The sequence below is a fragment of the Pleurodeles waltl genome, chromosome 1_1, assembly GCF_031143425.1.
Source record: "Pleurodeles waltl isolate 20211129_DDA chromosome 1_1, aPleWal1.hap1.20221129, whole genome shotgun sequence".
NCBI lineage: Eukaryota > Metazoa > Chordata > Amphibia > Caudata > Salamandridae > Pleurodeles > Pleurodeles waltl.
Genome location: NC_090436.1, coordinates 18,404,098 through 18,476,186, shown reverse-complemented (window position 1 = coordinate 18,476,186; position 72,089 = coordinate 18,404,098). Strand labels below are relative to the sequence as shown.

At 47.4% G+C, this 72,089-nt stretch overlaps 1 protein-coding gene across 1 annotated transcript; it reads left to right on the top strand.

Annotated features, from left to right (window-relative positions):
* The first annotated feature begins 14,866 nt into the window (after positions 1-14,866).
* Positions 14,867-59,468, top strand: LOC138288173 (interleukin-12 subunit beta-like). Its single transcript, XM_069229535.1, has 9 exons — positions 14,867-15,241; positions 35,188-35,382; positions 36,457-36,538; positions 39,244-39,453; positions 39,941-40,064; positions 49,253-49,434; positions 50,968-51,116; positions 54,831-54,947; positions 57,252-59,468. Exons 1-9 carry the CDS (start codon positions 14,867-14,869, stop codon positions 57,270-57,272), a joined length of 1,455 nt encoding a protein of 484 aa, XP_069085636.1. The 3' UTR covers positions 57,273-59,468.
* The last annotated feature ends 12,621 nt before the right edge of the window (positions 59,469-72,089 follow it).

Genomic DNA, 72,089 nt, shown 5'->3' with positions numbered 1-72,089 from the left:
GGGCTAGATATCAGGAAGATTCTGGATGTGGAGGCAGGGCTAGATATCAGGAAGATGCTGGATGTGAAGGCAGGGCTAGATATCAGGAAGATGCTGGATGTGGTGGTGAGGCTAGATATCAGGAATATACTGGATGTGGGGCAGGGCTACATATCAGGAAGATACTGGATGTGGAGGCAGGGCTAGATATCAGGAAGATGCTGGGTGTGGTGGAGAGGCTAGATATCAGGAAGATACTGGATGTGGGGGCAGGACTAGATATCAGGAAGATGCTGGATGTGGTGGTAAGGCTAGATATCAGGAAGCTACTGGATGTGGGGGCATGGCTAGATATCAGGAAGATGCTGGATGTGGCGTGAGGCTAGATATCCGGAAGATACTGGATGTGGGGGCAGGGCTAGATATCCGGAAGATGCTGGATGTAGTGGTGGGGCTAGATATCAGGAAGATGCTGGATGTGGGAGCAGGGCTAGATATCAGGAAGCTGCTAGGATGTGGGAGCAGGGATAGATATCAGGAAGATGCTGGATGTGGAGGTGAGGCTAGACACAAGGAAGATGCTAGGATGTAGGGGCAGGGCTAGATAACAGGAAGATGCTGGATATGGGGGCAGGGCTACACATTAGGTAGATGCTAGGATGTGGGGACAGAGCTAGATGCCAGGAAGATGCTGTGATGTGGGGGTGGGGCTAGACATTAGGAAGATGCTGTGGTGTGGGGGTGGGGCTAGATATCGGGAAGATGCTGGATGTGGGGGCAGGTCTAGATATCAGGAAGATGCTAGATGTGGAGGCAGGGATAGGTATTAGGACGATGCTGCATGTGGGGGCACAGCTACACATCAGGTAGATGCTAGGATGTGGGGACAGAGCTAGATGCCAGAAAGATGCTGATATGTGGGGGTGGGGCTACACATCAGGTAGATGCTAAGATGCGGGGACAGAGCTAGACACCAGGAAGATGCTGTGATGTGGGGGTGGGGCTAGACATCAGAAAGATGCTGTGATGTGGGGGGTGAGGCTAGATATCAGGAAGATGCTAGATATGGGGCAGGGTAGATATCAGGAAGATGCTGGATGTGGGGGCAGGGCTAGACATCAGGTAGATGCTAGGATGTAGGGACAGAGCTACATGCCAGGAAGATGCTGTGATGTGGGGGTGGGTCTAGACATCAGGAAGATGCTGTGATGTGGGGGCAGGATAGATATCAGGAAGATGCTGGATGTGGGGGCAGGGCTAGATATCAGGAAGATGCTGGATGTGGTGGTGGGGCTAGATATCAGGAAGATACTGGATGTGGTGGTGGTGGGGCTAGATATCAGAATTAAACTGGATGTGGGGGCACGGCTACATATCAGGAAGATACTGGATGTGGAGGCAGGGCTAGATATCAGGAAGATGCTGGATGTGGTGTTGGGGCTAGATATCAGGAAGATACTGGATGTGGAAGCAGGGCTAGATATCACGAAGATACTGGATGTGGAGGCAGGGCTAGATATCAGGAGGATGCTGGATGTGGTGGTTTTTCTAGATATCAGGAATATACTGGATGTGGGGGCACGGCTACATATCAGGAAGATACTGGATGTGGAGGCAGGGCTAGATATCAGGAAGATGCTGGGTGTGATGGTGAGGCTAGATATCAGGAAGATACTGGATGTGGGGGCAGGGCTAGATATCAGGAAGATGCTGGATGTGGTGGTGGGGCTAGATATCAGGAAGATGCTGGATGTGGAGGCAGGGCTAGATATCAGGAAGATGCTGGATGTGGTGGTGAGCCTACATATCAGGAAGCTACTGGATGTGGGGGCAGGGCTAGATATCAGGAAGATGCTGGATGTGGTGTGAGGCTAGATATCAGGAAGATACTGGATGTGGGGGCAGGGCTAGATATCAGGAAGATGCTGGATGTGGTGGAGGGCTAGATATCAGGAAGATGCTGGATGTGGTGGTGGGGCTAGATATCAGGAAGATGCTGGATGTGGGAGCAGGGCTAGATATCAGGAAGCTGCTAGGATGTGGGAGCAGGGATAGATATCAGGAAGATGGTGGATGTGGAGGTGAGGCTAGACACCAGGAAGATGCTAGGATGTGGGGGCAGGGCTAGATAGCAGGAAGATGCTGGATATTGGAGCAGGGCTACACATCAGGTAGATGCTAGGATGTGGGGACAGAGCTAGATGCCAGGAAGATGCTGTGATGTAGGGGTGGGGCTAGACATTAGGAAGATGCTGTGGTGTGGGGCTAGATATCGGGAAGATGCTGGATGTGGGGGCAGGGCTATATATCAGGAAGATGCTGGATGTGGGGGCAGGGCTAGATATCAGGAAGACACTGGATGTGGGGCAGGGCTAGATATCAGGAAGATACTGGAAGCGGGGGCAGGGCTAGATATCAGGAAGATGCTGGATGTGGTGGTGGGGCTAGATATCAGGAAGAAACTGGATGTGGTGGTGGGGCTAGATATCAGGAATAAACTGGATGTGGGGGCACGGCCACATATCAGGAAGATACTGGATGTGGAGGCAGGGCTAGATATCAGGAAGATGCTGGATGTGGAGGCAGGGCTAGATATCAGGAAGATACTGGATGTGGTGGTGGGGCTAGATATCAGGAAGATGCTGGATGTGGGGGCACAGCTACATATCAGGAAGATACTGGATGTGGAGGCAGGGCTAGATATCATGAAGATGCTGGATGTGGTGTTGGGGCTAGATATCAGGAAGATACTGGATGTGGAGGCAGGGCTAGATATCAGGCAGATGCTGGATGTGGTGGTGAGGCTAGATATCAGGAATATACTGGATGTGGGGGCACGGCTACATATCAGTAGATACTGGATGTGGAGGCAGGGTTAGATATCAGGAAGATGGTGGATGTGGTGGTGGTACTAGATATCAGGAAGATACTGGATGTGGGGGCAGGGCTAGATATTAGGAAGATACTGGATGTGGGGGCAGGGCTAGATATCAGGAAGATGTTGGATGTGGTGGTGGGGCTAGATAGCAGGAAGATACTGGATGTGGTGGTGGGGCTAGATATTAGGAAGATACTGGATGTGGTGGTGGGGCTAGATATCAGGAATATACTGGATGTGGGGGCACGGCTACATATCAGGAAGATACTGGATATGGAGGCAGGGCTAGATATCAGGAAGATGCTGGATATGGTGTTGGGGCTAGATATCAGGACGATGCTGGATGTGGAGGCAGGGCTAGATATCAGGAAGATGCTGGATGTGGTGGTGGGGCTAGATGTCAGGAAGATGTTGGATGTGGGGGCACGGCTACATATCAGGAAGATACTGGATGTGGAGGCAGGGCTAGATATCAGGAAGATGCTGGATGTGGAGGCAGGGCTAGATATCAGGAAGATGCTGGATGTGGTGGTGAGGCTAGATATCAGGAATATACTGGATGTGGGGGCACGGCTACATATCAGGAAGATACTGGATGAAGAGGCAGGGCTAGATATCAGGAAGATGCTGGGTGTGGTGGTGAGCCTAGATATCAGGAAGACACTGGATATGGGGGCAGGGCTAGATATAAGGAAGAGGCTGGATGTGGTGGTGAGGCTAGATATCAGGAAGATACTGGATGTGGGGGCAGGGCTAGATATCAGGAAGATGCTGGATGTGGTGGTGGGGCTAGATATCAGGAAGATGCTGGATGTGGAGGCAGGGCTATATATCAGGAAGATGCTGGATGTGGAGGCAGGGCTAGATATCAGGAAGATGCTGGATGTGGTGGTGAGGCTAGATATCAGGAAGATGCTGGATGTGGAGGCAGGGCTAGATATCAGGAAGATGCTGGATGTGGTGGTGGGGCTAGATATCAGGAAGATGCTGGATGTGGAGGCAGGGCTAGCTTTCAGGAAGATGCTGGATGTGGAGGCATGGCTAGATATCACGAAGATGTTGCATGTGGTGGTGGGGCTAGATATCAGGAAGATACTGGATGTGGGTGCAGGGCTAGATATCAGGAAGATGCTGGATGTGGTGGTGGGGCTAGATATCAGGAAGATGCTGGATGTGGTGGTGGGGCTAGATATCAGGAAGATACTGGATGTGGTGATGGGGTTAGATATCAGGAATATACTGGATGTGGGGGCGCGGCTACATATCAGGAAGATACTGGATATGGAGGCAGGGCTAGATATCAGGAAGATGCTGGATGTGGAGGCAGGGCTAGATATCAGGAAGATGCTGGATGTGGTGGTGAGGCTAGATATCAGGAATATACTGGATGTGGGGCAGGGCTACATATCAGGAAGATACTGGATGTGGAGGCAGGGCTAGATATCAGGAAGATGCTGGGTGTGGTGGAGAGGCTAGATATCAGGAAGATACTGGATGTGGGGGCAGGGCTAGATATCAGGAAGATGCTGGATGTGGTGGTGGGGCTAGATATAAGGAAGATACTGGATGTGGAGGCAGGGCTAGATATCAGGAAGATGCTGGATGTGGTGGTGGGGCTAGATATCAGGAAGATGCTGGATGTGGTGGTGGGGCTAGATATCAGGAAGATACTGGATGTGGTGGTGGGGTTAGATATCAGGAATATACTGGATGTGGGGGCGCGGCTACATATCAGGAAGATACTGGATATGGAGGCAGGGCTAGATATCAGGAAGATGCTGGATGTGGTGTTGGGTCTAGATATCAGGAAGATGCTGGATGTGGAGGCAGGGCTAGATATCAGGAAGATGCTGGATGTGGGGGCACAGCTACATATCAGGAAGATACTGGATGTGGAGGCAGGGCTAGATATCAGGAAGATGCTGGATGTGAAGGCAGGGCTAGATATCAGGAAGATGCTGAATGTGGTGGTGAGGCTAGATATCAGGAATATACTGGATGTGGGGCAGGGCTACATATCAGGAAGATACTGGATGTGGAGGCAGGGCTAGATATCAGGAAGATGCTGGGTGTGGTGGAGAGGCTAGATATCAGGAAGATACTGGATGTGGGGGCAGGGCTAGATATCAGGAAGATGCTGGATGTGGTGGTAAGGCTAGATATCAGGAAGCTACTGGATGTGGGGGCATGGCTAGATATCAGGAAGATGCTGGATGTGGCGTGAGGCTAGATATCCGGAAGATACTGGATGTGGGGGCAGGGCTAGATATCCGGAAGATGCTGGATGTAGTGGTGGGGCTAGATATCAGGAAGATGCTGGATGTGGGAGCAGGGCTAGATATCAGGAAGCTGCTAGGATGTGGGAGCAGGGATAGATATCAGGAAGATGCTGGATGTGGAGGTGAGGCTAGACACAAGGAAGATGCTAGGATGTAGGGGCAGGGCTAGATAACAGGAAGATGCTGGATATGGGGGCAGGGCTACACATTAGGTAGATGCTAGGATGTGGGGACAGAGCTAGATGCCAGGAAGATGCTGTGATGTGGGGGTGGGGCTAGACATTAGGAAGATGCTGTGGTATGGGGGTGGGGCTAGATATCGGGAAGATGCTGGATGTGGGGGCAGGTCTAGATATCAGGAAGATGCTAGATGTGGAGGCAGGGATAGTTATTAGGACGATGCTGCATGTGGGGGCACAGCTACACATCAGGTAGATGCTAGGATGTGGGGACAGAGCTAGATGCCAGAAAGATGCTGATATGTGGGGGTGGGGCTACACATCAGGTAGATGCTAAGATGCGGGGACAGAGCTAGACACCAGGAAGATGCTGTGATGTGGGGGTGGGGCTAGACATCAGAAAGATGCTGTGATGTGGGGGGTGAGGCTAGATATCAGGAAGATGCTAGATATGGGGCAGGGTAGATATCAGGAAGATGCTGGATGTGGGGGCAGGGCTACACATCAGGTAGATGCTAGGATGTAGGGACAGAGCTACATGCCAGGAAGATGCTGTGATGTGGGGGTGGGTCTAGACATCAGGAAGATGCTGTGATGTGGGGGCAGGATAGATATCAGGAAGATGCTGGATGTGGGGGCAGGGCTAGATATCAGGAAGATGCTGGATGTGGTGGTGGGGCTAGATATCAGGAAGATACTGGATGTGGTGGTGGTGGGGCTAGATATCAGAATTAAACTGGATGTGGGGGCACGGCTACATATCAGGAAGATACTGGATGTGGAGGCAGGGCTAGATATCAGGAAGATGCTGGATGTGGTGTTGGGGCTAGATATCAGGAAGATACTGGATGTGGAAGCAGGGCTAGATATCACGAAGATACTGGATGTGGAGGCAGGGCTAGATATCAGGAAGATGCTGGATGTGGTGGTTTTTCTAGATATCAGGAATATACTGGATGTGGGGGCACGGCTACATATCAGGAAGATACTGGATGTGGAGGCAGGGCTAGATATCAGGAAGATGCTGGGTGTGTTGGTGAGGCTAGATATCAGGAAGATACTGGATGTGGGGGCAGGGCTAGATATCAGGAAGATGCTGGATGTGGTGGTGGGGCTAGATATCAGGAAGATGCTGGATGTGGAGGCAGGGCTAGATATCAGGAAGATGCTGGATGTGGTGGTGAGCCTACATATCAGGAAGCTACTGGATGTGGGGGCAGGGCTAGATATCAGGAAGATGCTGGATGTGGTGTGAGGCTAGATATCAGGAAGATACTGGATGTGGGGGCAGGGCTAGATATCAGGAAGATGCTGGATGTGGTGGTGGGGCTAGATATCAGGAAGATGCTGGATGTGGTGGTGGGGCTAGATATCAGGAAGATGCTGGATGTGGGAGCAGGGCTAGATATCAGGAAGCTGCTAGGATGTGGGAGCAGGGATAGATATCAGGAAGATGCTGGATGTGGAGGTGAGGCTAGACACCAGGAAGATGCTAGGATGTGGGGGCAGGGCTAGATAGCAGGAAGATGCTGGATATTGGGGCAGGGCTACACATCAGGTAGATGCTAGGATGTGGGGACAGAGCTAGATGCCAGGAAGATGCTGTGATGTAGGGGTGGGGCTAGACATTAGGAAGATGCTGTGGTGTGGGGCTAGATATCGGGAAGATGCTGGATGTGGAGGCAGGGCTATATATCAGGAAGATGCTGGATGTGGGGGCAGGGCTAGATATCAGGAAGACACTGGATGTGGGGCAGGGCTAGATATCAGGAAGATACTGGAAGCGGGGGCAGGGCTAGATATCAGGAAGATGCTGGATGTGGTGGTGGGGATAGATATCAGGAAGAAACTGGATGTGGTGGTGGGGCTAGATATCAGGAATAAACTGGATGTGGGGGCACGGCCACATATCAGGAAGATACTGGATGTGGAGGCAGGGCTAGATATCAGGAAGATGCTGGATGTGGAGGCAGGGCTAGATATCAGGAAGATACTGGATGTGGTGGTGGGGCTAGATATCAGGAAGATGCTGGATGTGGGGGCACAGCTACATATCAGGAAGATACTGGATGTGGAGGCAGGGCTAGATATCATGAAGATGCTGGATGTGGTGTTGGGGCTAGATATCAGGAAGATACTGGATGTGGAGGCAGGGCTAGATATCAGGCAGATGCTGGATGTGGTGGTGAGGCTAGATATCAGGAATATACTGGATGTGGGGGCACGGCTACATATCAGTAGATACTGGATGTGGAGGCAGGGCTAGATATCAGGAAGATGCTGGATGTGGTGGTGGGGCTAGATATCAGGAAGATACTGGATGATGGGGCAGGGCTAGATATCAGGAAGATGCTGGATGTGGTGGTGGGGCTAGATATCAGGAAGATACTGGATGTGGAGGCAGGGCTAGATATCAGGAATATGCTGGATGTGGTGGTGAGGCTAGATATCAGGAATATACTGGATGTGGGGTCACGGCTACATATCAGGAAGATACTGGATGTGGAGGCAGGGCTAGATATCAGGAAGATGCTGGATGTGGTGGTGAGGCTAGATATCAGGAAGATACTGGATGTGGGGGCAGGGCTAGATATCAGGAAGATGCTGGATGTGGTGGTGAGGCTAGATATCAGGAAGGTACTGGATGTGGGGGCACAGCTACATATCAGTAGATACTGGATGTGGAGGCAGGGCTAGATATCAGGAAGATGCTGGATGTGGTGGTGAGGCTAGATATCAGGAAGATACTGGATGTGGGGGCAGGGCTAGATATCAGGAAGATGCTGGATGTGGTGGTGGGGCTAGATATCAGGAAGATACTGGATGAGGGGGCAGGGCTAGATATCAGGAAGATGCTGGATGTGGTGGTGGGGCTAGATATCAGGACGATACTGGATGTGGAGGCAGGGCTAGATATCAGGAAGATGCTGGATGTGGTGGTGAGGCTAGATATCAGGAAGATACTGGATGTGGGGGCAGGGCTAGATATCAGGAAGATGCTGGATGTGGTGGTGGGGCTAGATATCAGGAAGATACTGGATGAGGGGGCAGGGCTAGATATCAGGAAGATGCTGGATGTGGTGGTGGGGCTAGATATCAGGAAGATACTGGATGTGGAGGCAGGGCTAGATATCAGGAAGATGCTGGATGTGGTGGTGAGGCTAGATATCAGGAATGTACTGGATGTGGGGGCACGGCTACATATCAGGAAGATACTGGATGTGGAGGCAGGGCTAGATATCAGGAAGATGCTGGATGTGGTGGTTAGGCTAGATATCAGTAAGATACCGAATGTGGGGGTAGGGCTAGATATCAGGAAGATGCTCGATGTGGTGGTGGGTCTAGATATCAAGAAGATTCTTGGTGTGGTGGCTGGGCTAGATATCAGGAAGATGCTGGATGTGGTGCTGGGTCTAGATATCATGAAGATACTGGATGTGGGGGCAGGGCTAGATATCAGGAAGATGCTGGATGTGGTGGTGGGGCTAGATATCAGGAAGATGCTGGATGTGGGGGCAGGGCTATATATCAGGAAGATGCTGGATGTGGGGGCAGGGCTAGATATCAGGAAGACACTGGATGTGGGGCAGGGCTAGATATCAGGAAGATACTGGAAGCGGGGGCAGGGCTAGATATCAGGAAGATGCTGGATGTGGTGGTGGGGCTAGATATCAGGAAGAAACTGGATGTGGTGGTGGGGCTAGATATCAGGAATAAACTGGATGTGGGGGCACGGCCACATATCAGGAAGATACTGGATGTGGAGGCAGGGCTAGATATCAGGAAGATGCTGGATGTTGAGGCAGGGCTAGATATCAGGAAGATACTGGATGTGGTGGTGGGGCTAGATATCAGGAAGATGCTGGATGTGGGGGCACAGCTACATATCAGGAAGATACTGGATGTGGAGGCAGGGCTAGATATCATGAAGATGCTGGATGTGGTGTTGGGGCTAGATATCAGGAAGATACTGGATGTGGAGGCAGGGCTAGATATCAGGCAGATGCTGGATGTGGTGGTGAGGCTAGATATCAGGAATATACTGGATGTGGGGGCACGGCTACATATCAGTAGATACTGGATGTGGAGGCAGGGCTAGATATCAGGAAGATGCTGGATGTGGTGGTGAGGCTAGATATCAGGAAGATACTGGATATGGGGGCAGGGCTAGATATCAGGAAGATGCTGGATGTGGTGGTGGGGCTAGATATCAGGAAGATACTGGATGAGGGGGCAGGGCTAGATATCAGGAAGATGCTGGATGTGGTGGTGGGGCTAGATATCAGGAAGATACTGGATGTGGAGGCAGGGCTAGATATCAGGAATATGCTGGATGTGGTGGTGAGGCTAGATATCAGGAATATACTGGATGTGGGGTCACGGCACAATATCAGGAAGATACTGGATGTGGAGGCAGGGCTAGATATCAGGAAGATGCTGGATGTGGTGGTGAGGCTAGATATCAGGAAGATACTGGATGTGGGGGCAGGGCTAGATATCAGGAAGATGCTGGATGTGGTGGTGATGCTAGATATCAGGAAAGTACTGGATGTGGGGGCACAGCTACATATCAGTAGATACTGGATGTGGAGGCAGGGCTAGATATCAGGAAGATGCTGGATGTGGTGGTGAGGCTAGATATCAGGAAGATACTGGATGTGGGGGCAGGGCTAGATATCAGGAAGATGCTGGATGTGGTGGTGGGGCTAGATATCAGGAAGATACTGGATGAGGGGGCAGGGCTAGATATCAGGAAGATGCTGGATGTGGTGGTGGGGCTAGATATCAGGACGATACTGGATGTGGAGGCAGGGCTAGATATCAGGAAGATGCTGGATGTGGTGGTGAGGCTAGATATCAGGAAGATACTGGATGTGGGGGCAGGGCTAGATATCAGGAAGATGCTGGATGTGGTGGTGGGGCTAGATATCAGGAAGATACTGGATGAGGGGGCAGGGCTAGATATCAGGAAGATGCTGGATGTGGTGGTGGGGCTAGATATCAGGAAGATACTGGATGTGGAGGCAGGGCTAGATATCAGGAAGATGCTGGATGTGGTGGTGAGGCTAGATATCAGGAATGTACTGGATGTGGGGGCACGGCTACATATCAGGAAGATACTGGATGTGGAGGCAGGGCTAGATATCAGGAAGATGCTGGATGTGGTGTTGGGTCTAGATATCAGGAAAATGCTGGATGTGGAGGCAGGGCTAGATATCAGGAAGATGCTGGATGTGGGGGCACAGCTACATATCAGGAAAATACTGGATGTGGAGGCAGGGCTAGATATCAGGAAGATGCTGGATGTGAAGGCAGGGCTAGATATCAGGAAGATGCTGGATGTGGTGGTGAGGCTAGATATCAGGAATATACTGGATGTGGGGCAGGGCTACATATCAGGAAGATACTGGATGTGGAGGCAGGGCTAGATATCAGGAAGATGCTGGGTGTGGTGGAGAGGCTAGATATCAGGAAGATACTGGATGTGGGGGCAGGGCTAGATATCAGGAAGATGCTGGATGTGGTGGTAAGGCTAGATATCAGGAAGCTACTGGATGTGGGGGCATGGCTAGATATCAGGAAGATGCTGGATGTGGCGTGAGGCTAGATATCCGGAAGATACTGGATGTGGGGGCAGGGCTAGATATCCGGAAGATGCTGGATGTAGTGGTGGGGCTAGATATCAGGAAGATGCTGGATGTGGGAGCAGGGCTAGATATCAGGAAGCTGCTAGGATGTGGGAGCAGGGATAGATATCAGGAAGATGCTGGATGTGGAGGTGAGGCTAGACACAAGGAAGATGCTAGGATGTAGGGGCAGGGCTAGATAACAGGAAGATGCTGGATATGGGGGCAGGGCTACACATTAGGTAGATGCTAGGATGTGGGGACAGAGCTAGATGCCAGGAAGATGCTGTGATGTGGGGGTGGGGCTAGACATTAGGAAGATGCTGTGGTGTGGGGGTGGGGCTAGATATCGGGAAGATGCTGGATGTGGGGGCAGGTCTAGATATCAGGAAGATGCTAGATGTGGAGGCAGGGATAGTTATTAGGACGATGCTGCATGTGGGGGCACAGCTACACATCAGGTAGATGCTAGGATGTGGGGACAGAGCTAGATGCCAGAAAGATGCTGATATGTGGGGGTGGGGCTACACATCAGGTAGATGCTAAGATGCGGGGACAGAGCTAGACACCAGGAAGATGCTGTGATGTGGGGGTGGGGCTAGACATCAGAAAGATGCTGTGATGTGGGGGGTGAGGCTAGATATCAGGAAGATGCTAGATATGGGGCAGGGTAGATATCAGGAAGATGCTGGATGTGGGGGCAGGGCTACACATCAGGTAGATGCTAGGATGTAGGGACAGAGCTACATGCCAGGAAGATGCTGTGATGTGGGGGTGGGTCTAGACATCAGGAAGATGCTGTGATGTGGGGGCAGGATAGATATCAGGAAGATGCTGGATGTGGGGGCAGGGCTAGATATCAGGAAGATGCTGGATGTGGTGGTGGGGCTAGATATCAGGAAGATACTGGATGTGGTGGTGGTGGGGCTAGATATCAGAATTAAACTGGATGTGGGGGCACGGCTACATATCAGGAAGATACTGGATGTGGAGGCAGGGCTAGATATCAGGAAGATGCTGGATGTGGTGTTGGGGCTAGATATCAGGAAGATACTGGATGTGGAAGCAGGGCTAGATATCACGAAGATACTGGATGTGGAGGCAGGGCTAGATATCAGGAAGATGCTGGATGTGGTGGTTTTTCTAGATATCAGGAATATACTGGATGTGGGGGCACGGCTACATATCAGGAAGATACTGGATGTGGAGGCAGGGCTAGATATCAGGAAGATGCTGGGTGTGTTGGTGAGGCTAGATATCAGGAAGATACTGGATGTGGGGGCAGGGCTAGATATCAGGAAGATGCTGGATGTGGTGGTGGGGCTAGATATCAGGAAGATGCTGGATGTGGAGGCAGGGCTAGATATCAGGAAGATGCTGGATGTGGTGGTGAGCCTACATATCAGGAAGCTACTGGATGTGGGGGCAGGGCTAGATATCAGGAAGATGCTGGATGTGGTGTGAGGCTAGATATCAGGAAGATACTGGATGTGGGGGCAGGGCTAGATATCAGGAAGATGCTGGATGTGGTGGTGGGGCTAGATATCAGGAAGATGCTGGATGTGGTGGTGGGGCTAGATATCAGGAAGATGCTGGATGTGGGAGCAGGGCTAGATATCAGGAAGCTGCTAGGATGTGGGAGCAGGGATAGATATCAGGAAGATGCTGGATGTGGAGGTGAGGCTAGACACCAGGAAGATGCTAGGATGTGGGGGCAGGGCTAGATAGCAGGAAGATGCTGGATATTGGGGCAGGGCTACACATCAGGTAGATGCTAGGATGTGGGGACAGAGCTAGATGCCAGGAAGATGCTGTGATGTAGGGGTGGGGCTAGACATTAGGAAGATGCTGTGGTGTGGGGCTAGATATCGGGAAGATGCTGGATGTGGAGGCAGGGCTATATATCAGGAAGATGCTGGATGTGGGGGCAGGGCTAGATATCAGGAAGACACTGGATGTGGGGCAGGGCTAGATATCAGGAAGATACTGGAAGCGGGGGCAGGGCTAGATATCAGGAAGATGCTGGATGTGGTGGTGGGGATAGATATCAGGAAGAAACTGGATGTGGTGGTGGGGCTAGATATCAGGAATAAACTGGATGTGGGGGCACGGCCACATATCAGGAAGATACTGGATGTGGAGGCAGGGCTAGATATCAGGAAGATGCTGGATGTGGAGGCAGGGCTAGATATCAGGAAGATACTGGATGTGGTGGTGGGGCTAGATATCAGGAAGATGCTGGATGTGGGGGCACAGCTACATATCAGGAAGATACTGGATGTGGAGGCAGGGCTAGATATCATGAAGATGCTGGATGTGGTGTTGGGGCTAGATATCAGGAAGATACTGGATGTGGAGGCAGGGCTAGATATCACGCAGATGCTGGATGTGGTGGTGAGGCTAGATATCAGGAATATACTGGATGTGGGGGCACGGCTACATATCAGTAGATACTGGATGTGGAGGCAGGGCTAGATATCAGGAAGATGCTGGATGTGGTGGTGAGGCTAGATATCAGGAAGATACTGGATATGGGGGCAGGGCTAGATATCAGGAAGATGCTGGATGTGGAGGTGGGGCTAGATATCAGGAAGATACTGGATGATGGGGCAGGGCTAGATATCAGGAAGATGCTGGATGTGGTGGTGGGGCTAGATATCAGGAAGATACTGGATGTGGAGGCAGGGCTAGATATCAGGAATATGCTGGATGTGGTGGTGAGGCTAGATATCAGGAATATACTGGATGTGGGGTCACGGCTACATATCAGGAAGATACTGGATGTGGAGGCAGGGCTAGATATCAGGAAGATGCTGGATGTGGTGGTGAGGCTAGATATCAGGAAGATACTGGATGTGGGGGCAGGGCTAGATATCAGGAAGATGCTGGATGTGGTGGTGAGGCTAGATATCAGGAAGGTACTGGATGTGGGGGCACAGCTACATATCAGTAGATACTGGATGTGGAGGCAGGGCTAGATATCAGGAAGATGCTGGATGTGGTGGTGAGGCTAGATATCAGGAAGATACTGGATGTGGGGGCAGGGCTAGATATCAGGAAGATGCTGGATGTGGTGGTGGGGCTAGATATCAGGAAGATACTGGATGAGGGGGCAGGGCTAGATATCAGGAAGATGCTGGATGTGGTGGTGGGGCTAGATATCAGGACGATACTGGATGTGGAGGCAGGGCTAGATATCAGGAAGATGCTGGATGTGGTGGTGAGGCTAGATATCAGGAAGATACTGGATGTGGGGGCAGGGCTAGATATCAGGAAGATGCTGGATGTGGTGGTGGGGCTAGATATCAGGAAGATACTGGATGAGGGGGCAGGGCTAGATATCAGGAAGATGCTGGATGTGGTGGTGGGGCTAGATATCAGGAAGATACTGGATGTGGAGGCAGGGCTAGATATCAGGAAGATGCTGGATGTGGTGGTGAGGCTAGATATCAGGAATGTACTGGATGTGGGGGCACGGCTACATATCAGGAAGATACTGGATGTGGAGGCAGGGCTAGATATCAGGAAGATGCTGGATGTGGTGGTTAGGCTAGATATCAGTAAGATACCGGATGTGGGGGTAGGGCTAGATATCAGGAAGATGCTCGATGTGGTGGTGGGTCTAGATATCAAGAAGATTCTTGGTGTGGTGGCTGGGCTAGATATCAGGAAGATGCTGGATGTGGTGCTGGGTCTAGATATCAGGAAGATACTGGATGTGGGGGCAGGGCTAGATATCAGGAAGATGCTGGATGTGGTGGTGGGGCTAGATATCAGGAAGATGCTGGATGTGGGGGCAGGGCTATATATCAGGAAGATGCTGGATGTGGGGGCAGGGCTAGATATCAGGAAGACACTGGATGTGGGGCAGGGCTAGATATCAGGAAGATACTGGAAGCGGGGGCAGGGCTAGATATCAGGAAGATGCTGGATGTGGTGGTGGGGCTAGATATCAGGAAGAAACTGGATGTGGTGGTGGGGCTAGATATCAGGAATAAACTGGATGTGGGGGCACGGCCACATATCAGGAAGATACTGGATGTGGAGGCAGGGCTAGATATCAGGAAGATGCTGGATGTTGAGGCAGGGCTAGATATCAGGAAGATACTGGATGTGGTGGTGGGGCTAGATATCAGGAAGATGCTGGATGTGGGGGCACAGCTACATATCAGGAAGATACTGGATGTGGAGGCAGGGCTAGATATCATGAAGATGCTGGATGTGGTGTTGGGGCTAGATATCAGGAAGATACTGGATGTGGAGGCAGGGCTAGATATCAGGCAGATGCTGGATGTGGTGGTGAGGCTAGATATCAGGAATATACTGGATGTGGGGGCACGGCTACATATCAGTAGATACTGGATGTGGAGGCAGGGCTAGATATCAGGAAGATGCTGGATGTGGTGGTGAGGCTAGATATCAGGAAGATACTGGATATGGGGGCAGGGCTAGATATCAGGAAGATGCTGGATGTGGTGGTGGGGCTAGATATCAGGAAGATACTGGATGAGGGGGCAGGGCTAGATATCAGGAAGATGCTGGATGTGGTGGTGGGGCTAGATATCAGGAAGATACTGGATGTGGAGGCAGGGCTAGATATCAGGAATATGCTGGATGTGGTGGTGAGGCTAGATATCAGGAATATACTGGATGTGGGGTCACGGCACAATATCAGGAAGATACTGGATGTGGAGGCAGGGCTAGATATCAGGAAGATGCTGGATGTGGTGGTGAGGCTAGATATCAGGAAGATACTGGATGTGGGGGCAGGGCTAGATATCAGGAAGATGCTGGATGTGGTGGTGATGCTAGATATCAGGAAAGTACTGGATGTGGGGGCACAGCTACATATCAGTAGATACTGGATGTGGAGGCAGGGCTAGATATCAGGAAGATGCTGGATGTGGTGGTGAGGCTAGATATCAGGAAGATACTGGATGTGGGGGCAGGGCTAGATATCAGGAAGATGCTGGATGTGGTGGTGGGGCTAGATATCAGGAAGATACTGGATGAGGGGGCAGGGCTAGATATCAGGAAGATGCTGGATGTGGTGGTGGGGCTAGATATCAGGACGATACTGGATGTGGAGGCAGGGCTAGATATCAGGAAGATGCTGGATGTGGTGGTGAGGCTAGATATCAGGAAGATACTGGATGTGGGGGCAGGGCTAGATATCAGGAAGATGCTGGATGTGGTGGTGGGGCTAGATATCAGGAAGATACTGGATGAGGGGGCAGGGCTAGATATCAGGAAGATGCTGGATGTGGTGGTGGGGCTAGATATCAGGAAGATACTGGATGTGGAGGCAGGGCTAGATATCAGGAAGATGCTGGATGTGGTGGTGAGGCTAGATATCAGGAATGTACTGGATGTGGGGGCACGGCTACATATCAGGAAGATACTGGATGTGGAGGCAGGGCTAGATATCAGGAAGATGCTGGATGTGGTGGTTAGGCTAGATATCAGTAAGATACCGGATGTGGGGGCAGGGCTAGATATCAGGAAGATGCTCGATGTGGTGGTGGGTCTAGATATCAAGAAGATTCTTGGTGTGGTGGCTGGGCTAGATATCAGGAAGATGCTGGATGTGGTGGTGGGTCTAGATATCAGGAAGATACTGGATGTGGGGGCAGGGCTAGATATCAGGAAGATGCTGGATGTGGTGGTGGGGCTAGATATCAGGAAGATGCTGGATGTGGTGGTGGGGCTGGATATCAGGAAGATGCTGGATGCGGGAGCAGGGCTAGATATCAGGAAGATGCTAGGATGTGGGAGCAGGGCGAGACACCAGGAAGATGCTAGGATATGGAGGCAGGGCTAGGTAGGGGGAAGATTCTAGAATGTGGGGGCAGGGCTAGATATCAGGAAGATGCTAGAATGTGGAGACAGGGCTAGTTACCCAGAAGATGCTAGGATGTGGGGGCGGGCTAGGTAGCAGAAAGATGCTATGATGTGGGGGCAGGGCTAGGTAGGGGAAAGATACTAGAATGTGGGGACAGGGCTAGATACCAGGAAGATGCTAGGATTTTGAGACCTGTCTTCAATTAAGACACCAAGGTTTCTAACCTTCTTTACCGGTATCAGGAGAGAGCCACCCTCCTCTGACCACCACGAAGAGGTCCAAAAGGAAGTGCTTTTGCCAAATAGTATGACTTCTGTCTTAGAAGAATTCAATTTAAGACAATTGTTATCCATCCAAGAGCTGACAGCACTCATGCATTTCCTAAAGGTGTTACTTATATCTGAACCATTTTTTGATAGCAATACCGTAATCTGTGTGCTATCGACAGCCAAAAGGACTCAATCAAAATTGCCAATGCATAACATATAAATTGAACAAAGTTAGGCTCAGCCAGGACCCTGTGGGACCCCACAAGGTAAAGAAAATGGTTCAGATGTATAATCTTCGAAGGAAACAAATTGGTTGCAACCTGTAAGAAAAGAACGCAACAGGGCCAGGGCTGCACCCTCAGTCCTACGGCTCTGTAAAGGGTCAATTGAAAGATGATGATTGACCGTGAGATATCTGAGATATCCTTGGGCATGAGGACAGGGCTAGATGTAAGGAAGGTCCTGGGATATGGCCTGTGCTAAATATCAGCAGGATCTTGGTGCACAGGAGCAGGGCTAGCGGACAGGAAGATGCTGGGATTTGGATGCCGGCTTGAGATCAGGAAGATGTCAGGATGGTGATGGGGTAGTGGGGTCTAGATATCATCCAGAAGTGGCTAGGAAATGGACGGCAGATGTAAGAAGAGGCCAGAATGCGGTGGTGATGAGACAAGAAGCCATGAAATAGTGGAAGGTATCAGCGAAAGACCAGGAAAGGAGGAGGATATCAGAAAGGGGTGAGAGGAGGAAGATGTCCGCTCCGCTGACCTCGCCCTCGCCACACTCCCCCGCATTGACGCACCACCTCCGGCGGCAGATCCTTCTCCCACCTCACCACCAAGACAAGAAACTCCCTCCCTACCAACCTACACTAGACCCAAGACCTACTAACATTCAGAAAGCACCTAAAAACATGGCTTTTCGAGCAGTACCGGCCACAACCCCCCCAGCGCCTTGAGACCCTACCGGGTGAGTAGTGCGCTTAAGAAATTACTTGATTGATTGATTGATAGATACTGTTCTGGAAACCAAAATAGTAAAGATCACTTGTTTCTAGAAAGCACTCAATACCACATCTGCCATTTATACTGTGGTAACAACGACACTTCTGATGCCACCCTTCTGATGCCACCCTGTCCAGCGGGTGAAGTCTGTCTGTGTGGTGTCTAGAATGTGCCCACAGTCGTGGTGGCATTGGAGTAGTCTGAGGTTATTTAAGTTAGTCTGGCAGCTGGGTGGTAGTCTGTCAAGTCCAATGTTTCTTGGAAGATCTGGGTGCTGCTGTCAGGCCACATCAGAGCACTTGATGGGGCGGGGAGGATGGTTAAAACTTTACAGAACTCCATCACAAAATATTACGTATATGACATCAGTCATGAGCCACGTTGGAAGTCAATAAAAATCGCCATAGTTTGTGGATGGATGTAAAATGTTAGTCCATGAGGTGACTGAACAAAAGATCCTTTTCATCCAAGACTTGTAGGGGCAGATTTTCAAGAAAGTGGTGCATCGACGTGTCTTGATTCACCGCTGCACTACCTAATGACACCATGGTTGCGCCGTATTTACAATACAGCTCACCATGGCGAGCGCCTTAGAGTAAAACAAAAAATTACACTATGGCTTCGCCAGGTGGTCTAGGGGCTCGTAAATATGTCCCGTAGTGCGGTCAAGGCTGGCCTGACGTGTAGAGACGCTTCAAGGAAGCTGTGATTGTCCTGATTCCGGGCTGAAGGAAACAGCAATCAAAGCGCAACCAAAAGCAGAAGCACAGTGAGGAGGTTAGGAACGGTGCCAAGCAGTGTACCAAGATGCCTAGCTGCTTAGAATTTTTAGAAATAGTGGAGAAGCATCAGTTTTCCCAGATGGGAAGGTTGGTTGTTGCAGAGGGTCAGACAGGCATACAGAAGGTCCGGTTTACAAAAATGCTCCAGTACCAACCACCCCGCACCCCCCACTGTATAGAGTGTGAAATAATAGGGGTTCGAGTTTGGACCAAGATACTGATTTAGAGTTTGGTGGTACCTCATCCCGTACCCTGTCCGCGGCACTCTGGGTCCACCTGCCTCATTTAGAGATGGGAGGTCCTTAAGGGGCATATTTATACTCCATTTGCACCGAATTTGCGTCATTTGTTTTACGCAAATTCGGTGCAAAACTAACTCCATATTTATATTTTGACGCTAGACCCGTCTAACGTCAAAGTATTGGAGTTTGCACCATTTTTCAGATGCCTGAACCTTCCTTGCGTCAATGAGATGCAAGGTAGGTGTTCCCATCTAAAAAATGGTGCTAAACCCATAGCTGCATATTTATCCCCTGTGCTAAAATGACACACGGGTGGGAGGAGGGGCCAAATGATGGTGCAAAGCTTGCTTTGTACCAATATTTAACGCCTGAGTCAGACCAGGCATTGGGGGACCTCTGGACCCATTTCCATGGCTAAACACCATGGAATGGGTCCACAGGTGCCCTCCTCAAGCCCCAGGAACACCCTCATCCACACCAGAGGATGGGTTCCTATCCCAGGTAAGTAGGGTAAGTATAGGTAAGTATTTTTTTTTTTTAATTAAAGTGCCATCGGGGCTCAACTTAGGGCCCCCTGCATGGCACAGGGTGCAATGGCCATGCCCAGGGAACCCTTGTCCCCTGTGCTGGCCATTGGGGTGGTGGGCATGACTCCTGTCATGTCATATGGATGTTTTTTTGTCAGAAAATGACGCTAGGCTGGTTAGAGGCATTTTTTTGCCTCTAACCAGCCTAACGTCATTTTTTGATGCAAAACCCCCTTCTCCCATACCGCCACCCCCACCCGGCTAACGTCATTTTATTTTACGCTAGCCCACCCTTTGAGCTATTCCATAAATTTGGTTCCCCGCTGGCGTACTGGAATGGCACAAGCCGGCGCTATACTTTTTAATGCAAAACTGAGCAAACACAGTTTATCGGCAAAAAGTATAAATATGGGCCTAAGTGTTCTGTAAGTGGAGTACACTTTGGCCCTCTCAATGAATAAAATGTTCTAATAGCCTAAGGAGTAGGGGCAGCTTGAGGAAGGACATTCCAGCCTTACACCATTTAGCATGAACGCTGTACTGTGTTTTTGTTTCTGTCTGTTACTGCCAGATAAAAACTGGTCTTGATGGACAGAAACACTCTTTTGTTTTCAGAAACAAACTCTTGCTTTGGGAGTTTGTTTCTGAAAAATAAAGTTTGAAAAAGTTTTCTAAACGGTCATATAAAATAACAGTAGTCATCCACAAAACGTTTTTTTTTTTCATTAAAAGGAATTGCTGCTATGGTGGTTCCTTTTAATGTACTTTCTATGGGCCAGGGGTCATCTCTAACCAGACAGGCTGAGTATCATATGTCAAACATTACTTCAGGTCCCACAGAGATGGACATGGGGTTTGTTATATGGTGTGTATCTCACTGGTTGGAAATACCACCTCATCTATGTCTGTGGAAAAGCCTGAGAGAGGTAAAGAAGGGAATTCAAAAGTTTTAACAGCCAAGCCCCTGCGGTCCTTATCAATTCCAGCATTTATTTCACAGCTGGTACCTCTCAGGCAGTCCTTACACTAGGGTTGGAGAGCCGGGTCACCTTGGTGGTACCCCGGCTGGTCTAGTTGCCCTGGTACACTGGAAGTGATGTTAGGGCAATCACGCTTCTAGTGCCCAAGCTGCTCACATGCAGAACAAGGCCGCCCAACTCCTGTGATTCCCACTCTGTCCCTTCTGTTTCCCCTTCCAGCACATCCACTGCCCTGGCCTCCCCAACCCTCCTCTTTGAGGTGTTCCCCGTCCTACTACCTTGATCACCGTCTTCATGTTGTGCAATTTTAAGCAACACAAAAGGATGATGGACGGAGTGCTGAACAATGCAAACACTCACCCTCAGTCACAGATCTGGGTTTAATCCATCAATTCTTTTGCTCACCACGCCACCCCAGTTTGGACTGAGAAATATGCAAATCAGTCTTGACCCTGTTCCCCATGGGAACAGTCCAGCCCGAACTGCCAGGCCAGGTCCTCCCTGGACCGGAAACAAGCATCCTGGGACCGGTTTCAGGGTTTTACCCTTCATCAGTCAGGCTAGCTTGAATCCAGTGGCACAGTGAGCACCGTCCAGGGAAGACCTGGCTTGGCAGTTTGGGCTGGACTGCTACCATTGGGAGCAGGGTCAAAGCTGATTTGCATATAGCTGGGGCCGAATACTAATACTGGGGAACTGTTTCTTTATGCTCATTATGTCAGAGGTGGTCCATGGTACATGGACAAGAACCCTACTTCCCGTATGCGGGATAGTTACACCAGGGAACATGGGCTGGTAGGGATGGACCGTCATCTGCATGGTTCGAGAAGGAGACGGGGGACAGCGTCTCGACAGCCGGCCAACAGTTTGGCGTAGAGTAATAGTGGGACTTCCCTCCTCCATCCCTACACCTTCGTGCAGGACATGCATGTGTTCTATACCGATTCAACCTCTGACCTAGTCACTCTGCTGGAGGCCCTTTGCATCGCAGCACGAGCTATCACATTACCTCCTTGTGCTCCATCCGTTGGCGGTACTGCAGGTCCGGCTCCATTTCCAGGTGCAAGGTGGGCTGCACCCCCAGCCCTATCAGCCACCATGGGTAACATGTCCAGTAATTCCTCCTTCCTTGTTTCCGCAATCTCTTTCTTCTATTCCTGTTCAATGATGTGGGGGAATAGGTAGAGAGAAGTAGGCACACAAGTCCTTACCCTGTCCTTGAGCTGGCTTATTTAGTACTACAACTTTTCCATACTTGGGATTTCAAGCTTTTGCTTGTGCGCCTCATGTAATGGAGGAAAAGCAGCCGCAAATGTATTTTATTCTTGGGGTCTTTCAACCTCTTCTGTAGATACCACGTTCCGCCAAGGACTTCTTTCCATCTTCGTCGGTGAGTCCCACCTGCTCCTTTAAAAACCTGCAGGTTTGATTGCCATACTGTTGGTGCAAAGCATGTGAAGGAGCGCCTTTTGGTGGGGCATGCTACATTGAGATGATTCAGCACCATGTAGTCTCTCTCAAATGCAGAAGAAAGGAGTAGAAGGGTCTGCAAGCCTTGACCCCTCAGCTCATGCCTTGAAAGGGCAGAGGGAGGGATGGAAACAGAGAAGAATGTAGACTTCTAATAAGTTCTCATTTTTTTCAACTAATATCACGGAGTGGGAGGCAGGTATCACACACTCGTACCCAAATATTCCCTTGCGGTTGATGATCCTTCAGTCTACAGCCGGAGAGGCACCTAAAGGAGTTGGGCGGCTAGATTAGAGGGTCTCTTTTTCACTCTTTCATCCTTCAAAGGTTTGTGCTTTGGCCCTCCTGTCCATCTTACCATCACCACATTTTTCTACTGCCCTTTTGCTCTAAGCCATGGGATTACACTCTCATTCCAAACTCTAGCCTGCCCAACTCCTTTTTTTTTCACAGCCGTCATTTCCTACCCTGACGGCCAATCTTGACCCATATTTTTCACCATCCATTAGTCACAAACAATGTAGGCCATGCAAGCAAGCTAAGAACAGACAGAAGTCATTCTTGAACCTTTACCTAAATCTGGTTCAATCTGCACGTCTGCAAGTCACCAGGTCTGGTGCCGGGACATTCTGCAACCCAGTTCCCTCGGATCAACTTTTCCTGTTTTCTCTGGCACCTAGGGTCCTCATATGGAGTCCAGTCCTGCACCCTGTTTCTCTCTGTGGCGGCAGCTTCCACCACCACAATACACCATCTGTTAAAAATAAAACACGACATGTAGAGAAGCCCAAGTCCGAAACGTTTAATGCAAGGTCTGTTGGAGCAGTGCGCTAAAACATGTACATTTGTGTCTAGTATATTTCTCCTAAAGCAAGTCAATATAGTGAGATCATGTGTCAGCAATTGTTTTCAGCAGAAACTTGCTCAGGGCGGCCTTGAAAGGAACATAGAGTTCATATCCAAAAATACTAGCGCAGCTCTTCTCATGAAACCCCAGTTCCTTCTCCGGGTTAGACAGCGAGGTTGCGGTTACTACAATGTGCAGTGTACAACATCTGGCATTATGGTTCCAGAACCTACTATGGGCCTGCAGAGCTATCAGCAAATGAGGAAGCAATCAATGGGCCAGATGTACTAACATTAGGATTGCAGATTTCCAGTGTTTAATTTGTAAAAAATGAAGTGCCAGGGCCCCGTCGGGAGACCACTGCAGCTCGCACCACCTATTGCCCCTCTCTCCCAATCGCAATTAGAAAATCGGTATTCCTAATGTAGGAAACTCCTTTGAGTTTCACTAGCGATTCCCAGTGGGTCACAAATAGACCTACCTCCTGCATATTAATGAGGTAGGTCACAATTTGCGGCCCCATTACGAATGGTAGCCATCACTGGGATGGTGGCCTGCTGTGCAAAACAGCAATGCATGTCGTACCGATTCGGTATTTGAAAGGGGCGAGCTAAACGCCCCCCTTCCTAATTTCAAATCATCAAAGCAAAATGCAAATTAGTAAAAAGTTACAGACTCTCATTTTACCTTTTGTACATTGGACAAATTCTTTGTAGATCTGGCCCAATATTTCTAGTGGGCATACACTGAAAACATTCATAAAAGGATCTTCTCTGCAAGGACCACGTGGTGGAACCTTGCGAGGCAGAAGCACTTGCAATGGCTGGGCACTCACGAAACGCCACCACAACCTGGAGTTTTGCACCAGTGACAGTATGGCGCCCAGAGAGGCGGCCAGAAAAAATCAATGCTCCTTGAGATGGGTGGTACCTCACAGATCGCATGCCCCGGCCGGCCCTGGCATCACCCTCCTTTGAATCAGCTCTGTGAACTGGGGTGGGCTCCTGGTCTAGGTTGTGGGTTTGCTTTGGGGACTGAGGAAGAATCCAAAGAGACAATTCACCTGACCTCTGAGTGGCACCAGTGGACTGTGGGCTTCTCCTGAATTTTGTGTGTGCTGACCTTCCTCTTCCTCCGCAAGGTTGTGCACAAGATGTGAAGCGGGAGACGCAACAGCACTAACCAAGCTGCACATCATCAGGTGCCTTCCGCCCCATCTTTTAGCCACCAGAGTGGGCAAACCAGCTACTGCTCAAAGTTTCAAAGGCATAGAGCAAGGGAGAGGCAATGAGGAAGAACTGTGGCTTTGTGGACTACTACAAACTACATCGAACCACAAATCCAGAGTCTGTTATACTTGTGTCCACCATTTACCCGCAGGTGGCAATGGGTCCTATCTGTACTGCATACCTCATCTTAGCATTGAGAAGAACATACATCAGTACTGGCTACTTCCCAAGCACAGAAACTTCTACTGTGATAACTTAGTCCTGCGTTACTCTCAGATCTGTTGCTTTCAATATTGCTTTTTGTGTGTACAAGTGAGAGCCTTTTATTGATAGACTCCGAGCCCAATAACCCCTGTCTGCCCTCGGGTTCCTCAAAAAGTTCCCACACATTTGCATAACATGTCTCAAAACTTGCAAGGTCACATTTAAAAGTTTGCTGATATCATAGTTTGACACAACACTGAAGAAAAGTTTTCACTCAAATTCATAATTTATTTTGACAAATAGATTTTGTTATTCAAGTTCTTTTGACTAAATAGAATCTTTTCTAATTAATCAATTAATTTAAATCATGTATTGATTTAGGACATTAGATTCATTTTTATGATACATCTATCACTTTTTGTTATGAAGTGATTTTTGTTTACAGTTTTCTTAAAATAAAATTTGTGGCCAAACTATTTCAAATATCACTGTAGATGAAACTTTTGAGTGAAACTGATGTACTTTGGTTTTGGAGTATATTACTTGAGGGACAGCTCTGCTTGCCTAGAAATATTTCTTGTAATATTTCTTGGAGTTTATGAGTTGAAGGAAAGCCCTGCCTGTCTAGAAATATTGCTTGTAAAGTTGGGCTGGCCTCAAAGACACTCAAGTAAGCAACACTTGACTTATTACTGACGATAGTCTCACTAGAGCATGGCAAGTCCTAAACTTACTTTCCCAACTTGTAAGATCATAAATCTTTTTAAATGTATCTGAAACCTTCACTGTGGCCCAAAATATTTAAACCTCCTAAACTGGGGGGGTGGGAAGAGATTTACAAATGTCAGTGCATGCCATGTTTTTAGGACACTCAGGGCCTTATTTACAAGTCCCTGTGCGTCGCCGTCACTTTTAATGACGATCAGCGCGGCTCACAGTGCAGAGCCATATCTGCCTGATTTTGCATTGCCTTGTGGATATGAAGTGAGGCAACACAGCACAAGTTGCGTCACCCTCCGATAGGGAGGCGATGGTATCCACAGTATTCACAAAAGTAAAGTTAGACCAAAAGTCTAACCTAGACCTAAAGACTAGCATAGACCAAAAGTCTAACTTTACTACTTTTTAGCATTCACATAGGTAAAGTTAGACCAAAAGTCCAACTTTAGTAGTAACTAGTAGTAAAGTCTAACTTTACCTTTGTGACTACTGAAAAGTAGTAAAGTTAGACTTTTGGTCTAAGTTAGACTTTTGGACTAACTTTACCTTTGTGAAAACTGAAAAGCAGTTAAGTTAGACTTTTGGTCTGAGTTAGACTTTTGGTCTAACTTTACCTTTGTGAATACTGAAAAGTAATAAAGTTAGACTTTTGGTGTAAGTTAGACTTTTGGTCTAACTTTACCTTTGTGAAAACTGAAAAGCAGTTAAGTTAGACTTTTGGTCTGAGTTAGATTTTTGGTCTAAATTTACCTTTGTGAATACTGAAAAGTATTAAAGTTAGACTTTTGGTGTAAGTTAGACTTTTGGTCTAGCTTACTATTGTGAATCGGGCCCAAAGTGTAGTCAACATAAGAGGATAGGCACTGCCCGGATTCCAAGCGCTAACATCTGAACTAACAAAAGAGGCATCACTGCAACGACCCCTTCCAGCCCAAATGGCATGAGTTGTTGAGTCTCTCTAGGCTCTGCCTTTTTGCCACTTTTCTTCAATGTGTACTTAGTGCCATTTTCAAACTTCATCAGCTGGTTTAATATCCCCCTTTTCACCTATGCAGATGATAAGCAGAACAACATTCAAATTAAATCTTCAGCTAAGGGAGGGTCCAGAGAATTTTACAAACGATATTAGCAGATGTTACTCTGCTCTACCCATAGTGGGGTTTGCAGATACATACTACTTACATGTAATATTCGATTGTTGAGATTTTAAGACTGAGTTATAAAGATTTATGGATATGCATGCACTTGACTTCAAATTTTATTTTGTTGCAAATTCCTGGCAGTCTGGGACGACTGTGGGCACCGAGGCTGGCCCAGATTTGTCCTCAGTGGGCAATCCGTGTGAAGAAATTAGAGTAAATTCTGTCAGTTTGGTGAGTCTCAAACTACTGCGTTGAAGCAATCACATAATATTTAAATCAGATCTGACTACGGCTGCGTATGGCTCTCGAAATCTTGCAAAAAATTGAACAGCATATTTTCCCCTTTCTTAGAAATACTGCTGGCATTTCCCCCTGACACTTTCTGCATGTGTTTTTATATCATTATCTCTAAGATCCAGAGGTTGTGAGTTTCTCATGCTGTTTTCGGCCTCCCACCTTCCTAGAGGTGACATCACTGGGGTGGGTGGGCAGTGATGCTGCTCAGGGGGTGTATATATAGTCGAGCTGCTCTCCCAGTCCCCAAGAAGGCTCCTTATCGCTGCAAAGCAGATTGAAGATTCGTTGAGGTAAGAAAACCAGAGATTATTCTCCGGAAAGAGGAACCAGCCACTCGCTGCGCCCTCTGCTAGATAGACCAGGGCAGTCTCGATGAGTGAGGCTGTGGATGGGAACAAACTTGCAGATCTCCTGTTTTGTGCCTGTTCTTGCAACCTATTTGCTGCATTTGTGCTCAGATGTGATCTTACCTCAAATAATTTGTATCTAAGGTAGGTCAAGAAAGGACAAATCCATGCAAGACGTTCTGGAGAAACTGAAGAAAAAAGGCCCAAATTTATGGGCAATTGGCGTAGGGCGGTGATGCGGGTGACCTTGCTGGGCTGTCCCACGCCAATGTGAAAGGAGAGAAATGTACCGTATCTACAAAATCCGCTGCATTCATGTCCTTTCCAACTAGCGCCAGGCACAGTTTGGTGCGTAGCGCCGACTCAGGACCCCGTGCACCACGCTGCGTGATGGTTTTGTGCAGGAATAGGCACCTTATTTCTCTTTCTATGTTTGTGACAAAAACGCACCGCAACGCCCATGGAACGCCCCCACCCCTCGTAGAATAAGGCAACAGAACGGCGTGCGCTGCTTTGCCTTACTCCATATCTATGAAGTGACTTTGCGTGGCCACACAGATATCGGTGAGAGGCTTACCCATTCCTATAGTGGAATTAGAATCCAAAGTTTACTGCCAAATAAATATAAATCCACTTTCGGAGCTGGTTATTCGTAGTCCGGAATTTTGTTTTCAATGTAGCTTTAAAGTCAATTGTAATTAAATCCCTTGAACTTATGTAGATCAGTTTCTGAACTGCTGATCTGATCAGGTCATGTTTCACAAGACCATGAAATGAAAATGAAATGTAGATTTATATAGCGCGGCTAATCACCTCTGAGGGTCTCAAGGCGCTGTGTGACCGTAGTTCATAAAGCAAGGTAATATCGCAATGAATCACAGGATTTCACCCGATGAAGAAAGAGTTGCTTCAAAATGCACAAAATGGATATACTTTTGGATAGATATTGCTTTCATAAATATTAATTCTGAACCCTATTGAGGAATGTGAATAAAAGTACATTTTGAATCAATTCTGAACAAGTGAGTGTCAAGATTGCAAAGGGGTTTAGTTAATATGTATTGATGCTTATATTTGTTTGAAATTCCACTTCGAGTTTTAATTACATCAGAGACTTTTTCAGCTCTCAAATCACAAGAAGTTTGTAATTTACGTTTTCATGAGAATGCCAGGTGGAAAGGTGAGAATTGCCCATGAGAAGAGCACACAGTGATGTGAATTATCGTTTTGAACCTTCTTTTTGGCCTCAGTGGTTGTGTCTGACTGTCCTCAAGCAGAGTTTGAGGAGCACCACCTTCTAAAAGAAATCTGTTTGGATTCATTGCATGACATGTCTCTTTTGTTGGCATCCTACAAGTCTAACATGGGCCCCCCCTGGACCTACAGTAGACATAGCTATGTTAAGTCATATATTGAGCCGCCATTGACGTGAAGGAGTCTTGGCGCTAAGCAGCAGCACCATGTTTTGAAAGGTCCCTTTTTTAATGGACAGAGTTAGGCCCAGGTTTAGGGGAATTTGGCTTGGGGCAGTGCGGCAGGACATGATGTTGTGCTGCCCTGCACCAGAAGTGAAATTTGTAGGCAATAGGGTGCATTTCTGTCCCGTCCCCGTGTGCTGGCAACCATTTCGGTAACCTAGTGCCAGCACCGGCCCCCTTGCACCCTGGTACAAGTGTGCCTGCGGGCACCTTCCTGCACCTCCCTGCACAAAAACAATCCTGAGAGATGTTTTCCTCTTTCAATGTGTGCTGCAGAATGCAGCGCACATGGAAAGAGTAAAAAAACGAAGAGAAATTAAAATATTTCTCCTTGTTGTGCCTCCCCTGGGGAGGCTTAAGGTATTACGGGGTCTTGTAAATCTGGGGATGCTTCACACCCACGGAACGCCTCCCTGGCGGAAAGCAGGGCAACGCGGCGACTTGCACTGCTTCTCTTACTCCATATCTATGAGGACATGAAAAGCAACGCAAAGTGGCCTGGCGTGGCCTCCTAGAGATGGTTGAGAAGGTTGTGCCACAACAGCGTCAGAAAAAGTGACCCTCCGGCGGCGCAAGGGGCTCATAAATATGCCACAAAGTTGAAGGGATTTGAGGAACGGACAGGTGGTGCCCGAGGGGGGGGGGACCGTAGCGGGAAACGTTTTCTGTTCATGTACATTTTGATGAGACCGAGGGCACAGTGTATGTAGCTGAATGCGTCTAGTCCTCTGGGGGAATGAAGGAGTCAGCACTGATTTAGACTGAATTTCTGTAGGCGGGGTGTCCAGGTTCATGGCACATAGGGGGCCAGGATAGCTGTTTCCTCAGACCAGAAAGCTGCCTATCTTAGATTGGAGAGGCCACACCCCTCCTTCCACAGGCCCCCTAGATCTTACAGGTCTGCTATTTAGGTTACAGGTAAAAGCGGAAGCAGGCGAGATATCTAAGCTTCTTTATGTGAACTGACACTGCACTCCTTTTAAATACACATCCCAGCTGGTACAGATATAAATATGTCTTACAGACACACACCCCAGCTGGAAGAGCCTACTAACAGGTGTCACAGACACACACCCCAGCTGGAAGAGCCTACTAACTGGTGTCACAGACACACACCTCAGCTGGCAGAACCTACTAACTGATGTCTCAGACACTCACCCGAGCTGGAAGAGCCTACTAACAGGTGTCACAGACACACACCCCAGCTGGAAGAGCCTACTAACTGGTGGCAGACCCCAGCTGGCAGAGCCTACTAACTGGTGTCACAGACACACACCCCAGCTGGAAGAGCCTACTAACTGGTGGCAGACCCCAGCTGGCAGAGCCTACTAACTGGTGTCACAGACACACACCCCAGCTGGCAGAGCCTACTAACTGGTGTCACAGACACACAACCCAGCTGGCAGAACCTACTAACTGGTGTCACAGACACACACCTCAGCTGGCAGAACCTACTAACTGATGTCTCAGACACTCACCCGAGCTGGCAGAGCCTACTAACTGGTGTCACAGACACACAACCCAGCTGGCAGAACCTACTAACTGGTGTCACAGACACACACCCCAGCTGGCAGAACCTACTATCTGGGGTCACAGACAGAAACCCCAGCTGGTAAAAGCTACTAACTGGTGTCACGGACACACACCCCAGCTGGCAGAACCTACTAACTGGTGTCACGGACACACACCCCAGCTGGCAGAACCTACTAACTGATGTTACAGACACACACCCGAGCTGGCAGAGCCTACTAACTGATGTCACAGACACACACCCCAGCTGGCAGAGCCTACTAACTGGTATCACAGACACACAACCCAGCTGGCAGAACCTACTAACTGATGTCTCAGACACACCCCAGCTGGCAGAGCCTACTAACTGATGTCACAGACACACACCCCAGCTGGCAGAACCTACTAACTGGTGTCACAGACACACACCCCAGCTGGCAGAGCCTACTAACTGGGGTCACAGACACACACCCCAGCTGGCACAACCTACTAACAGGTGTCACAGACACACACCCCAGCTGGCAGAACCTACTATCTGGGGTCACAGACACAGACCCCAGCTGGTAGAACCTACTAACTGGCTTTACAGACACACACCCCAGCTGGCAGAGCCTACTAACAGGTGTCACAGACACACACCCCAGCTGGTAGAACCTACTAACTGGTGTCACAGACACACACCCCAGCTGGCAGAACCTACTAACTGATGTCACAGACACACACCCCAGCTGGCAGAACCTACTAACTGGGGTCACAGACACACCCCCCAGCTGGCACAACCTACTAACTGGTGTGACAGACACACACCCCAGCTGGCAGAACCTACTATCTGGGGTCACAGACAGAAACCCCAGCTGGCACAACCTACTAACTGGTGTCATGGACACACACCCCAGCTGGCAGAACCTACAAACTGGTGTAACAGACACACACTCCAGCTGGCAGAGCCTACTAACTGGTGTCACAGACACACACCCCAGCTGGAAGAGCCTACTAACAGGTGTCACAGACACACACCCCAGCTGGAAGAGCCTACTAACTGGTGGCAGACCCCAGCTGGCAGAGCCTACTAACTGGTGTCACAGACACACACCTCAGCTGGCAGAACCTACTAACTGATGTCTCAGACACTCACCCGAGCTGGCAGAGCCTACTAACTGGTGTCACAGACACACAACCCAGCTGGCAGAACCTACTAACTGGTGTCACGGACACACACCCCAGCTGGCAGAACCTACTAACTGATGTTACAGACACACACCCGAGCTGGCAGAGCCTACTAACTGATGTCACAGACACACACCCCAGCTGGCAGAGCCTACTAACTGGTATCACAGACACACAACCCAGCTGGCAGAACCTACTAACTGATGTCTCAGACACACCCCAGCTGGCAGAGCCTACTAACTGATGTCACAGACACACACCCCAGCTGGCAGAACCTACTAACTGGTGTCACAGACACACACCCCAGCTGGCAGAGCCTACTAACTGGGGTCACAGACACACACCCCAGCTGGCACAACCTACTAACAGGTGTCACAGACACACACCCCAGCTGGCAGAACCTACTATCTGGGGTCACAGACACAGACCCCAGCTGGTAGAACCTACTAACTGGCTTTACAGACACACACCCCAGCTGGCAGAGCCTACTAACAGGTGTCACAGACACACACCCCAGCTGGTAGAACCTACTAACTGGTGTCACAGACACACCCCCCAGCTGGCAGAACCTACTAACTGATGTCACAGACACACACCCCAGCTGGCAGAACTTACTAACTGGGGTCACAGACACACCCCCCAGCTGGCACAACCTACTAACTGGTGTCACAGACACACACCCCAGCTGGCAGAACCTACTATCTGGGGTCACAGACAGAAACCCCAGCTGGCACAACCTACTAACTGGTGTCACGGACACACACCCCAGCTGGCAGAACCTACAAACTGGTGTCACAGACACACACTCCAGCTGGCAGAGCCTACTAACTGGTGTCACAGACACACAACCCAGCTGGCAGAGCCTACTAACCGGTGTCACAGACACACACCCCAGCTGGTAAAACCTACTAACTGGTGTCACAGACACACACTCCAGCTGGCAGAGCCTACTAACTGGTGTCACAGACACACACCCCAGCTGGCAGAACCTACTAACTGGTGTCACAGACACACACCCCAACTGGTAGAACCTACTAACTGGGGTCACAGACACACACCCCAGCTGGAAGAACCTACTAACTGGTGTCACAGACACACACACCAGGTGGCAGAACCTACTAACTGATGTCACAGACACACACCCCAGCTGGAAGAACCTACTAACTGGTGTCACAGATACACACCCCAACTGATAGAACCTACTAACTGGGGTCACAGACACACACCCCAGCTGGCAGAGCCTACTAACAGGTGTCACAGACACACACCCCAGGTGGCAGAACCTACTAACTGATGTCACAGACACACACCCCCGCTGGAAGAACCTACTAACTGGGGTCACATACACACACCCCAGCTGGCAGAACCTACTAACTGATGTCACAGACACACCCCAGCTGGTAGAACCATACTAATTGATGTTACAGCAACATACCCCAGCCTATTGCAGAGGCTGGCGGTATGTCGACAGGTCTTAGAAACACATAGCCCAGCCAGTAACTATGTACTGAACCAGTAGTGCCATATCAAGAGATCAGACACATAGCTGCACTGGTAAATTCATGCTAGTAGGTCCTACAGACGCATTCTTCAGTTAGTAAACATACCAACAGGTCTTGCGTTTAACTATGCTAACTTCCCAATAAATCTTACTGACACATACCTGGGCCAGTAGAGTCATACCAACTGGTGCAGGAGACGCTTACCATGGCCAGTGTCGGCATACCTACAGACCTCAACGTACATACCCCTGTCGGTAGAGATATACTAAGATGTCTGTAAAGTCATACCAACTGTTTTAGAGACACATTCCCAGAGAGCTCCTACTTGTTCACATAATCCAGGCTTACCTTAATTAGAATTGTCTCTCCTGAGATCACTGGCATGTGCTAAGCCAGCAGTGATGTCTCTCCATATGTTACATACTTGAAGTTCACTAAACAACAAAAGGGGATGGCATGCTTGCAAAAGTCTCTGCCACTTGCATTGAGGAGGAACCACCCAATCAGGAGCATGCCAGAAAAACAGCCAAGGCTTTTGGGGATCTGAGGAAGTCAGTTGTTGTTTCACCACCTAAATTTCTGGAGTTTTCAACTGTAGGCAGCAAAGACATTGGACATTAACGCGACGCCTCCATGGGATTGATATCAGAGTATTTATTTTAAAGCAGGGTATTTTTTTGAAGCATAATTACATGAGCCTTTTCAAATTGTTCAGGAACACTTTCAAGATGCATTTAAAGATTATCAGAGTCATAATGACTGTGCTGTTAAAATCCTTGAACATGGCAATGGGATGGGTGATGGAAGAGATACTGTGAATAACAGAGAGTCAAGGTGGTAATCCTGATTACCACCCTGAAGTCCAACCTTCTCAGTGTTGGACCACTGCAAGACATGAGGCATACTTTCATAACTGTAATCTTATCCTCAACAAGAGAACCAAGTTAATCACTGAGGTCTTGTGAAGGATCCATTGCATGTTACAGGGAGAGGGCTTAGGGAGAGGGGTCAGTCCCCCCTCCACGAAGTCAGGGAGATAGGTAACTAGCTCTTTAATTATAACTTTCTCTGCTGTCCCCAAGAGGTCAGGGAGAGGGGTCTATAAGCTATTTAATGGTAACTGTTGGACATGGTGCTCTCTGCAGGGTCACCCCTAACCATTTGTCCTTCACCCCTCCTGTTTTCTGAGCCCATTTTTGTTTGCCTTTAGGACTCTGCACACTTTACCACTGCTAAACAGTACTAAAGTGCTGGTGCTGTCTCCTTTAAACATGGTAAAATTGGCTTACACCCACTTCGCATATTTAGTTTACTTAGTAGTCCCTATTAAAGTGGTACTACATGTACCAGGGCCTATGAATTAAATGCTTCTAGTGGGCCTATAGCGCTTATTGTACCACCCACCAGAGTAGCCTTTTTAAACATGTCTCGGCTTGCCATTGCAGCCCGATGGCAGTTTTGGATGAACAATTCAACTTGGCAAAATAACCCCCTTGACATGCCTTAAACTCACTTTCATTACTTATATCACCCCTAAAGTAGGCCCCTGACAGCCCATGCAATGTAATTAAAACGTTGGACATGTACTTTTAAGTTTTACATGTCTTTGTAATTAAAAACTCTCTAATTCATTTTCACTGCTGTGAGGCCTAGCTCTTCTATAGGATAACATTGGGTTACCTTATTACAATTATTAAGTGACAACTTTAATTGGGAGCAGGTAGGAAATTCATGTTTGGTGTCTGAGGAATTCTACTTTAAATCTCTTTTTAATGCTAAAGTTGGATTTTAAGTTGCAACTCTGCAAATGCTTCTTTTAGAAAGTTGGCACTTTTTTGTCTGAACCATTTGGTGCCTGAAGACAGTTCCTGGGTCATATGACTAGGTGTTGTTGGCAGTTGGGCTTTATGTATTCCTCCCAGACAGCCACACAATAGTGGCACTAGGTGTGCCGGGATGAACCATTTCAGGGTTGATGGAGGAGCAGAGCTGTCACCTACTGCATTTGCACTTCAAAGCAACTGGCTCAACTCACACACAAAGGACTTCACTCTAGCTTATTGTGCACCCAGACAGACTTGGACCAGGGAAGGGAGGCAGGAAATTCAAAATACCTCTGTAGGAGGAAACTCCAGAAGCTTCTCCCAATTCAAAGTGGGCACCAGGTGTAGAAAGGGGATCATCAGATCCACTTTTCAGTTCACACCTCGACCTGTGGATACTGGGAGAAGGACACCCTGCTGCCTGAGGCCTGCCATGTTTGATGAGAAGAAAGACTGAAGATTGAAGTGACTCGAAGTGTCAGCTGACTGAGCTCCTGTTAAAGCTAAAGAGACATAACAAGCTCCAGAGGCCTCCCTGCATCTGCCCAGCTTGGCGTGCTGCCTGGACCAGCAACTAGACCTGTCTGAGTCCCTCTGGTCTCTGCTAGAGTGAGTCCCTGATTCCCAAGAGGTGCCCCTCAGGTCCACGAACCTTGGCATTAGCTAAACTCCTCCTTGAAGAAAAGGAGAAATCCTGAAGTTTTGTGCTGTTGGCGATCATGAACAGGTCTGGTTAATCCAAGATCTTTCCGTCCACGCTTTCTGCCAACGCGCAGCTCTGGTGGACCCAACACTTTGCACTACAGCAACCGCCAACATTAACCGGCAACACAAGCTCTAAACTTCGCACTGCATAATCGACAGCCCTCACTAACCGCCAACACGAATCTCCAGCAACAACCATCTGCGACAGTCAACAGGATCTTCACGGTACAGCAACAACCATCTGTGAAGCCCAGCCTGCTCTTCATGCTACATCGACAACCATCCACGACGCTCTCCCTTCACCTCACAGCTTCCTCCACCACGAATGGAACTCTTCGAGCTAAACTTTACAAGGTAATTTTTCAGCAGGATAATCTGGTCACTATATTCAGCCCATGCTCCATCTCGGTCAGCCTGAACTTGTTACTTTCACCCGGTATTGCATGATCAGATAACTGTGAGTGGCACTTTGTGCCTTTGGACACTATACTTCAACATTTAAACGTACATTTCTCCGGTTCTACTAATTGGATTTTTGTCATTTTTATGTTATAATTTATTAAATTTTTCTAAATTTATGTGGGACTTTTCTTGTTTTGTGTTTTCACTTTATCACTGTTTGCTTGCTGTGTAATAGTTTACACACTGCCTCTGAGTTCAGCCTGACTGCCGTCGTGCCAAGCTACCAGAGCGTTAAGCACAGGTTAATTCAGTGACATTTTGTGGTTCACCCTGACAAGGAGTGTGGCTGTTCCTCCAGTAGGGTTTCCCTCAACCAGCAACACAATTTCTTGCAGTAACTTTCTCTGCCTCCCCTCATGGAGAGGGGTCAATTAGCTCTTCAGTGGTAAATGTCTCTGCCCCCTACGAGGGCCAGAGAGAGGGGGGTCAGTTAGCTCTTAAAATTTTAGGTTTGCCTGCCCCTTGCCCCCCTTCAGAGTGGTCGGGGAGAGGGGCTAATATGCTGTTTAATGGTAACTTTCTTTGCCTTTCCCACCCAGAGGGGTCAGAGAGGGTGGTCAGTTTGCCCTTTAAGTGTAACTTTCTCTGACCCCCCCATCCCTAAAGAAGATTAGCAAACACCATATACCAGATCCAAGCCCGACTGGCAGTCGGTGATTCTCTGTCATTGGTTGAAAGGTAAGGAAGGTTCTCCCGTTGTAAACCAACCTACTCTCTCTTGAGTTTGAGGAAGCTTATGAAAACTACCTTTTATCAACTATGATGGCAAGCTTCCATATATTAATATAGGTGATTTAGTTTGCAGTCTGCACCACATATGTACCTGAAATAAAAATGAAATAAACATGTTTCCCTCTGATGAACTGGGATTATGTATCTTGGTACCTCAGAATAAAGCCTACCTGTGAAAAACTGTAGAGGCAGAGACACAGCTGAACAAATATTTATAATTTATCTTTTTTCCAGATGATGCAGCGTTTCCTTTCTGTGTTCCTCCTCCTGCAGAGCATTCTTGGGACAAGGAGCCTGGACTCTTGGCCAAAGAATTGTAAGCTTCAGTCTGCCCTCTGCCTATCACTGTCTCATGAACCTGTATTGTGTGATGTGACTTTCAGCTCCCTTCATCATACACTAAGCCATGCCCATTGCCTGTTAAACTCTCCTCTTTAAGTATCTCACAGAAACAGTTCAGCTCTAATGATGCCACCCCTGGATTATTTGAGGCCAGTGCCTTCTGGTGGTCTACAAGAGGTGGAAACTTTAAAAATATTCCAGATGCCTCCCCTCAAGACCCTTCATACTTAACCATCTAAGTTATATTCCCACATCCACTCACACCTAGTTACCATCTTCTATTCACAACCCGGATGGTGCTTAGCCCTACCTGTGTCAATACCCCTCCTCTTCGGCCCAAACCCATCACAGCATGATTACAAAATATGTTGAACTAACATCTTTCCAGCTGCCAGCGAGTGGAAGATCTCACCATGTTCTCCCTCATTCCACCCTTTCAGTACATTACTGATCAACTGAAAGGTTGTATGCATGGGTGTGGACACACCATATAGCTGACCCTCAGAGCTCCCAACACACTCCTGGCTCTTGCCAAGAGAGCGACATAACACAGGTTCAAGAGCTGAGCATACATAGCCACTCAAGGTTAGGCAACCTCTCAGCTCTTCCCGGGGAGATACCACCGGAGCAGGGTCTTCCTCTCTTCTGTCCTAAACCATTCACATTTTGGTGCCTAATAGTCACCAATCTCAGCTCATCGGTACAGCCGCCATGACACATACACCCAAACGCCACCTCCCTGTCTTGTACGCACATGAAAGGTAACTTCCCTTCAACTTTTCTAGACCAGTCAGTGAAACTGAGCTACCACCCATCACTCCATCTCTTGTGACCTAAAAATCCATTTGCATGGCTTGGTATTTACATAGCGCAAAGCCAGCTGGGTTGCAACTGAGCTCTGTACATTATTTGGTGTGTAGGGATATGATACATGACCATGTATATAAACTGAGGACTTACATCTTTGAATGACATAATAGAAGTGCATCACACAATTGCATTGCATTTCACACATATGCAGAATGTTGGGCACATGAAGATTAAGGTGGTTGCAAATATTAGGCCCAAACTACACACTCACTTTTTAAAATCTCTGTTATTTTGCAAATAATCTGTATGCCAACAGGTCTCATTACAAAATTAGCATTCACATTGGATTACAGAACAACCTGCAGAATCACAATGAGTTTTAAAAAAAATCAAAAATCTTTTCATCACAGGCATCTTCCATAAGTAGAAGATTTCTGATCTCTGGGAGCTTTACAGAAATCCTCTGCAGTGCACACAGAAATCTTGTGAAGGAAATTACATTTACAGCACCTACTCTCACACCCACCCACTGCTGCACAACTCATGGTCACACACCTGCTGGACCATTATTCAGGGCCCTTTTGTTTATTTAGAAGGGTTCAGCCCAAGGAGAGGTTAGCTGTGATTCATATCTTGAATGTAAGGTGTTCTATGGAGCTGGTGAGTGTGTCCATGTAGATGGTGCAGCTGATGGTATCTTTGAATATGACAGTGACGGTCTTGCCTAAGATGTCGTAGCCTGCAGGAATGGTTGTAGTGATGTCCGGTGCTGAGGTTGGGTTGGCCATGTTTCCGTGAGAAACAGCAGGTCCCAAGAGTGGCTCTGCAGTAGGTCCCATATCTCTGTCGGTGTGTTTGGTGAGTGAGCACATGTTGAGGAGCATGCATTCGAGTCAGTGGCCGTTTGTGTGGGAGAGGTGGGGGTAGGGTGTGTGAGAGTGCATGAGAACCTGCGGGAGGTGGATGTGAATGCTCCTTCCATGTTGTGTAGAGCGGTGTCACAGAAGTGTGGATAGCGGAGGCTAAGAGTAAGATCATTGAGAAGCACAGCAGGGTATCAGTGGGTAGGGGGATCAGGGTTCCTACCGCTGCTCATGGACCAGGCACGGTCAGGCGCGGACGGGCTTTCCTTCTGCGCGTGAGCTATGCACATCTGCTGTATTTACATGCTGCCCCTCCATTAAGTAGGTCCTGAGAAGAGGGAGGAGCACAGGGTACCGTGAGAAAAAGCAATTTGGCCTAACACAAAAACATAACCACTGTAGGAGAAGCAAGTCATTCATTCATTAGAGATAGAGATAGGATTTGGTTTTAGACCTGGGCTAATGACCCCAATGGTTTTATTTCGAGAAGGTGTTTTTAGAAAATCCTCTAATTCATGTATCGCTTCCTGGAGAAGCACTACGTATGGACAAGACTCTACCTGTGGCATATCCTCCAATATGGGTAGAGTATTCTGCCCATAGATTTTGCTGTAGATTTAGAATTTACTAAAGAATCCAGAAAACTATTGCTCAATACCAGCTCTAAATTAGGTCCAACTGTGTTTCTTCCCCAGCTCTTCCGGATAGTGCCATTCACCAAGGAGTGATTGGAGATGGAGATCAAATATGTTTTGAAACTTGCCAGCACTTTCTGATAGCCTCTCAGTCCATCCCTGCAAGCCATTCATCCAATTAAGATGATGATGTATTTGTAGTCAAATGTGTGAGGAATCAGGTCTCCTGCAATGATTTTCAGAGCCACAGGCTCCCTTTTCCCCTTGTGACAAGGCCTATTTGAGGACATTTGTTGCAGATTGTACCCTCTTCTTCCATTCGTGATGATGACTTAGCTCTGATTCTTGGCTAACTCCATCTTCTCTTGTAGTTGCCACTGCCCCTCAAAACTCTGCCGTCAGCCTAGAATGTGGAAGTGGCCTTCAAGACGTTAAATGGACGGACACAAACGACAAAGTTAAAGCAAGCGGTACCACCTCTCTGCGGTTTACAAGCGTGGACCAGCCGGATGCAGGACTCTACAACTGCTGGTCAGGTGGTGAGGTGGTCACCTCCACCTATCTGTTCATTGATGTCTCAAGTGAGTGTCTGCTTCACCCTCGTCACCCTTTGAGTTCTCATGAGAGGTGTCCCGGTATGAGCTTGAGTCCAAAAAAGCGCCAATGGCATCTCCTTCATGCAAACCCACCAAGGTTCCTCTGGTCGAGACCTAGAGTCTGGGAGTCTCCTGAGTGTTAGAAACATCCATCTGTCTGTCAGTCTATCTATCTACCTACCTACCTGCCTGCCTTTTCCTCTTTCTCTCCATTGATCTGTCTAATGTCTATCAGTGTCACCATCCATTCTCACCCTTTTACTTTCAGGAACATGGAAAAACACTGCCCAAAACTTTAAACTGTGATCTATTCATTCACCCACCCATCTACCTACTAATAAATGCATCTATCTCAGTTTACCACCACCCTGCCCCCAAAATAGGGCAAGGACTCCTCATGTTTTCATCAGATTCATTCATCCATCCATCCACTTCCAATGTTATGTGGGTAACATTTTTCTTTCTTGCGCAGGCCTGCATCCAACCTCTCCCATCTCCTGCATCGCGGACTCCTATCTCCACAGCAGACTCCGGTGCAACTGGACACAGACTTTACAGGAAACGCCACACCTGATCAGAGCCCGAGCTGGACGAGGGTGAGTGATTTCTGCTTCCTCCCTTGTTAAAATTGTTTAAGGCAATTTGCAGAGTGTGGGTGAATCTGGAGCAATGTCCAGGTTTCAGCAGCCACCCCAGCATGGGTGTTTGCTGATAGCACCAGCAGGAGACTATATCTGACTGATCTTGGCCGGGTACTTACCGGTATATTCATTACTCCAAGTCCTGGTCTTCCCTATCACAGTCATTAACTCGGTGAGCAAAGGCTCTGATTACCAAAATAATCGCAACGGCAAAAAACACCCATTTCACACCCCTCCAATATGGCCACACTTCCCTTCCTGTCACATAATGACATAGAAAGAAAGTGTCCTAACCTCACATACTGTACAGTCCAGGTACCATAAATACCTGATGCCAATAACCACACAGGGTGAGGAGGGATGGGAAACCTGGACTGTGACGGGGAAGGCTAGCACTCAGAGTAATGAAGAGTACCATTAGTACCCAGTAGTAGCCAGCCGTTACCTCCTTGTCCTTCTTTCCTATCATAGTCAGTACTCCATGAGCTGATCCCCAAGCCTGACATCACCAACAAAATACATAAGATGCTTCAAATTCAATAAAGAAACATTAGTATCTACAGGAATTATTCTCTAATGAACTTAACACACAAGAACCAAAAACAGAAGAAACATTGTTCCCCATTACAAGCCTATAATCATTCATAATGTTTGAGGGGATGACCAGGTTGCTGCAACACAAATCTTTAGCATTGATGCTTCTTTCACAATTAGATCTGGTGAAGGTTTTCCTTGTGTCTCACATGCCTTAATAATGTTTGAATCACTTACTCAAGGTAGCATCTCATGGTTTCAAACCCTGACCCTTAGCTCTTGACCTGCAATATCAAAAGTAACAAACAAAGACATCCAGTGTGTACAAAGGCTGTAAGAAAGAATAAGTTCAGAGAGAGCCAGATATTTCAGACAATGAAATATTGATGAAACTTCGAGAACACTTTGCGGACCTGGTCGAAGGAAAAAGCCTTAGAGAGGGCTCCGAACTCAAGAAGGGCTCCTAATTCCTCATGTCTTCTGGCTGACGGAATAGCAAACAACAAAAGCACTTTCAAGGTAAGAAATTTAAAATCAACCTGTTTAACTGGCTTGAAAGTAGATTCCTGCAATGCCTGTGAAACCTATTGCAGATCCCAAGAAGATCCATCACAATGCATAAAAGAAGGAGAAAAACCAACTCCTCAATCTCAAAACTATAGGAATCATAGGGCCTGATTTAGAGTTTAGTGGTAGAGTTACTCTGTCACAACTGGACTGATATCCTGTCTGCTGAAATCTAAATCCCATTATATCCAATGGGATTTAGATTTCAGCGGATGGGATATCCGTCACCGTTGTGATGAAGTCGCCCTCCGCCAACCTTTGATCAGTCTCATAGTTTCTAGTTCAGGATTTTTGAAGCCCTAACTGCTGCCCATTGAACACACTGGCTAGACACTGACAAATCCATCCTTTGAAAACTCGAGGATATTAACTGGCTCAGAAAAACATTTTTCCTCCACTGCTTATAAAACGATTGCTGTGGCAAGAGTATGACTTTGAAGTCGATGGTCACCTGGAATGCGGGATCAAGAGCGCCACCTTTGGAGAACAACGGTTTGTTTCAGGTTTAACCTTTTACTTGCAACGCCTTCAACTGCAGAAGGGAGAGCACTGGTAGCACCAGGGGGATAATCCACTGCGACTGGATCGCCAGCTGATGAAGCAACCAGAACCAATGGTAACAACTCTATCATCAGACCTCTAACAGGACTGTCGCTCTGTCCACTCTGGCCTTCTGTAACACTCTATATCATTGGAATTGGAGAAAGCCAAGCAGAAGGGATTTGGGCTAATTGAAACACATTGCATCCATAGTTCATGCCCTTTGGAAAGGAGTAATTGTGCAAACTTTGGGAAGCAAAACCTTCTCCTGTGAGACAAAAAGATCAATCTCTGGCTGGCAAAGTCCTTCATTAATAGCTGGAAAACATGATCCCTCAATGATTAGGAAGACATCAGGGAGAACACTCTGCTTAGATGATCAGCTGAACAATCTCCTTCCCTGGCAGATAAACTGTCCTTCGAGACTGAAGAATGTCTTCTGCCGACTGACATATCTGCGAAGATGGAACACCCAGAGGTTAGACCTGGCAAGCCACTTGATGATTGCCAAAGCACATTACCATCCCGTTGTCTTGTTTTACTTGTTTATCATGTTCCAGTATCTTAAAAAATGAGTCACAAACAGATAAAGGTATAACCTGGTCCAAGAAATGATCATTGGTGTTGAAGCCATGAGACCCTGATCTCTTAACACGTCTGTGGTTGATGGACCTTCGGAAACCAGAACACGTGATATTCCTCCCAGCAGCTCCGAATACTGTACTGTGGCAGTAGTAATTTTCCAAGTCTTGTCTTCAAAAGAGCTCCTATAAATTGAAGTTCTTGGGTAGGACTCAGATGAGATTTGGAAATGTTTAGGAAAAATCCATGATGTTGAACCAGCTTGCAAAATTCTTCGATATGTAGTTGTGCCTGAGTAAAAGAAGAGGAATAAAAACAAGTAATTCAGGTAATGAAATAACTGAACTCTTTTAGTATGACTAAGCACAAACAGAGGAGCAAACACCTTGGTGAAAAACACCTGGGGAGAAAGAAAGGCTGAAGGGAAGTACCTGGAATTGATAATGCTCTTGCTACGCGTAAAACCGAAGGAACCACAGTGAACCTGGACGAAGCAAGATATGAAGATAAGCATCTAGCAGGTCCAATAATGCTACATAGACTCCTCTGTTTGTGAATGGAAAAACTGCCTGAAGAGTCAATATTTTGAACTTTACTTGAGGAATAAAGGAATTCACTGACTTCAAATCCAGTAGGGATCTGAATTTTCCAGCTCAATTCAATTCAATTCAAATGACTTTATTTTGGTTGAAGAAAACACCCATAAAAGTATACGTGAAATAAGAACAATAAACATTTAAAAATACAAAAAGACAATGAAATATAATAAATTTTCAAAATAAACTGAGAATACATATTTAAAATCCTGCCAAATGCAGATTGAAATCAGGGCCCCTAAACAAGTTAATGGGATCTATATATTAAATGGGCAACGTGCCCCATGAGCGTACAGCTGCGCGAAGGAATGAGACAACGCATAGATGCATCTTTTCGTCTGGCAATTGTTGAAGGAAGCGGTAAGCTACAGCACATCACCTAAAATGTCTTGATTTCAAGAAGTGTACAAGAAAATTCTTCATAGAAGTTGCAGAAAAATAAAAGATGCAACATGGACTGCTTAGAGGTGCTGTTACAGGGACAAATGCTTGCTTCAAGATTATGCTGAAACCCAAGAGGGAAGCACAGTAAAAATGTACTTGCTGGTCTCCCACAGATAGCACTAGTTGCAGACTGTTGCTCGCTGCTCTTGGACCAGCACAGCGTGGGTGTTTGCTGACAGCGCCGGCAGCAGACTGTAGCTCGCTGCTCTTGGACCAGCACAGTGCGGGTGTTTGCTGACAGCACCAGCAGCAGACTGTAGCTCACTGCTCTTGGACCAGCATAGCGTGGGTGTTTGCTGACAGCGCCAGCAGCAGACCGTAGCTCGCTGCTCTTAGACCACCACAGCATGGGTGTTTGCTGACAGCGCCGGCAGCAGACCGTAGCTCGTTGCTCTTGGACCACCACTGCAGGGGGGTTTGCTGACAGTGCCGGCAGCAGACTGTAGCTCGCTGCTCTTAGACCAGCATAGCACAGTTGTTTGTTGACAGCACTAGCAGCAGACCGTAGCTCACTGCTCTTGGACCAACACAGCACGGGTGTTTGCTGACAGCACCAGCAGCAGACTGTAGCTCACTGCTCTTGGACCAGCACAGCGTGGGTGTTTGCGGACAGCACGAGCAGCAGACTGTAGCTCGCTGCTCTTAGACCAGCACAGCACAATTGTTTGTTGACAGAAGTAGCAGCAGACCGTAGCTCGCTGCTCTTGGACCAGCACAGCGTGGTGTTTGCTGACAGCACCGGCAGCAGACTGTAGCTAGCTGCTCTTGGCACAGTGCAGGTTTCTCCCCACAGCACCAGCAGGAGACTGTAGCTCGCTGCTCTTGGACCAGCACAGCGTGGGTGTTTGCTGACAGCACCAGCAGCAGACTGTAGCTCGCTGCTCTTGGACCACCACAACGTGGGTGTTTGCTGACAGCACCGGCAGCAGACTGTAGATCATTGCTCTTGGACCACCACAGCGTGTGTGTTTGCTGACAGCACCAGCAGCTGACTGTAGCTCGCTGCTCTTGGACCAGCACAGCGCGGGTGTTTGCTGACAGCGCCTGCAGCAGACTGTAGCTCGCTGCTCTTGGACCACCACAAAGTGGGTGTTTGCTGACAGCGCCGGCAGCAGACCGTAGCTCGCTGCTCTTGGACCACCACAACGTGGGTGTTTGCTGACAGCGCAGGCAGCAGACTGTAGCTCGCTGCTCTTGGACCAGCACAGAGTGGGTGTTTGCTGACAGCGCCTGCAGCAGACTGTAGCTCGCTGCTCTTGGACCACCACAACATGGGTGTTTGCTGACAGCGCCGGCAGCAGACCGTAGCTCGCTGCTCTTGGACCAACACAGCACGGGTGTTTGCTGACAGCACCAGCAGCAGACTGTAGCTTGCTGCTCTTGGACCACCACAGGGTGGGTGTTTGCTGATAGCGTCGGCAGCAGACCGTAGCTCGCTGCTCTTGAACCACCACAGCGTGTGTGTTTGCTGACAGCGCCGGCAGCAGACCTTAGCTCGGTGCTCTTGGACCAACACAGCACGGGTGTTTGCTGACAGCAGACTCTAGCTCGCTGCTCTCGAACCACTGCAGCCTGGGTGTTTGCTGACAGCGCCGGCAGCAGACTCTAGCTCGCTGCTCTTGGACCAGCACAGAGCATGTGTTTGCTGACAGGACCAGCAGCAGACTATAGCTCGCTGCTCTTGGACCAGCACAGCGTGGGTGTTTGCTGACAGCACCAGCAGAAGACTCTAGATCGCTGCTCTTGGACCAGCACAGCGCGGGTGTTTGCTCACAGCACCAGCAGCAGACTGTAGCTCGCTGCTCTTGAACCACTGCAGCCTGGGTGTTTGAAAATGGCCAGAGCAGACTGCAGGTCATTGCTCTTCTTTCTAGTCTCATGGGATAATGTCTTACCAGAGCTGCCATCTCTGCAAGGGTAGTAGATATCAAAGTCTGGGGCCATATTCGAGATTTCCTGGCACATGAAGATCTGAAATCCAAGTAACCACCAACTTTGATGGCTTTAGTTTAATTTAATGTAATGTGTGATTTAAGGAAGTATGCATACACTCAAGTAGGTAATGAGATCATCTTACTGCCATGGGAAACCTTCATTTGTGCTCAGGACATCTTTGTAGCGTACTCATTCGGTCCAGCAATGTATGCTCTTCTTAAAGGACAGGAGCCGTTATTTTCTAAAGTATCCTAGTGTCACTTTTGTTAGACGGCTTCTGTAAACATGTTCATTGCACAGTTGACAAAAGTGCAAATACAGAGAGCTGCAGCAAAGAGTAGACTTCCTATGTGCTTTGTAGACGTCATATGTGGCGTTACAAGTTCTATGTAGTAATGATTATTATGGAGTGAGCAACAGAACTGAAGGTCGCAGAAGGGTTAACCTACTTCAGACACTTCAGAGTCCCTGGTCTCTGCTGGTTAGCAGCTCTACCCTAAAATCCATGAGTGGTGTTCAGCCTGTAGCAGGAGACAGGATCACAAGAGTGTATGGATGTAAAGAAGGGCTTGCGCCTAGAGGGGAAGTATTGGTGTACTGAACAAAGGGCTACAAGTCAAGGTTGCCTACAGATAGGTTGGTGACAGGTAAGTTCTAGTGTGTGGGAGCATAATCTTCTGTCAAGAGATGAGCCTTCAGCTTCTTCCTGACTTGTAGGAGGACTAAAGAAGCTCTGATGCTGGTGGAAATGCTGTTCTATATCAAGGGAAGTCAACCAGGGAAGACTTGTGAGGTGGATAGTGGATAATTTCTTTACCAGGTTAGTCAGGATGTTGTTTCTGATGGAAAAATATGAGGTAGGGGAGGGAGTATACCGCCTGCCATACCAGCACTCAAATTGAAACAAGTGCATTGTGGTAAATGCAGTGCATGATAACACTCACTTTAGTTGAAAGCCTATAGTAGTCATCATTGTCGGAGTAGCTTGTGCTGTGTATCTCTAGATGTGTGGTTAAGGATGCTTGTCCTTCTTCAGTAGGCAGTGTGCTCCCTTCCCCTTTTGTGATTGGCTCCTTGTTGAGTTTTTGGGCTGACAAGCTCAGTGGGATGCACCTGCACTCTGGGAGAAGGCCCTGAGCAGTGTTGCCACAACCTGCAAATGTGTTACTCACTACTGAACATCATTCTCCTGACTCACAAACTCTCTATTTTTTTATTTTTTGGTTATGGTCTCAGACGAAAATGGAGGGCTTGGCGGTGGTCCATTGCAAGACCTGTTTTTTTTTACTGCTGGTGTTTAAGCCTTGTTGGCAGCCCTGTGGAAGACAATTCAGGCTGGTCTGCTCATGTAGTTGGGTAAAGGCTGTTTTCTCAATGATTTTTCCTATGAGGTAAAGGTGCATGTCTAATCTTGAGAGCATCCAGGATGGCACCTTGGATGAAGTGATGATGTTGAGGAGGAGATTGAGGGAATCTTGTTGCAGAAATGTAAAGATAGATGATGGATGGATCTCATCTTCATATGACATAGCCTTGAGTGAGTTCAAGACCTTGGTGAATTCTGTGTGAAGGATGAACACTGGACATCTGTGCCTGGAGCAATCAAGGATGGAAAGTAGAGAAGATGTTGTTTTCATTTTGACATGGGGTATGATTTTCTCGATCTTGACAGTGAAGAGTGGTTGATAGCATTGTACTTGTTCACTGACGGGACACCGGAGAGACAAAAATCTTTATTGATGACAGTCCTTACAAAGGTGGCTCTGAGTGCAGTCCGGATGCTTTGAATTCAATGAAGTTGTTGGAGTTAATGGCTTGTTGCCATTTCTTTTCTGTCTGCATGTGTTTGAGTCTCAAGGATCAGGCTTTTAATGGGGCTAGGAGTTCTACATGATTTAAAAGTATTGTGTTAGAACTATTGAGGGCTATGTTGATTTGTGCTGGATGGCTTCCAACTGATTGATGAGGTATTTTTGGAGTGCATTTTTGGCTTTTGCTTTGCTGTGGAACGGAGGTCGCAGGACCTACCCCGCGTGGAGATTCCAGACCTTTCTCACCTTGTTTCATAGGATGCTGATTGATCCCAAGTGACACTTGAAATGTACAGTGACGAAACCTTTGAGATCCTTTCTTGTGCACAGGTGGTCCTGGAGTGGTTTGCGTCAGCACATTGGTACACCAGTATCTCTGGTGCTCACTCCAATTCTTGAGCGGAGAGGCAGGACCAGCAGGCTTCAGGTCCTTGAGATGTCTCTCGTGTTTAGGGAGGTGTTAATAAGTTGTGTTACTTCGCGATTAATAGTCGTCTTGCATTGACGTCCTTGAAAAGGCCCTTGGTTTTTTCACATATGTGTCCACAGAAGTGGACTGTGACTTGAAATTTACCTAGAAGGTACTGTAGCATGTACAGGTAAGGAGGTAGGTCATTGCCTCTCCTACTGTGCATTGATGTAACACAACACAGCATCATGTTTTTATAGACATTGTATTTTAGTTCAATCTACTTCCTACAAACCTTTGTAATCTGGAAATGTGGTCCAACTCAGTAAATTGGGGCAAACGAGGACTACGACTCCCAGACTGTATAGGATTGTTACATCCAAGACTGCGAAGCAGTGTTTAGAATGACATAAAGCCATGATGTAACAGTATCAAAGTATTTTGGGATGGAACCCTTTTTAAGCATTAAATTATAAGTTTATATTGTCAAGAGAAGTTCTACAGTCTGTAATCTCAGCAGTGTTGTTGAAAAAGCTGATATTCTTGCTATGGCACATTGTACACAATCCAAATTTCTTCATAAACAAATAATATATTAATAATTAGAAGTATGATTTTCTGATAATGAGATAATAATATAATTAGGGCTCCCGGTTTTATGGTATTTATTTTTTAACATTTCCATCTGTATTTATCCATATTTATTTTTTGACCATTTCATTAGTATTGATCAATTTCTATTCTGTGGTTTGTGAATAAATGGAGTCAAAAATGGTACATTTTCACATTTATTTAGCTGATAACCATGCACTCATAGTTTGATGCCTGTCGTGTTGTAGCAAATTCAGCAGCCAAATATAGCGAAACAAAACACCCACAGGCAAATTATAGCAACTTACAACAAATATATTTTAACACCTGCCTGTATTTAGGCTGTCTATCTGCACATCTGTTGTCTTAGAATTCAAAATAGACAGCATAGGAACTCACTCACTAGAAGCACAATTTTCAGTAGTTTTCTGCTTTTAAAAATAAACACAGACAGAAAATATATTGTTTTCTGTCTGCATCTATCTGAAAAAATCTGTAAAAACTGAAAACTGGGAGCCGTAAATACAATTCATAGAAAAGAATATCAATGGATGATATGCAGACATTTCAAAATGGTTATATCAAGCTCAAAACTAGTTGGTTGCCAGTTTCTAAAACTATAAATTTGTTCCTAAGTGTTTACACTGCTGGGGATCCCTGCTTAAATAAAAACTTTCTGGAATGAGGATTGTTAGAAAATGGATCCAAAAATGTATAGGGAGGAGCTCATGAGCCATTGATTTAAGCAAGTACAAAATGTCCTTCTTTAGCCACATTGGTATTATTCCAATATGGTTAGCGTTTACATTTCTTGGGTCAGCCTTGGCATTCATGGCACAAGACGCGCTCAATTTTCACTTAAGGTTGTCCTCTGATCCTCTTTTGAAACTTTGAGTAAATCGCAAAATGACCAACCAACATTTTAAGGACATTTCTAACAGGATATGACATCATCCTGCGTGGAAAAACGTAATAATAATTAGGGAGCTAATACAACACCCTTAAAGCTATCTCCACTGGTTGGTTCTCGCTGAGCGCATGTCCGCTTTGTTCATCACAACCATCTCAAGTCACATCCTTGTCACATAAGCATGAAGGCGTTAACATCATCTCTTGCCCTCTTGTCTTTTCCAGGTCCTCAGACTCGGATTGGATTGAAGTCACCATGATCAAGGAAGGTGTGGTCACATTTGAGTTAGAGTTTCCCAGATCTTGTCTATATGGTGAGGAGGATCTGGCCTTCACTGTGTACCTGGAGGCTGTAAATGACCACACTTACGTCTCTGATAACAGAACAATGTTTCTGCGTAACATAAGTAAGTAAAGTTTCTCAACTGGCAGCCTCTTTGTTGGACATTTAGGAACATGTCAGAAAATGTTGTGACGCAACTGAATCGCTGCTTCTCCACTGGATCATGGGGTGTGAATTGACTGAACTGCTTATTCTGCACAGAGGCATCCACTTCCCTAATTATTTGTTCTATGTGGGGGCAATGCATTTCCTCAGATCATCGCAACAGAATCAAAACATTTCTCCTATCTTTTGTGAAGGAAAGTTACAATTCTATTAAGGACACTGAGGATTTTGCATTTTCTGTTCATATACACAGCAACCAAGAAAAACACTCATATCCAACAATACACTACCACCACAATCCGCAGAAAAACAAACTACACATTGTGACAAAAACAGCAATCCAACAGCATTATCGTATAGAAACTCCAAACTGTCCTCAGTCTGCCATACAACTCCTTGAGGCTTATCCCCTGTCCTCCATTTGTGGCTGTCCTATGTGTTCAGCTGTTCAGCCCATGCAAAAAAATATCACATGCAGTTTATTAGATTGGAATCTTGGAGTACCACTGACTGCTTACATTAGCTCTGCTATTACAAAGAGATGGCCGGAAACATATCAGAACATCTCAGAAGTATCGCATTTTGTGATCTCCAAATTTTAAATCACAAATAGGGATTTCCTATTTGCAAGTTCCTAAGCACATGTACAAAGCATTTCCTAAATGAAATGGGCATTTAGGAAATGCAATTACCATCAGCTCCAAGTCAATGGTAACCATGTGCAATTCTAAAAAAATTAACCCAAAATGAATTTTTAAAGTGACATGTAGCGCACACATGCCCCTAGGGCATATGTGCGTGTAACATGTGCACCACCGTTTTTTGGGGGTGCATCAATGGGAGCCCTAGGTCATAGTAATCACAAATATCCAGAGTAGGAATTGCTATTAGGAAATCGCAAATTAAGAAAAGCAAAACCATTCCTACCGACTTAGGAAGGAATTGTTTAGCGTTTCTGAAAAAGCGATTTCCTAATAGCGATCCCTACTCTGCATATTTGTGAATAAGCATGCTATCACAGTGAACAGTATTTTGTAATTAAACCACAGGTTCTGGTCATTCTGTGGTTCTTCCCTGTATGTTTTCACAGTTTGTGGTCAAGCAGTGAACCTCAGATTCAAACATGGTAAGCTTACCCTTCTTACCATAGGTCACCTCCCGAGGAGTAAAGAGGAGGTCACTCATTCTCTTGCATCGCGACCAAGACATGGCTATTAGAAAATCTCTATTTTTGTACATTCCAGCTTGCATTTTCTAAATAGCAAAACACAAAATAAGAATTTCAAACATCTGGGCCTAATATTTTCATTGAAGCTCTCCAGGTAGAATCTCATATTTACATTGAACTTCTCCTGGTAGCATCTCATATTTTCCTTACAGCCCTTGTGATGGGTGGGATCCACCTTGTCAAGCTCAATGAACCTAACATGCCTTGTCCTCACAGAATAAATATGTCTCTTCTCATCTCTGTTCTCTCGCTTTGCCTCTACAGTCAAGCCGGGGCATCCTGAGAACCTGCAAATTCAGAGGCTGCAGCCAGGAGAGTTTCACATTAACTGGACGTATCCATCCTCCTGGGCGAGACCTCACTCCTATTTCCCTCTGCTTTTCCACCTAGACCTGCAGTTCAGCAACAACAAGGTGAGTTTTACAGGGTAGGGGTGACTTAGGTTCAGACCACCTGCTGGCGGTCTCCGCCATCGAAAAAAGACAATAGCATAAATCCACCTTGAACAATACCTTTTATAGATGATGTTTTATTCTGAATGGTTAGAGTTAAATATTAATTAAAAGCCTTCCTGTGATTGTGAGACCCAAGCTGCTTGAACCAGACTGCAGTCCACAATTGTAGGTTTCAATGAGCACCAGCTTTGCTCACCTGTGATAATGTAGGGCCTGATTTAGGTTTTGGTGGAGGGGAATACTCAGTCACAAACGTATTACGATCCCATTATATCCTATAGAGATTGTAATACTGCGGACAGGATATCCGAGTATTCCATTCACCGAAATCTAAAGCACGCCCTTACTCTGAGCGATAAGGGATCACTGACATTATATCGGTAACAGAAATATTGTGTGAACATGGACAGAATAATGTGTCAAAAACAGAGAGGATCAAAATATCGAGGAGGTAAGTGCAAATAGGTAAGTATAGATTTACTGTTCTTAACTCCATATATATATATATATATTGGCAAGGTATATATATATATATATATATATATATATATATATATATATATATATATATATAGTAAAACTTTGCTTACCTATTGAAAGTTTTTTCACAATATTTTAGCTAAATACCAGACAAGGCAATCATCAGAAAAGGAACGTCCTGGAAGTGTTAAGCTAAATGAACAATGTGACAATACCATATAATGTCTACACCAGCTTTAACATAAAAGATACACCTTTAAAAACAACACAAAAGTGTAAGTTTACCTTTGTGAATCAGGCCAGTGTCACTAAAATGTTGATACTGCGGTTGTTTGCAAGACAACACCATTAATTGTTGGTGAACATCTTTTTCACTACTACCTGCTAAATGCACATGGTTTTATTTCCAACAAACCCTTTCTATTTTTTAAAGCATTGGGGATTGTGCAATTAAATGTGTCATTACATCATTTCATACCACAATTATCTTTAGTCATTATCTCCACGTGACACAATCCCATTGTTCATGCACAATAATGCCACAGAATGTGTGGAAATAATTTTTCTCTTCCCTGTTGCATAATTCAGTCCTCTAACTATCCATAAACTAGCATCTAACACGTCCTCCCATACGTCCAGTAGTTCTGTTTAAAGGTCACGGGCCCTACACATTAGTCCCAATAAGCTTTAAACTCGGAAGGCCAGCTGCAATGAATGTTTAAATGACAGCCCGTGCACCTGGGGCATGCAAATTAAAGACAACAGGGCATATTTAGGAGTTTGGTGGCGCAGGGCAGCGGAGCGCATCACTGACTGTGCTGCCCGTATCACTGGGAAAGGGCAGGAATGCAGCACATTTATCCAACACGGCGCATTCCTGCCCCTTTGGCACTGCCTAGTGGCAACAGGGGCACGCTTGCTCAACAGTGTCTGCGTTGCATGCATACAGGGACACCTTCCTGTACAAAAACAATCATGAGAGGTGCTTTCCTTATTCTATGCGTGCTGCAGGATGCATTCCTGGGTTTACATGTCCTTGTACATCTGCAAATACATTAAAATCCATGGGTGATGCTTGGAAACACCCACCGCAACGCCCATGGAATGCCTACCCAGGGCAGAGTAAGACAACATATCGATTTGTGCTGCCTCGCCTTACTCCACATTTATGAGGCCATTCACACTCACGTAAAGTGGCTTTGCATGGCTCCAAAAATATGACTTAGCGGTTTGTGCCACACTCGTAACACATTGCGTGGTGCAAGCATGGCGCAACCCGCTGATAAATATGCCCCAACTTGAGCTAACTTGGGATGTTATTGATTTATTGGTAGTTAGGTCATTGTGAACAGAGATGGTTAACAAAAGAACAGTAACAGCACATAGTGATTGCACGGTTTATGCACAATTAGTTTAAGTCCAGGTGAAGGTAAATTTACAACCCAGATTTACAATACTCTTGTGCAATATAGTGCAGCTCCCAGAGTTGCTGCGGTCCGTTGTGCGACGGGGAGAGAGCTGAAAAATGCAGAATCTAGAAATATTTAGCCATTTTATAAGCTGGTGTGCTGAGATATAAATTGGTGAAAGACAAGTGCTTACACATAAAATTTGTGTGTTAATTCTGAAGTAGCCTGTTTGATCAATGGTCTCTTGTGAGCGATATGAATGAAACACAAAGCAACACTTTGCAGAGATTTCCATTACTTTGAGTCAAAGTGGCATTGCATGGGTGGTACATGGGCATTTCAATGCAACCACTCATGGTTTTTTATGCAAAATCCTATCAACTAACAATAGCAGACATGGGTTTGCACTCTAGAGAACACACGAAGAGTCGAAAAGTTTAAAAAACAAAGTGGGAATAGTTTAAAAATGTATAGTATTTTTTATTGGAAAGTTACCCTTCCAGTACAAAATTTTTGCAAGTCTTAATGCAGACACTTTTGCACAAGGATGCAACAGCGTGTGAGGTACTAGGTGGCCTGATTGTGCGTCATTTCTAGGACGAGAGCAGGATTTAGTCATATCATAGTAGATATAGGCCCATATTTATAATTTTTTAGCGCCACGTTTGCGCCACTTTTTGATGCAAAAACGGCACAAACTTACAAAATACATTTGTATTATGTAAGTTTGCGCCGCTTTTGCATCACAAAATGACGCAAATGCGGCGCTAAAAAAGTATAAATATGGGCCATAGTGCTTTTCTGCTCTCTCACTCTCACACAAAGCAGCAACTCTGGTTGCTGCTTTGTATTGCATGCCAACTTTTTAAATCTGGCCTAGGTCTGCTTTCAATTCACTAAAATCACTTGAACAGTGCATTTGGGCCCGCTTTACTAATATTTGACACAATGCAGCCCGGAAACTGAAGTTGCTCCACTCCCTTGTATCAAAAAGATTTTTTTTAAAGTGCCACATCTACTATGGAATGATGCATTTTTTCTTTCTCCCAGTGCTGGACCACTTTTGGCTGCCTTGCAACAATGCACAGTCCCTCGTGCCATAGTTCAAGGGTGTGTGCTATCTCTAATGCATAGGTTTGGAACTGGAAGGGGACCCCTCCAGTAGAAACACTATCCTGTAAAACGTTTCCCACTTTGTATCTGTGCTTGACAATGGAGCACACATGCAAAGTTGGAAAAATCAGTAGAAATGGAAACATCTCTCCTTGTTACGCCTGCCTCGAGGAGATGTAAGCATTTTGCACAAATCCTTGTTTAGGAATATTAGTAGATAGGGGTTTGCTTCAAATCCCACAGGTGACTGCATGGGAACGCCCATTTACCATGTGAAGTAGTGCACAGTGTAACTTTGAGTTACCTTGAGATACTTTCCAACGCAAATCCTGGTTTGAGTTGGATAGTAAATCCCACCCCAACACTTTGCATTGGGTTTGCATTACTTTTGTGGAGCAAATCAGGTGCTTATCATTAGTAAATCTGGGCCTTGGTCTGCTACCGTTCTTCACATGCGGATGCGTGACCTTAAACCAGAACAGACGCATGGTCCCATAGATGGGTGTCCGGTCGCAGCCCAAGAAGTCTACATCAATGCCAGATTTTTAGGATACATACACAACACAAATGGAACTGAGTATGCAAGCCATTTGAACTACGCTGGATACCCCTGCCGTAACGGAGTGGCGACCATCTTGGAATAACTCTGAGCCATTTACATTTTTTTCAGACTAACCGTACGCTTAAAGAGCAGCACCTGACCATCACTGGAAGGCTGAAATCTGTCCGCATCAAATGCCGCGACCTGTACTATAACTCAGAGTGGAGCGACTGGGCTGAAATAGCGGTAGGTCTTTTTAAAGAAAGTCTAAGGGGGATTTCAGTTCTAGTATGTATCAGCTGGGCTAGAGAAGACAATGCAGTCTCGAGGAGCTAACACAGACAATGAGGACCCTCCCTCAGACAGATCACTTAGGGACTGATATCGGCGGACATGTTACTCCGTCACAAAGATGACAAATATCCTGTTCATCGAAATATAAATCCCATTATTTCCTATAGGATATATATGTCAGCGGATGGGATACCTGTCACAGTTGTGAAATCTAAATCACGCTCTTATTGTGTTAATGCCTCCTCCCTACACAAGATATTCTAGTGCTGTAACTGAAGGTGTCGCAAGCCCTGTGCCGGGCAACAGCCACACACCTATCCTCAACTCTGAGGTGAGCACCTAAAGAAACTGTACGTCATTACACCCTGAGGTCAACCTTCCCTGGCACATGCCACATGACCGCTAACAGGATAAGATGGGCAACTCCATGGGCTATTGCTCCTGCTGAAGAGATCATACGGGGTAACCTGCAGATCATGGTGGGGTCTGAGCCTTTCATGCTTCAGAAGTTGCAACATAGGTAAATGCATAATAATTTATAACATGTGGATATCTTAACGATCCAGCCCTTCTGGGTCCCTCATTAAACATGACTGAGCCATTTACCTTAATAAAATAAAATCTCAGCTGTTATGAAAAATGGGAAATTATGAAAAGGGGAACGCCTTATGCCTTCTTTTAGGGCCACAGTATGCTTACCCCATAGCAATAATCCCATCTAATTTGCATTTTTTTTTTCAAAGGATGGTCTCCTACCCTTTTCTTTGACCCCCCAGGTGGACCAGGTCCCGGGGGCATTGAGAAAGGAGGGGGGTGCATGGTACCCCCCTCCTTGGGCATAAATTAGCCCCAGGGACCACCACCTCCCCGGGGTGATTACACAAAAATATGCGTGGGGCTGCGCGGATCCCCCATGCCCTGGGAACCACAACCTCCCCAGTGCAAAATGTTTATTTTATAGGGGAAGGCTACCCCACAGCCCCTGGGACTGCCACCTCCCTGGGACAAATTAGTAGAATTAAGGGGTGGGGCCACCCCACAGCCCCGGTGCCCGCCACCTCCCTGGGGCTGGAATAAAAGAATGAAGTGGGTCCATTGCAGACGCCTGCCCCCAGGGACTAGTACCTCCCTGGGGCAAATTCAGCATTTGAGGGGGGTGGAGCCACAGATGGCCTGGGGTACCACTACCCCCAGGTTCAGCTCCTGCTATGTCTCGGGTGCCCACCCTCGGGAGATAGCTGTTTGCTCTGGCATGGCGTGAGCTTTGACAGCTCCCACCAAGTCAGAGCAAACACTCCAGTTCCAGCAAGCAAAAGCTGTCAAACAGCTCTCGCTTGCTGGAAGCGGAGGTTTCCTCTGTTTCCCTGCCCGCATCCCTGCGGGCAGGGAAACAGAGGAAAAAATAGCTTTTTCAGACAGGGAGCTGCATCTTTAGCAATGCCAACTCTCGCAAGAGGCCGGAAGCAGGCTGGGACCACGAGGACCTTCAGGTTCCCCCCAGGGTCCCATTGCACACTGGTTGCCCTGCAGGGCAACCAGGACAGATGGCCGGGACCTGGGGACGGGGTCCCAGGGGCAAGATTGGCTGGGGGAGAAGGCCCCCCCTTCCTCCTAAAAAAAATTAATTTATTAAGGCCAGGCCCCAGGTAATCGGGACCCCGGGCCGAAATCAGCAGGGGGGAGGGGAGCCGCATGGCCACCCCTCCCTCCAAAAAAAATAAATATATTAAGGCCAGGCCCTGGGGGATGGGGTCCCTGGGGCCAAAATCATCCAAGCGAGGGTGACCGTGCGGCACCCCCTAGTCCCCCCCCAAAAAATATTTTAGAAGGCTGGGCCCCGGGGGATGGGGTCCTTGGGGTTGAAATCGGTCAGGGTGAGGGGGGTCACATGGCCCCCTTCCTCCATTCTGAAAGGCTGTCTATGCTCTAGCCATGAGTGCAGTGGCACAGTGCCACAGATTCTCCTTGAACACATGGGGTGTGAGGCATCTGTCACACGCTGACATTGTGTGACTCCTGCAGTCAGATTACATGCTTTGCACCTGTGACTAGGCAGGTTTGCACTGATAACCAAGTATTTTGCACCAGCACTTGAGCACTAACTGAAAATAGGAGTTTACACCGGCTAGTCTGTGCAAATGTTGGCGTAAAATTGCCAGATCACCAGTGCCAAATTACTAAGGCGTGCTTCATGAAGTTTGCGCTTGGCTTGTGCGTTGCTCTGTTAATAATCCATGTGATGCCTTCTTTTGACAGACAAGAAGACACTCATATTAAGTAAGCAGCAGAAACATCATGAAGAAGTGAAGTGCAGAAGAACAGGAAGCTGCTCTGTGGATTAGGGACTGATCTTCCAGGATGGACACCATCTTCTGCAGAACACTCTTAAATGTAACCAATCTCACAACTCATCCTTTGTCAAGCTTTCTTCAGGCTCAAAATGTATGGTCCTCAAGCCCAACTTATCTGGAACAAACTATCACAGACCAGAGTGAAGATCAAAAGGAGCAAAACTCATAAAAGGCAAGCATGTCCTGTCACCCAAACTGGCTTTTCTTCTGAACTGAAGATAGCAGTGGTCATGAGATAATTTCTCTCTGTCCAACAACACGTTCTCCTAGCCAAGGACTGAATAGAAGGCTGCATGGATCACATGCTCACAGTATGTGCTCCATTTCACGGATAGATAATGATCTGATATTTCTAAAATACCTCTGAAGGGAATAGTTTTCCTGAACTGAACACCACACAGGTTTCCACAGGGAAAGCCTTCAGGCTCATGAGAATAAAGACTTTTGTTTTCAAATTTTCATACATTACAAGTAGAAAAGTGTAGGAAGTCTTTTACCCTAGGTCAAAAAAGTTTTACTTCAAACTTCAAAAAACAAATAAAAAAAAGAGGCAACTCCCCCCCCTATTATGTCCCAGGGCACCCCACCAATGGGGTCGCTGGCACTCTGTCCATTGTCTGGTGCTGGCATTCAGTAGGGAAGGGATGTGAAACAAACAGATAAACATGGTTCCCTTTAAGGCGGTAACTTTGAGGCAATAAGGCCTATCCAACCATCTCATTACAATGACGTTGTCTAACAGACATGCAGCTGAGAGTCCATCTTATCGCGATGACGTAGTCTAACAGGCATCCAGCGGAGATTCCATCTTATTGGCAATACGTGTGGTCTAACAGGCATGCAGCTGAGAGTTCATCTCATTGTAGTGAGATGTGGTCTAACAGGCATGCAGCTGAGAGTATGTCTCACTATAATGACATGCCTAACAGGCATGCAGCTTAGAGTGTATCTCATTGTGATGACAGGTAGTCTAACAGGCATGCAGCTGAAAGTCCATCTCATTGTGATGACTAAGGGTCTAACAGGCATGCTGCTGAGAATCCATCACATCACAATGTGATGTGGTCTAACAGGCATGCAGATGCAAGTCCATCTCATTGCAATGAGACGTGTATAGCAGGCATGCAGCTGAGAGTATGTCATATCACAATGAGATGTGGTATAATAGGCGTGCAGATGCAAGTCCATACCATTGCAATGAGATGTGCTTTGGTAGCTATGAGGCTGAGAGTCCATCCATCACATCACAATGAGATGTTGTATAATAGGCATGCAGCTGAGACTCCATCTCATTGTGATGATTAGTGGTCTAAAAGGCATGAAGCAGAGACTCCATCTTATTGTGATGACATGAAGTCTGACCAGCATGCAGCTGAGAATCCATCTCATTGCGATGAGATGCGGTACAACAGGCATGCAACAGAGAGTCCATCACATCACGATGAGATGTTGTATAATAGGCATGCAGATGAGCGTCCATCTCATCACAATGAGATGGGTATAACAGGCATGCAGCTGAGAGTTCATTTCACAGCACTGAGATATGGTCTAGTAGGAACCCTGCCGAGTGGAGTGATATATTGACGATTTCTCCACATTTCCAAATTGTAAGGTTCTGGCAAGGTGATGGTCCCTTCAGGATTATAAATTTCTTTATCCACCAGTGTTGGTTTTGCTTAGAAACCCAATCAATGCCTTTCTTGCTACTGCCAAATGAGTGCCATTCCTCGTTTTATCTACAGAAATACTGTGCATGATGCCACCCTCCTGAAGGGCACGGCTTGAAGGGCAGTGCCATGTGTTCCCCAGACATTCCTAAGACTGAGTTCACGATGTAAGAATCTGTCTTGCAACATCCTCTGGTCTTCCTGCAGAAATAAAAGTGTGTGCCTTAATGTCATTGGCTACGCTGAGGTTTTAAACTACTTCAAGGTGGTCATCGTGGCCTTGAAAGGTCTGCATGGTCAAGGACCTTTGTACGCGACTGATGGAGTTGCATAGATACCGGTAGTTTTAGCTTCTGAATGTTCTTTCCTACAGACCCAGGTGTCCTGGAACATTGTGGAAGGCTCACATTAAATGCTTTTTCAGGAAAATGGGTTATTATTTATTATGTATTAAAATATTTAATTCTGTTCTTACATTTGTTTACATTTGTATGTATTTATTTTAATATGTAACAAAGTTGGACCATAATACTGCAAGAAAAACATTATTAAAGTTTCTATTTGTCTTATATATTTTTCCTTTTCTTTTTTGTGTACTCAAGTTGAACATGACAGTTCTCCACCCACACTCCTCTGTTTCTGTAGATCCCCCAGTATCCTATTAGCCCCACAGTTTAAAGTTTGCTGTGCTCTGCAGAACACCCAGCCCCTTGTTCCTGGTTTCCCATGCCTCCTGTATCGCTCCAGTTATTCCATAGCTGGAAATGTTTAAGAAATGGTCATTCACATGGTAGGTGCGCTCCTTGTCCCCACATGGTTCATCCCCAGAAACACACAGAACTCATAACTTTACACACTTGTGGAGAACATCTGCATTAGAATACAAGGTGCTAAGCTTCCCAGAAGGTACTCATCAGAGGCTGATATTCACTGACTCTCTAAAAAGAATTCTACAATTTCATGACTTTCAAGGGGGGCAGTGGAGGGGGGGTTCTTCATTGCACCCACAGTGACAAAAATGGGTCTGTGAACCACTGGGTCAATGTCTTTGTTCAGCCACAGTCCAACTATGATTGAATGCCTAAATTAATTGAGTAGCGCCTTCTCCGATGAGGGTGCCTCATAATGGAGTGGTCACTCTAAGTAGGTGTCTTCGTTTTCAACTTTCTTCTAATGATGAGATTTAAAACAGCATCATACCTGTAGATGTACTGAATCCCAAAGTCCAAAGTCCAGGAATGGGATTATCCAGTGATTCTCAGAGCGATGATCAGTTCCTTCTCATCTCAGCAGTAACTGCTCAGAGAGGGAATAGGATGTGTTTTCACTTAGGAGAAGACCAGCCCCCAGGAAGGATTGTTCATGGAGCCTCACTTCACAGTGCACGCCATGTATAACAACATACTGAGATGACTGATGCTTCTCAAGCATGGTGACAGCCAGACTTCTCCTTAAGGCTTTCTTTATGGAGGGAAACTCTCGAAGGGCCTTGTATACACGTTAAAAGCAAGGCCGGACTGGCCCGACCAGGCACCGGGCATTTCCCCGGGAGGCTGGAAGGGTGGGGGACTGCTTTTGTTACTAGGGGGGCAGTTTTGTAGCAGTGCACCATTTTTAAAAGCACTGCAGAGTTCCTTGTATATCCAACAGTTTTCAGGCAACAATAAAATTGCCAAGATAACTCTGGTGATTAATGTTCCTGCCTGAGAGAGATTGGAGTTTTGTCTAGTGGTAGTTTTGACTCATCTCGGGTAGCGCAGAGGGTTAATGTGCCTGCTGCAAAGACTGTATACTATACAGATCACAGAACAGTATTTTATGTGCATAGCTCAGTGGGTTACTGCTTTTGTCACAGAGATCCTTTTGTTAATTTGCAGTTCATAAGTTACAATCATACTCTAGCTCAGTGAGCTATGAGCTGCCATCCAAGAGCTGCAGGCAAACTGCATGGCACAGGTTAGAAAGTTATGCTTTTTTCTCAGTCTTTGATTATCCTTTTTTTTTTTAAAGGGTTGGTATGGGTAGAAATGAATTGTTCTTAGTAATGTCAATCCTAGCCACTGTGTTACCTTCTGAATCCTAAGTTTCTGCTTCTCCAGACCACGCACTCTACTGTAAAACAATGCCAACAGTATGGATCACATGTGAATCCTACACCTTGCAGTCCCCTTTGTCTGATGTAACGTTTTCTATCATCTGATTTACACACGTATCATTCATTGTCTCTACGTGTGTGATGTAAAGTAGAGTCATTTTCTGGCGCAAAAACATCCATACCACATGACTCCTGTCTTAGAAAAGACAGAAGTCATGCCCACCACCCCAATGGCCAGCGCAGGGGACCTGGGTCCCCTGGGCATGGCTGTTGCACCCAGTGCCATGTCGGGGGGCCTATTTCAGGGACCCCAATGGCACTTTAAAAATAACAAGAAATACCTACCTGTACTTACCTGGGATGGAGCCCCCATCCTCTGCTGTCCCTCTGGTGTGGGGGGGGGTTGCCCTGGGGCCTGGGAAGGACACCTGTGGGCTTAGGTCGACAGGTCCCCTAACACCTGCCCGGACCCAGCCGTTAAATAATTATTTGACCCCGTCTCCCCACCGTGCACAGGGATAAATATGGCGCTAAGGCCATAGAGTCATTTTTTGCACGGGAACGCCTACTTTACATCTCATTGACACAAAGTAGGTTTCCACGTCCCACAAATGCCTTTAACTATATAAATTTGGCAGTAGACGGGTCTAGAGTCAAAGTATAAATATGGAGTTAGTTTTGCACTGAATCTGTGTAAAACAAAAATGACGCAAATTCAGCGCAAAACATGTATATATATATGCCCCACAGTTTTTGCTATTTTATCCCCAAATTTACTTGGTGGCGGGAACCCCAAAACCATGTAGTGGTCAGGCTCGCTTGCTATGCAGTATACAGGGCCAGTCTGCCAAAATTTGCCAGGCAGGGGTCTCTCCTTCCAGTTTATGCTGCCACCTGAGGGTTGGTGCACATGCAGAGGTCTCTCCCTCAAGCTTCTGCTATCACCTGAGTGTTGCTCCACAAGTCTCTCCCTCAGACTTCTGCTGTCACCTGAGATTTAATGCATAGGCAGGGGTCTCTCCTCCCAGTTTTTGCGGCTACCTGAGAGTTGCTGCACAGGCAGATGTCTCTCCCTCAGGCTTCTGCTGTCTACTGAGACCAGCTGCACATGCAGAAATCTCTCCCGCAAGCCTCTTCTGCCGTTGAAGTGTTGCTGCACAGGCAGAGGTCTCTCCCTCAGGCTTCTACTGCCTCCTGAGAGTTGTTGCACAGGCAGAGGTCTCTCTCAGGCTTCTGCAGCCACCTGAGAGCTGCAGCACAGGCAGAAGTCTCTCCCTCAGGCTTCTGCTGCCCTCTGAGAGTTGCTGCACGGGCAGAGGTCTCTCTCAGACTTCAGAAGCCACCTGAGAGCTGCAGCACAGGCAGATGTCTCTCCCTCAGGCTTCTGTTGCCTCCTGAGAGTTGCTGCACAGGCCGAGGTCTCTCCCTCAGGCTTCTGCTGTCACCTGAGAGTTGTTGCACAAGCAGAGTCTCTCCCTCAGGCTTCTGCTGTCACCTGAGAGTTGTTGTACAGGCACAGGTCTCTCCCTCAGGCTTCTGCTGTCACCTGAGAGTTGTGATACAGGCAGAGGTCTCTCCCTCAGGCTTCTGCTGTCACCTGAGAGTTGTTGCACAGGCAGAGTCTCTCACTCAGGCTTCTGCTGCCCTCTGAGAGTTGCTGCACAGGCAGAGTCTCTCCCTCAGGCTTCTGCTGCCCTCCGAGAGTTGCTGCACAGGCACAGGCCTCTCCCTTGGGCTTTTGCTGGCACCTGAGAGTTGTTGCACAGGCCTATGTCTCTCCCTCAGGCTTCTGCTGCCTCCTGGGAGTTGATGTAGAGGCCGAGGTGTCTCCCTCAGGCTTCTGCTGCCTCCTGAGTGTTGCTGCACAGGCAGAGGTCTCTCCCTCAGGCTTCTGCTGCCTCCTGAGTGTTGCTGCACAGGCAGAGGTCTCTCCCTCAGGCTTCTGCTGCTTCCTGAGAGCTGCTGCACGTGCAGAGGTCTCTCCCTCAGGCTTCTGCTGTCACCTGAGAGTTGCTGCACAGGCAGAGGTCTCTTCCTCAGGCTTCTGCCGCCCTCTTGGAGTTGCTGCACAGGCCGAGGTCTCTTCCTCAGGCTTCTGCTGCCCTCTGAGAGTTGCTGCACAGGCATAGGTCTCTCCCTCAGGCTTCTGATGTCACCTAAGAGTTGATTCACAGGCAGTGTCTCTCCCTCAGGCTTCTGCTGCCCTCTTGGAGTTGCTGCACACTCAGAGGTCTCTCCCTCAGGCTTCTGCTGCCCTCTGAGAGTTGCTGCACAGGCACAGGTCTCTCCCTCAGGCTTCTGCTGCTTCCTGAGAGCTGCTGCACATGCAGAGGTCTCTCCCTCAGGCTTCTGCTGTCACCTGAGAGTTGTTGCACAGGCAGAGGTCTCTCCCTCAGGCTTCTGCCGCCCTCTTGGAGTTGCTGCACAGGCCGAGGTCTCTCCCTCAGGCTTCTGCTGCCCTCTGAGAGTTGCTGCACAGGCATAGGTCTCTCCCTCAGGCTTCTGATGTCACCTAAGAGTTGATTGACAGGCACTCTCCCCCTCAGGCTTCTGCTGCCCTCTTGGAGTTGCTGCACACTCAGAGGTCTCTCCCTCAGGCTTCTTCTGCCCTCTGAGAGTTGCTGCACAGGCACAGGTCTCTCCCTCAGGCTTCTGCTGCCCTCTTGGAATTGCTGCACATGTGCAGAAAGATTCCTCCCTCCAAGGTAATAGGATATGTCTCAGTCTGTAGTTTTGCAGACCTTGCAATGCTTTTCTATGGCTGCTGCAGCAAGTTCAGGTATAACAGTCTTCTGCACAGATATTGCTGTGCAGGGGTAAGGATGCTGTCCATATGTCTCCTTCATCAAATAGTTTATGCTCATAGGAATCAGGAAGCAGAAATAGTTATTGTTAATTAGAATCCAGATGCCAACACGTGTTTCGTGATAGCTTAGGCATGTCTTCTGGTGGGCATTTCTATGAAAGCCACTATGGGATGCAGTTAATTAATTGCTACCTATTCCATAAAAAAGAAGAAAACTAAAATGAGCCAGATTTACCATGGTAAAGAGGCAAACTTTTGTCGTGTCTTATAACAATTTTATAAAACACAAAGGGGCATATTTGTGAGAAAGCGGCTCATCGGTCCTGATGCACCACTTCTCTTCTGTCACCCTTGCCCCATCTAACAACCCCATGGTTGTGCCATATTTACAATATGGTGCGCCAGTTCAGTAGTTACCACTACAGAGTCAGAACTTTTGACGCTGTTGTGACACTTTGCTGCAGTAGTGTCAAACATTTTTACGCTAGTGCAGAAAAGCACAGTGAGGACCACTGGTTTTAATGGGTGCGTCATTTTAACGCACGCCTTGAGCAGGCGTTACAAATGACGGAAGAAAATGTGCAGTGAAATCTAGTGAATTTCACTGGAGCATTTTTTCGGGCCTGCCTGCCACGGAACGCCCGCCTTGCATACACTATGCATGACACATTCCCAGTTTTACCAGCACTGGTAGACCTTTCAACGAAAGCAGCCTTCAACCACGTCACAAGGGGGCCTGTTTTGACGTTAGGCAGCACATTATGTGCCAGTGCGGGCAGACAGCAGAAATGTGCCATATTGTGGTAAATATGGCTTATTCCGGTCCTCTCCTTTGGACTGTTTTCACTGGGATCCTGGTAACTAGGACCCCAGTGATTGTGGTCTCTCCCCCTAAATTTGGTTGGTTAGGACTTTGCACACGCCACTATATGGTACTTAGGTACCCAGGACCTTAGGGCACCGGGGCAGCATGTATGGTGCCACCCATGGGAGCCCATGCAAAATGTGTTTGCACATCTGCCATTGCAGCCTGCGTGAAAAGGTGCATGCACCCTTTCACCACAGGTCACTGCACCAGGTCACTGAAAGTCACCCCTATGGTAAGTCATCCTCGCCCAGAGGGTAGGGTGCAGGTACCTGTATGTGATGGGCACCCCTGCATGGGCAGAGATGCCCCGGCAAACTCAAGTTCAATTGCATTGCAATTCGTAGGTGCAGGGAAGCCACTTTACTCGTGTTCTGGACCCAGGTCACACTACCTGTGTCCAGCTACATAATGGTATCTCCGAACCTGGGCATGTTTGGTATCAAACATGTTGGAATCATACCCCAGTCCTGTTGCCAGTATTGGTAGTATGATTCCATGCACTCTGGGGGCTCCTTAGAGGACCCCAGCAGTGCTCCTACCAGTCTTCAGAGGTTTCCCAGGCAGCCTGCGCTGCTGCCCCCCCTCAGACAGGCTTCTGCCCTCCTGCTGCCTGACCAGCTCAAGCAGGGGAAGGCAGAACAAAGGATTTCTTGTGGGAGAGAGAGGCAACACCCTCTTGTTTGGAAATAGGTGTTAACATGGCATGGGAGGGGTGGCCTCCCTAAGCCACTGGTATGCTTTGAAGGGCACATTTGGTGCCCTCCTTGCATAAACCGGTTTGCACCAATCCAGGGACCCTGAGTCCCTGCTCTGGTGTGAAACTGGACAAAGGAAAGGGGAGTGACCACTCCCCTATCTATAACCACCCCAGGGTGGTGCCCAGAGCTCCTTCAGGTGGCCACTTGATTCTGCCACCTTGAACCCAAGATGTGCACAGGCCCCTGGGAGCATCTGAGTGGCAAGGTCAGGCAGGTGACGTCACAGGCCCCTCCTGATCAGTGGTCACCTTGCTCAGTGACCAAATCCCCTTTTAGGGTTATTTAGGGTCTCCCTCTTGGGTGGGTCTTCAGATTTTATGTGCAAGATTCCAGTAGGATTCCTTTTCATTGTTTACTTCATCTTCTGAACACAAACACTGCAACTGGACCCTCCAGTAACCGACAAATTGCAACTCCAGCAACAACTCTGCTTTGCAACATTGTTTATCTAGCTCCTTCCAGCAACTGCACAATTTGACGAGACCTCAGCCTGCACCAAGAAGTAAGAATGATTCTCCCTTGGAATGAAGGAGTCACTCACCTGCATCTGCAGGCACCAACTGCATCAATGATCGGCTGCCTGGATCCTGCATCACAGGTGGTGGTCTGGAGTGACCCCCTTGGTCCTCTCTGACAGCTGCCCAACTTGGGAGACCGTAAGCCCTTGCCTCTCCTTGCAGGACAGCACCCCTGACTCTTGCAGCTACCAAGGTTTGTTTGCTCCTGCTCCAAGGGATCTTCAGGCTCTGTGTAGCTCCGCCCCCGCACTTCTTCCTACCAAGCACAGTCTCCTCTCTGCTGCTCCACCGACGTGGGATTCCTCTTCAGGTGTGCGGAGTGGGCCTCACTGCGACTTACTTTGTTTGCTGCCAGTGGGTTACCTGTGGGGGATGCGACGGCTTCTGTTGAATCTCCCAACTTCTGAAAGTCACTTCGAGTCCCCAGGACCTTGCTGGTCCTCTTCAGTCTTGCAACTCTTATTCTTCTGCATTTGCCAAGGCTTGTTGGTGGCTCTCCGGCACCACTGACCCACTGCAACCCGACAGCCGACGTGGGACACTATCTGCATTGCTTTAGGGACTCCTCTTCATCTCCTGCGCTGCACAGCTGGTCTGCTTCTTCCCTTGTTGCAGGGGCCATTACCCACCCTTCTGCATCCACAGAAGGGTGGGTAATGGCTCCTGCCACGACCGGACACTCCATCACGAACTGGACTCGGTCCCCTTCCTTTGCAGGTCCTCTTCTGCCAGAATCCAGCTTTGGGTTCTTCCAGTCTGGCCTGGGTCATGCACAATCCTTTTGCTAAGTCCTCCTGTTAGTTTTGGGGAAAACCAGGTACTTACCTCTGCTCTCCTGTCGCTGGGGGTCACTCTGGTACTCTCCTCTTGGGGTTTCTAGTTCCTCCAGCTCCCCTCTAATGACTCCACACCCTTGGGTGGGGGACAGTATCTCGCATTCCACTTTCTTAGTATATGGTTTGGCCCTCCCCTAGGGCCCTCACTATTCTCTAATACTTTTGCCAATGCTTGTTGTTTCTATGCTATTTTCTAATTGCTAATGTGTATATAATTAGTGTGTACTTAGCTCCAGTTGGGGGGAACTGCCTATATTCTAGTAATTTCTACTGTATTCTAGTGTTGTGTTACTATAATAAAGTACCTTCTGTGATAAGTTGCTGTGTGACTACAGTGGTTTTGCATGAGCTTTGCATGTCTCCTAGATAAGCCTTGGCTGCTCATCCACAGCTACCTCTAGACAGCCTGGCTTCTAGACACTGCCCAAACTACATTAATAGGGGATACCCGGGCCTGGTATAAGGTGATAACACTATAGGTGCTCACCACACACCAGGCCAGCTGCCTACAGATACTACATGTGGTGCACCATCTTCTGCTGTGAGAATCTGTATGTCATCCCTGGGCACTCCCTGGGCACAGGATCACACTCCGGGGAAGGACCTTACATCTGTCGTAACCACTAAGGCCCATTTACTGTAAACAAAAGAAAAAATAGTTCCTTGAATGTAAAGTGGAAGAACACAAGACATCCAATCAAAACGTGGAAGAGAAGAAATGCTTCAGAGGTGAGGTAAACAAAGATTAGGGAGGAAAGCCACCAAATAAGAAATAAGGAAACGAGGTAGCCTAGGAAGCCATCCAATCAAGAGCAAGGGGTTTACCTAAAGTGCTACGTGTGTGCGTGCATGTGTGTGTGTGCGTGTGTGTGTGTGTGTGTGTGTGTGTGTATATAATGTATTTATTTAATAGAAATGTAATGTATTTGAGACAATAGATCTTCAACAACAGAAGCCAACGTGCTCTGCATGTGAAACCTAACATAGGATACAATGGAATTGTTATACGGCCGACGGTATATCTGACACGTTTGTGAGGGAGTAAACCCATCCACTGAACTCTAAATCCGGCCCAGTCAGGAAGGCGTACTTGCACTGTGATTATGAAAAGTATGTAATTGTTATATAATAATTGTAAAGTGTTATGTTTACAGACAATACTTTTATTGTTTAGTTTTTATATGCATGAAAAAGACTTTCTTTAAAACAAAACTCCTGACATCATTTCATAGAGCATATACATACTTAGGTCAAACTTCTTTACCTCTGCTTATAATACAGAATGCATAGGGTATAGATAAGGCTCACATTTTTATGCTATTTATTTTTTGACATTTTCATCTGTATTTATCCTTATTTATTTTGGGCTTTGTTAATAAATGAATCTAAAACTTGTATATTCCCACATTTGTTTAACCAGTAGTGTGCCTTATAGGTTTCAATGATATAAACACTAACAGATGATGACTCACTGTACTTATATGAACACATACACATTTTAATATCAACCTTATGCGTATCTACTGCTGTTTAAGCCGCCTTACTAAAATTCCTTTCTCTTTTTTAGTCCCCTTACCTGTCAAACCGCACAGCTACTGGTCTGGTAGTCATGACTGACAGGATTTAGAATCACTCATAAAACAACCAAAGTTCAGGCTTTATCCACATTTAAAAATAAATACAGACCACAATGGTATCTGTCTATATTTATCTGTAAAAATCAGTAAAAACGAAAAACAGGAAGTCAGAGTTACAGAGCTTAAAGCTTTTTTCCAAGAAGCCTTCTGCATTCAACAAATAGCCTTGGCCAACTACACCCTGGGATTGCGAGGGAAGCACTACATATGAGGGGTAAGAATGCACCCTAACAGCCAATAGCATGACAACAAGAGAGTTAGGTACTCGTTATGAGTTTGGAGGTCTCACCTCGGGACAGCCAAACTCACGGGGTGGACGCCACCGCCATGGTGATGACGTCCCCCCAAGCGTATTACAATGTTCCTGCGGGGCTGACAGAAAGTGGGGTTGTAATCAGCCAGATGGCGCTGAGTTCAGTGCCGCACGACTGATTACAAGCCCGACTGCCGTCACCCCGTCGGGATCTATGACGGGGACGGCGGTCCTCAGACGGCTCCACCCACAAAAGTTGTAATTTGGTGGTCGGACCACCACAGCCAGAGCGGTCCAAACGTCACTGCAAGTTTGGCGGTCTCATGACTGCCAAACTCTTAAAGAGGCCCTTCGACATCTCTGGGCTGTTAAATGTGCTTGACACTGTCAAAAAGCAATAGCTGAAATGGATGGACCCAAGCATCTCAGGGGTGGAAGGGACATACCCAAATGTCATTCTGAATGTTGTACAATGGCTGACTTCACTAAATCTAGGAAGAACCATACTATTCTGAAGAATCCTGTGTGCATATTGGGTGCATTAGAGATATTTCTATCATAGAAGCCAGAACTATAACAAACAACTTTAGAACTAAGAGTTTTTTACAAAGACCATTTGCAATATAGGGGAAACATTGCTGACATGATGTGCTGTATATAATCATAGTTGTCCATGGGGCCAGATGACATCATGTGATATGTAGTGGTGGGGTGTGATCGAGGAACTGCCACACTTCACTGGATACTTTATTACACAAGGATCTGGTATTATTTGCCCTGAATCACACAGTGTTTTAGTCAAGTACCGGAGCCAGGATTAGAACCAAAGGTATCCAGCTGGAGGTTAAGTTACTAAGGGCCATATGTACGAACACATTTTCCCATAGACACAGAATGGATAAACCCCTTGCTACATCTGGCCCTAAGTCACTGACTTACATCTCTTCTGATACCCTTGAAGGCTGATGGCATAGCCACCTCCCTAAAGCCACCTCTGCCACTGTATGTGGTCTTGAGCTCATCCGTGGCCTCAATATTCTGTCCGGCTAGGAGGATCCTGCTGGCTGCTGAAAGCCTTTCCTCTTACACCATAACATTCCAAGCTCTTCGTGGGGCTTGACCTACTTTTGATAGTTCCCATCTTCACTCTTCTGAGTTCTGGCCTCTTAGCGCTGCTGAGCACTGGCTGGGTATTCGGTCTAGGGTCGCAACTCTGCCAGACCTGGCCATTGGATCACTGTCAAGACTGATTTGCATATGGCTTGGTCCAAATTGAGGTGACCCAGTGTGTAAAATGGCGATGGAATTGGATGCAGCCCTGAGTAATTACCAGTGGCTGAGATTGATTCAAGTATTCCAACTATTATTTTTTGCACAATTTGCTTTCTAAGTGGGACTTTTATGTCCAGAAGTGGGTCCCGTGCACAATGCGTCACTGGAATCAAGCTATACCTGGTTGATGAGCCCTAACTAGGGTGCAATCATTTCTACGTTACTTGCATTTCGGTTCACGGAGGACCTGGCCTGGCAGTTTGGGCATTGGAACAGGACCAAGACTGATTTGCATATGGCTGAGTCCAAATTGAGGTGACATGGTGAGCAAAATAACGATGTACTGGAATTTAACCCCAAGTCTCACAACCCCTTGCAGAGGGCCATGGGGCAGGCAGGGGCTACTGGGCCCCTGGTGGTTAAGGCCTTTTACTCCAGATGTTCTCCTGAAGTCCTGGGGCCAAATCTAATATGGATCCTGCTCAACTGAGCCAAGCACCCCTTTTCCACTTGACTCTCAGTGATAGCGATGGTAAAGCAGTCAAGGCTCCCACAGGTGGATGTAGGAACAGGTCAGTGAACACGACTCATAACTCAAAGTGCAAACGATGCAAACAAATAATCAGTGTCCACCCAAAAACTTGCTTTAATTTAGAAAAAGTTGGATTTTATTTCTAATTCTACACAGGCAAAGAAATATGACATTCAAATGCAACAAGACGATCCCCTTGAGGTCAGGGCTGTAGTAGTTGTCAGGCAACTCCCCGTCCCACCCTCCTTTGTGATTATTCCCCATTCACTGGTGGTCGCATCAGGGAATGCAAACTCTTAAGCTGTATTCAAGAGTTCTCCCTTCTGAACTTTAGGAGCTTAGTCAAAAGTGTCTATGGTGCTGCAGCAAGGTTAGCAGCTAGTTCACCAGGGTCCCCAACTGGCCCAGTTCTCATCTTACCCGCCCTTGCAGCACAGAAGAGTTCAGCCATGTAGCGAGCACCTTCAAACGTGCACCTGTGAGTCCTGCTCAGTTTGGAGAAGTCAGATTGCTTGCAGCCCACGTTGCAACACCCAGCAATGCTCCGCCGACCTCGCAACAGTCCCCCGCATCCAATGCACCACCTCCGGCGGCAGATCCTTCTCCCACCTTGCCGCCAAAACCTGGAACTCTCACCCCACCAACCTACGCAAGACCCAGGACCTCCTAACTTTCAGAAAGTGCCTCAAAACTTGGCTCTTCGAGCAATAACCCCCCCACCCACAGCACCTTGAGACCCTACCGGGTGAGTAGCGCCCTTAAGAAATGTGATTGATTGATTGATTGATGCAGGCGCTCTCTCTGGAGGCAGATGTTGAGGCAGCTCCCTGCTCGCGAAGGAGCGATAAGTTGACTTTGTTCAACAGAGTGGGGGATCCTTTTATTCTGCTCCTGACTGGACCCAGCAAGGATGCAACATCATCCACGGTTTCTCTGGCAACCCTTCAGAGAGTCAAGGTTCCCTCGCAGCATGAGTCCAACCTGCAAGCCGTAGCCTCATTCTCTTCCTCATGCAGTGGCCAAAATCCTCTGGCAACATTGGTACCGGCAATCCCTCTTAGCATATGGGGTTGCCATGGTATGTGGTGATACGGGCACAGGCTCTTCCAGCCTCAGAGCCCCGACCCATACGGTCACAAATCTTGGCATTTCTGGAAATGGTACTTTAACTGTGATCCCCTCTGGCGCAGTGGTACGGGTGTACCAAGACCCACAAGGCACTCAACACATGGCTCAGTCTACAGCTGCCCTCTCCTCGAATACAGAGGTCACTGAAAACAATCCTGCACACGGGTGATGGCCCAATCGTTGCACAGCTGAATCCTCACACCTCACATAGGGAGCCATCACGGTATGCCTCCCCACTGGACCTTGGTCCCTCCAAAGCTCTCCTCTTCCTCACAGGGCACACTGGTCTTGGGAAGCAGACAGGGGATGGTGCTCCAAGGCAGGTGGTCCAGGCACCAAATGTGATTTAGAGTTTGGGTTTCTGATGTTTTAT

Excerpts from the sequence above, each read along its gene's own strand:
- LOC138288173 (XM_069229535.1), top strand. The coding sequence starts at position 14,867 with ATGCTGGATGTGGTGGTGGGGCTAGATATCAGGAAGAAACTGGATGTG. Across the intron at positions 39,454-39,940 it reads TCTGTTCATTGATGTCTCAA|GCCTGCATCCAACCTCTCCC; the intron begins GTGAGTGTCTGC and ends TTTCTTGCGCAG. Across the intron at positions 40,065-49,252 it reads AGAGCCCGAGCTGGACGAGG|GTCCTCAGACTCGGATTGGA; the intron begins GTGAGTGATTTC and ends TGTCTTTTCCAG.